Source organism: Bubalus bubalis, chromosome 1 (genome assembly GCF_019923935.1).
Source record: "Bubalus bubalis isolate 160015118507 breed Murrah chromosome 1, NDDB_SH_1, whole genome shotgun sequence".
NCBI classification, from domain to species: domain Eukaryota; kingdom Metazoa; phylum Chordata; class Mammalia; order Artiodactyla; family Bovidae; genus Bubalus; species Bubalus bubalis.
The window spans coordinates 77,759,084-77,831,172 of record NC_059157.1 but is presented as its reverse complement, the minus strand read 5'-3'; the positions used below and the strand labels follow the sequence as shown (position 1 = coordinate 77,831,172).

Below are 72,089 nucleotides of genomic sequence, written 5' to 3'. Positions count from 1 at the left end.
TTCAGATATGACCTAAGTCAAGTCCCTTAGATTTTACAGTGGAAGTGAGAAATAGGTTTAAGGCACTAGATCTGATAGATAGAGTGCCTGATGAACTATGGACGGAGGTTCATGACATAGTATAGGAGACAGGGATCAAGACCATCCCCATGGAAGAGAAATGCAAAAAAGCAAAATGGCTGTCTGGGGAGGCCTTATAAATAGCTGTGAAAAGAACAGACGTGAAAAGCAAAGGAGAAAAAGAAGGATATAAGCATATGAATGCAGAGTTCCAAGGAATAGCAAGGAGAGATAAGAAAGCCTTCTTCAGCGATCAATGCAAAGAAATAGAGGAAAACAACAGAATGGGAAAGACTATAGATCTCTTCAGGAAAATTAGAGATACCAAGGGAAATTTCATGCAACAATGGGCTTGATAAAGGACAGAAATAGTATGGACCTAACAGAAGCAGAAGATATTAAGAAGAGGTGGCAAGAATACACAGAAGAACTGTACAAAAAACATCTTCACGACCAAGATAATCATGATGATGTGATCACTCACGTAGAGTCAGACATCCTGGAATGTGAAGTCAAGTGGGCCTTGGAAAGCGTCACTACGAACAAAGCTAGTGGAGGTGATGGAATTCCAATTGAGCGATTTCAAATCCTGAAAGATGATGCTGTGAAAGTATTGCATTCAACATGCCAGCAGATTTGGAAAACTTAGCAGTGGCCCCAAGACTAGTAAAAGTCAGTTTTCATTCCAATCCCAAAGAAAGGCAATGCCAAAGAATGCTCAAACTACCGCACAATTGCACTCATCTCACATGCTAGTAAAGTAAGATTCAAAAATCTCCAAGCCAGGCTTCAGCAATACATGAACCGTGAACTTTCAGATGTTCAATCTGGTTTTAGAAAAGGCAGAGGAACCAGAGATCAAATTACCAGCATCCACTGGATCATGGAAAAAGCAAGAAAGTTCCAGAAAAACATCTATTTTGGCTTTATTGACTATGCCAAAGCCTTTGACTCTGTGGATCACAATAAACTGTTTAAAATTCTGAAAGAGATGGGAATACCAGATTACCTGACCTGCCTCTTGAGAAACCTATATGCAGGTCAGGAAGCAACAATTAGAACTGGACATGGAACAACAGACTGGTTCCAAATAGGAAAAGGCATATGTCAAGGCTGTGTATTGTCACCCTGCTTATTTAACTTGTATGCAGAGTACATCATGAGAAACGCTGGGCTGGAAGAAGCACAAGCTGGAATCCAGATTGCTGGGAGAAATATCAGTAACCTAAGATATGCAGATGACACCACCTTTATGGCAGGAAGTGAAGAAGAACTAAAAAGTTTCTTGATGAAAGTGAAAGAGGAGAGTGAAAAAGTTGGCTTAAAGCTCAACATTCAGAAAACGAAGATCATGGCATCTGATCCCATCACTTTATAGGAAATAGATGGCAAAACAGTGGAAACAGTGTCAGACTTTATTTTTGGGGCTCCAAAATCACTACAAATGGTGACTGCAGCCATGAAATTAAAAGACACTTACTCCTTGGAAGGAAAGTTATGACCAACCTAGATTAGCATATTCAAAAGCAGAGGCATTACTTTGGCAACAAAGGTCCATCTAGTCAAGGCTATGGTTTTTCCTGTGGTCATGTATGGATGTGAGAGTTGGACTGTGAAGAAAGCTGAACGCCGAAGAATTGATGCTTTTGAACTGTGGTATTGAAGGAGACTCTTAAGTCCCTTGGACTGCAAGAAGTTCCAACCAGTCCATTCTAAAGGAGATCAGTCCTGGGTGTTCTTTGGAGGGAATGATGCTGAAGCTGAAACTACAGTACTTTGACGATTTCATGCGAAGAGTTGATTCATTGGAAAAGACTCTGATGCTGGGAGTGATTAGGGGCAGGAGGAAAAGGGACGACAGAGGATGAGATGGCTGGATGGCATCACCGACTCGATGAACATGAGTTTGTGTGAACTCTGGGAGTTGGTGATGGACAGGGAGGCCTGGCATGCTGCTATTCATGGGGTCGCAAAGAGTCGGACACGACTGAACGACTGAACTGGACTGATGTAGGCTGATTAATTGCAGTAATTTTGTATGGCAGGAAAGAAATCTAGTATGTGTGCTAAAAGTAATTTTTTTTTTTTTGTAATCATTATCTTCACAGGCTGAATTGGGATTGGAAACAATTTCCTCTGATTTAGTAGTTAGGTTACCAATTTTCTTTTCAGCTATGTCTATTCACAATAGTATTGTTTGGTGTTGCTTTTTCCCTAGAATTTTGAGTTGACTTCATTTGAATCTCAGCATTCTAATAAAGGTTTACAATTGTTCTTTGTAACATAATAAGGAAAATTATTTATAATATCTTCTGTCAATTCTAATATTGAAAACCTAGGTCTATTTCTATTGTCTGTTCTTCTTTTGATTCTTTCTTATGATTCCATCTTTACATAGCTGATTTTTCAATATAATTTGATTATTTTTCTTAGGAAATTTCTTTTCTTGTTCGAAGTTCTTGGTTGCTTTGAAGAAGGGGTTACTTCCTCTAGCCATTTGGTGGCAATGCAAACTAGAATAATTTTAAGTTAAATTTGCTCCTTGAATTTTCTTACTTTTCTTTTTGACCATTATGATGTGAGTTTTCAAATCTGCAAATAATGGAAAATTATCTTATGTTTATTTAATTATATAAAGTCATGTATCATAAATTTTGTCCCATTTTATATTTAGTGTAAAAAATTATTTTATGATACTGTGTCATGTATCATAACATGACACAGTTATGCTGTTTCTTTATTTATTTATTTCTGATCCACAATTAAAGTGAAGGTGCTGAATTTGGGTTCTGCATTTTATCAAAGGAATGTTTGATACATGACTCTGCAACTTGCACAAGTCTTAGGCTTTTCCTTTTCCTTTGTAAAACTTTTTTGAAAGCCATAGTTCAAAGTTTCACAGTTTGGCAGATGTACTTTGGGTAAGAGTGCCTTCAGTGAGATCAACTTTATACCTGAATTCCAACCTTCATTCAGTATTTAGCCTGATATTTCTTTCTCATCTTTCTTTTTTTTTTTAAATTTTATTTTATTTTTAAACTTTACATAATTGTATTAGTTTTGCCAAATATCAGAATGAATCTGCCACAGGTATACATGTGTTCCCCATCCTGAACCCTCCTCCCTCCTCCCTCCCCATTCCATCCCTCTGGGTCGTCCCAGTGCACTAGCCCCAAGCATCCAGTATCATGCATCGAACCTGGACTGGCAACTCGTTTCATACATGATATTTTACATGTTTCAATGCCATTCTCCCAAATCTCCCCACCCTTTCCCTCTCCCACAGAGTCCATAAGACTGTTCTATACATCAGTGTCTCTTTTGCTGTCTCGTACACAGGGTTATTGTTACCATCTTTCTAAATTCCATATATATGCGTTAGTATACTGTATTGGTGTTTTTCTTTCTGGCTTACTTCACTCTGTATAATAGGCTCCAGTTTCATCCACCTCATCTGAACTGATTCAAATGTATTCTTTTTAATGGCTGAGTAATACTCCATTGTGTATATGTACCACTGCTTTCTTATCCATTCATCTGCTGATGGACATCTAGGTTGCTTCCATGTCCTGGCTATTATAAACAGTGCTGTGATGAACATTGGGGTACATGTGTCTCTTTCCCTTCTGGTTTCCTCAGTGTGTATGCCCAGCAGTGGGACTGCTGGATCATAAGGCAGTTCTACTTCCAGTTTTTTAAGGACTCTCCACACTGTTCTCCATAGTGGCTGTACTAGTTTGCATTCCCACCAACAGTGTAAGAGGGTTCCCTTTTCTCCACACCCTCTCCAGCATTTATTACTTGTAGACTTTTGGATCGCAGCCATTCTGACTGGCGTGAAATGGTACCTCATAGTGGTTTTAATTTGCATTTCTCTGATAATGAGTGATGTTGAGCATCTTTTCAAGTGTTTGTTAGCCATCTGTATGTCTTCTTTGGAGAAATGTCTATTTAGTTCTTTGGCCCATTTTTTGATTGGGTCATTTATTTTTCTGGAGTTGAGCTGTAGGAGTTGCTTGCATATTCTCGAGATTAGTTGTTTGTCAGTTGCTTCATTTGCTAATATCTTCTCCCATTCTGAAGGCTGTCTTTTCACCTTGCTAATAGTTTCCTTTGATGTGCAGAAGCTTTTAAGGTTAATTAGGTCCCATTTGTTTATTTTTGCTTTTATTTCCAATATTCTGGGAGATGGGTCATAGAGGATCCTGCTGTGATGTATGTCAGAGAGTGTTTTGCCTATGTTCTCCTCTAGGAGTTTTATAGTTTCTGGTCTTAAGTTTAGATCTTTAATCCATTTTGAGTTTATTTTTGTGTATGGTGTTAGAAAGTGTTCTAGTTTCATTCTTTTACAAGTGGTTGACAAGATTTCCCAGCACCACTTGTTAAAGAGATTGTCTTTAATCCATTGTATATTCTTTCCTCCTTTGTCAAATATAAGGTGTCCATATGTGCATGGATTTATCTCTGGGCTTTCTATTTTGTTCCATTGATCTATATTTCTGTCTTCGTGCCAGTACCATACTGTCTTGATAACTGTGGCTGTGTAGTAGATCCTGAAGTCAGGTAGGTTGATTCCTCCAGTTCCATTCTTCTTTCTCAAGATCGCTTTGGCTATTCGAGGTTTTTTGTATTTCCATACAAATTGTGAATTCATCTTTCTTCAGTTAGTTTAACAAGAAGGTGTTATTTGTTATATTTTAGCTTTTTGGTTACTTTCAGCAAGAAGGTATGTCTGAATAATTAACCTGTCACATTCCTGGACATAATAAATTTAAAACATTTTTTTGAAGGTTTGTATTTCTGAAATTTCAATATGAATAAGACAAAGTTTTGAATACTTGGAACTTATATTTCTATAGCAAAACACATAAAGAACAAAAAATATAAACTAGATAAATGTTATACAATAAAAAATGTAAAGGAACCTTGAGATCATTTAGATTAATATCCTCACTCAAGAGACTGTGAGGTGTTGATTATACAAGTTTTAAATTGCAAACTCAAAACTCAGTCCCAGATCACGTTTTTTTTCACTCTACCATGTTGATTTACTTCAGTTCGTTGTTTGCCATTGTTTCTAATAGAAGTATTCTGCTTCACCCTGATTATAGGTTGAAGTTCTTTAAGAGTTCCTTACAAATTCTCTGAAGAAAACACTTTCATGAGGTTTAAAAATATAAACTGCTAAAGATGTATGTGCTACAAAGATAGTAGGCCCACTTAAGTCTGCTTGATGTATTCTAACAAACTAGAGTAAGATAATAAAAGTGTAATTTTGCATAAAGCTTCAAAGGAGAAAATGAATATTAGATTGGAGATCTAGTCAGTGCTACAGGCACAAACTAGAACAGGGAAGAAAAAGCACACAAGGAATTAAGAAACCATCTCTACAAGTTATTAATTAATAGATATTCAAACGTGTGGGGACAGATGCAAATTGAAATTTTTCTTTTTCCTCAATGAGTCGCCTATTGATTCCCTAATGAACACCTTTATCTAATGGTGAACGTTTGCCATATGGGTCAGAATATCTTAGACAATTTTGCAGGATGGTCTGTTTCTTCTATAAACATTTTTTTCTACCTTTCTGGCTATAGATTTTTACAACTGCTGTTCTTAGTCAAACACTTGACATTTTGCCACAGAATATTAAATTACCACACCTCCCACCCACACAAATGTACTCCTTTCAAATTTCTTTTAAGAACCTCTATTTCCACAAAACTCATTACTTTGGGGAAGCCTTTCCATATTGGCACTGACCAGAGGCAAGAATTCTGTGCTTTTCTAATTATTACCTAAAAGTAGTTAAATTTTATATGGACATCTAAATCTGCTTTTTTGACTGCTTGTCTGTCTGGCTGTGAAAGAAGTGTTTCTTTACTTATGTAAATAAATATATGGTAAAAAAACCTAGATATCACTTATGTAGTAATAATAATTTCTATCATCTGTTTAAAAATTTCTGTCAATCACTCCAAGTAATTATGTCTGTGGAGCTCCTTTATTTCTCACATCAATGCTCTAAATTAAGTACTGCTATTTCCATTATTTTACAATAAGAAAGGAGAGATTCACAAAGGTCAGGTAACTTGCTCAAGGGCATACAGGAATTAAATGACAGAGCAGAGATTTGAGCTAATACAATCTGGTCTAGAGTCTATGTGCTTCAGCATTTGCTATATGGTCTTCCATTTGCTATATATACTTCGGTCAAACAAGGTCTTCTTTCGGATAGGTTTATAGTCTTATTTTATTATGAGCACCCATAATTATCTTGGGTTATTTTCTGATTTTAGAAATTTATTTTTTTTTACTTTAAAATGTAGGCTTTTGTAAGATAAAAACCATGTGTCTTTATTATATTTACTACACAACATCCATTATAATATGTATAAAATACCCATGAACATAATACATAGTCATATGCATACACATATATGTCACAGTTTGCACATTTGGATACTTTACTATTTATAACATTTTTGTTTGACTTTTTCTTCCTATGTCATAAAATTAAATAAGCATTTCATATCATTAAATGTTATTAAAAGCAGAAACATAATTTAAAAGACTTCTTAGGTATTCATCACATGAGCGTTTTATGCAGCCATCAATTCACATTTCTTCATTTCACTACAACTGAAAAATACTTCAATGTTTATATTCAGTCATTGTTCATATTCTACCTATGGATCCCTTCATATATTATTTATTTTTGTATGCCTATAATCCCCTTCCAAAACGTTATTTTCTTTTGCTTCTAATGACTTATTACCATAAAATGTTGAAAGATTTTCCACAAGATTTAGAAGATACCATCTGCAAGCAGAAAGGAGACTTGGTCTAGTAGATTATATCCTCATATAGTGTAGGGTGCTTAAGTATAAAAGCCCAGTTTGATCAGATTGAAACAACCTTTATTCATAGTCTAGATTCTAGTCTAGAATAGCCTTTCAGGATTAATTTAAAGCTTGTGTGCTGCCTGAAATATTGTCTTGCTCAATTTATTTCCCCTTCCCTGTCCTATGAATTTATTTCCTTACTGGCTTATCCTGGGAGCACTTTCTCAATTAAGCATTTACAGATAAATTCTCAAATTTAGGGTTGGCTTTGAGAAAACCTTATATAAGACAGAATATCTTTATATGTATATTTTTGCACATAACTTTCATAATATTCTTAATATATCTTCTTAGATTTGGATTGACTGTGTCAAAAAGTGTAAATATTTTATTGCTTTGGCATTTGTACTAATATCCATTTTTCCCAGTTATAAAAGTGCCAATATAGCTGCACTTTCTACAATTATTTACTGCCATATGTACTATATAATTTTAGCTCATTTCTAACATCAATAGAGAATTTCTTCTATTTCCTACTGGTCATTGTCATGGGGTTATGAGAAGGAGTAGATAGACACCAGTGTTCATGTTACTATTTTATCTGTAATTTCAAATGTTCATGATCAGCATTAAATTTAATTTAGGTGGGTTCTACATGTGTTTTGATGGAAAATTAATGTTTTAGTTTAAATCTTACACATGTCTCTACCTGTGGGTCTATGATAATGTTTCTCTTTTACTTCCCCTTTGTTTACTAAACCTTGGAAATGTGATGGTACTACTTTGTCTGCATAGATACGTTTGTGTCCTACACATGTTTATTGATTATCTTATATTTGCTTGAAGTGGTTCCAAGATAATGGTAAATGAGACAGATATAAGTTCAGTTCATTTGTTCAGTCACACCTGACTCTTTGCAACCCATGAATGGTAGCATACCGGGCTTCTGAGTCCATCACTAACTCCTGGTGCTTGCTCAAAATCGTGTTTATTGATTTTGGTGATGCCATCCAAACATTTCATCCTCTGTCATCCCCTTCTCCTTCTGCCATCAATATTTCGCACCATTGGGGTCTTTTCCAATGAGTCAGTACTTCTCATCAGGTGGCCAAAGTACTGGAGCTTCAGGTTTAGCATCAGTTCTTTCAATGAATATTCAGGACTGATTTCCTTTAGGGTTGACTGGTTTGATCTCCTTGCTGTCCAACGGAGTCTCAAGAATCTTCTCTAAGTACAGTTCAAAAGTATCAATTCTTCAGAGCTCAACTTTCTTTATGGTCCAACTCTCATATCCATACATGACTACTGGAAAAATCATAGCTTTGACTATACAGACCTTTGTCTGCAAATTAGCGTCTCTGCTTTTTAAAACATTGTCTAGGTTTGTCATCGCTTTTCTTCCAAGGAGCAAGAGTCTTTGAATTTCATGGTTGTAGTCACAATATGCAGTGATTTTGGAGCTCAAGAAAATAAAGTCTGTCACTGTTCCATTGTTTTTCCATATATTTGCCATGAAGTGATGGGATCAGATGCCATGATCTTAGTTTTCTGAACCTTGAGTTTTAAGCCAGCTTTTTCACTCTCCTCATTTACTTCATCAAGAGGCTCTTTATTTCTTCATTTTCTGCCATATGGTTGATGTAATCTGCCTATCTGAGGTTATTGATATTTCTCCTGGAAATCTTGATTCCAGATTCTGCTTCATCTACCCTGGCATTTCGCATTGTGTACTCTGGATATAATTAAATAAGCAGGGTGACAATATATAATGTTGACGTACTCCTTTCCCAATTTGGCACCAGTCTGTTGTTCCATGTCCTATCCAAACTCTTGCTTCTTGACCTGCATACAGGTTCTCAGGAGGCAGGTGAGATGGACTGTTAGTCCCATATAATTTAGAATTTTCCACAGTTTGTTGTGAACCATACAGTCAAAGTTTAGCATTTTCAATGGAGCAGAAGAAGATATTTTTCTGGAATTCTCGTGCTTTTTCTATGATCCAACAGATGTTGGCAATTTGATATCTGGTTTCTCTGCCTTTTCTAAATCCAGCTTGAACATCTGGAAGTTCTTGGTTTATGTACTGTTTAAGCCTAGCTTGGAGAATTTTGATCATTTCTTTCCTAGAGTGTGAAACGAGTCCAATTGGTGTGGTAGTTTGAACATTCTTTGGCATTGTCTTTCTTTGGGATTGGAATGAAAGCTGACTTTTTCAAGTCCTGTGGTCACTGCTGAGTTTTCCAAATTTGCTGGCATATTGAGCACAGCACTTTCACAACATCATCTTTTAGGATTTGAAGTAGCTCAACTGGAATTCCATCACCTCCACTAGCTTTGTTAGTAGGGATGCTTCTTAAGCCCACTTGACTTCACACGTCGGGTTGACTGGCTCTAAGTGAGTGATCACACCATTGTGGTTATCTGGGTCATTAAGATCTTTTTTGTATAGTTCTTCTGTGTATTCTTGCCACCTCTTCTTAATATCTTCTGCTTTTGTTAGATCTATACCATTTCTGTCCTTTATTGTGCCCATCTTGTATGAAATGTTCCCTTGGTATCTCTAATTTTCTTGAAGAGATCTCTGGCCTTTCCCATTCTGTTGCTTTCCTCTAGTTCTTTGCATTGATCACTAGGAAGGCTTTCCTATTTTTCCTTGCTATTCTTTGGAACTTTGCATTCAGGTGAATATATCACTCCTTTTCTCCTTTGCCTTTAGCTTCTCTTGACTCAGCTATTTGTAAGGCCTCCTCAGACAACCATTTTGCATTTCTTATTTTTGGGGATGGTTTTGATTACTGTCTCCTGTACAGTGGTATGATGTTCCAGCCATAGTTCTTCTGCACTCCATCTACCAGATTTAATCGCATGAATATATTTGTCACTTTCACTGTATAATCATAAGCAATTTGATTTAGGCCATACCTGAATGATGTAGAGGTTTTCCATACTTTCTTCAATATAATTCTGAATTTTGCAATAAAGAGTTCATGATTTGAGCCCCAGTCAGCTTCCGGTCTTGTTTTTGCTGACTCTATAGAACTTCTCCATCTTCAGCTGCAAAGAATACAATCTGATTTTGGTATTGACCTTTGGTGATGTCCATGTTTAGAGTTGTCTCTTGTGTTGTTGGAGTAAGGTTTTTGCTATGACCAGGGGGTTCTTTTGGCAAAACTCTCTTAGCCTTTCCCTGCTTCATTTTGTACTCCAAGGCCAAACTTTCCTGTTACTCTAGATATCTCTTGACTTTCTTCTTTTGTATTTCAGTTCCGTGTGATGAAAAGGACCTACAAGACCTTCTAGAACAAACCAAAAGGAGATGTCTTTCATCATACAGAATTGGAATACAAAAGTATGATCCAACAGACATTGGCAATTTGTCTCTGGTTCCTCTGCCTTTTCAAAATTCACTTTGAACATCTGGAAATTCTCAGTTCACATACCACTGAAGTCTAACTTAGAGAATTTTTAGCACTACTTTGCTAACTTGTAAGCTGCATCTCCAGGGGAGGCGTGGGTCGACACTAGCTTGCTGTGGGTCAGAGGCACTGAATACAACAGTCCTGGGAGCCATGGCATGCTTTCATAAGTCCTTTTGAAGGAGGCTGCCATTATTGCCATTGCCCCTACCATAGTTTGGCCTCAGGGCAAACTAGAGGGAAGGAATACAGCCCAGCCCATCAACAGAAAATTGGATTTAAGATTTACTGAGCATGGCCCTGACCATGGGAGCAAGACCCAGTTTCCCCCACAGTTAGTATCCACCATCAGGAAGCTTCCACAAGCCTCTTATCCTTATCCATCAGAAGGCAATCAGAATGGAAACCACAGTTACAGAAAACTAACCAAACTGATCACATGGAGCACAGCCTTGTCTAACTCAGTGAAACTATGAGCCATGCCATGTATGGCCACTCAAGACAGACAGGTCATGGTGGAGAGTTCTGACAAAATGTGATCTACTGGAAAAGAGAATGGCAAACCACTTCAGTATTTGTGCCTTGAGGACACCATAAACACTATGAAAAGGCAAAAAGACATGAAATGAAAGATGAACTCCCCAGGTCGGTAGGTGCCCAATATACTACTGGAAAAGAGTGGAGAAATAGCTCCATAAACTATGAAGAGGCTGAGCCAAAGCAAGAACAAAGCCCAGCTGTGGATATGACTGGTGATGGAAGTAAAGTCTGATGCTGTGAAGAACAATATTTTATAGAAAACTAGAATGTTAGGTCCATGAGTCAAAATAAATTGGAAGTGGTCAAACAGGAGAAGACAAGAATGAGCATCAACCTTTTATGAATCAGTGAACTAAAATGGGCTGGAATGGGAAAATTTAATTAGATGACCATTATATCTACTACTGTGGGCAAGAATCCCTTAAAAGAAGTTGAGTAGCCTTCATAGCCAATGAAAGTATGAACGGCAGTACTTGGGTGCAATCTCAAAAATGACAGAGTGATCTCTGTTTGTTTCCAAGGCAAACTATTCATTATCACAGTAATCCAAATCTATATCCCAACCACTAATGCTGAAGAGACATTAATGCATCCTACTAATATTCTAATAATGAATTAGACAATCATATAGGGCAAATAAAAGGCTCTATGCAAGGTGTTTTACTGAAGAATGTAGAATTTGGTCCAGATGGCACTTTGGAAAACATTTAAAAAATAAAAAAAGCCATCCTCTAAAAAAGATGTATAAATTGAAGGAAGAATTGGAATTAGTATGCTGGAAATAAGGAATGGACCAAGAAGATTTATGAAGAGTTTTTTGGGCAAATTACAACTTTAAAGACAAGTAAAACGCATGCTCTTATGTAAGGGAAAGATTGTTTCTGTTGGAGAAAGTCTCAGAAGCCAGTTGATGAGGAATCTTGAGGACCAATTAAGAAGTTTAAGATGACACAAAAAGGCATGGGAATTTATTGATAAATTTTGGACTTAGAGAAAAAAATAATATTAGATTTCCATGTTTGAAATATAATTCATGGAGATATGGCTTTGGGAAAGCAAAGTCATATCTCACCATTTTAATTTAGTAAGTGTTCCCCTTACATGTTTACAAGTAATAAATTCTCTCATCTCTAGGGAAAAAAATATAATTCAGTCTGGCACATGTAGAATTGACTAGAGGAAGGTTAAGTCAGGAGAGGGAAGTAGTAAGTTAGGAAGTAGCTTCAATTATTCAGGTGAGATATATTTGGTGTCAATTATTGTTTGGCTATAGTGTAGATAGAGAAACAATAATAATAAAATGTATTTCTATGTAAAATTCAAGGTGTTTGTGATTGAATGGATATGGGGAAAATGGGAGAGGAAAAGAGGAAGGGATGATATGAAGATTTTTGTCTTTGGTAATTTGGTGGAAATCTATGTTATTATTCAAGGCAAAGAACAAAGCGAAGAATAGGCTTGAAACAATGAAGTCTTCATTTTTGGAAATTCTGAGTCTGAGATGCTAGTAGAAGAGTCAAAATATATTTCAAAAGATAATTGAGATATAGATCATGTTTTAACATTCAATCATTTCTAGGAGGGAGATCCAGGTTTGAGAGACATTCAGGCACTGGAAAAACTGGAGGAGGGTGAGAAAGTCTAGAAAGCATGACTAGAATGAGGAAAAAAAAAATTAAAATGGAATCATGGGAAAGGTAGATTAAAAATTACTGTGGAGGAGTGGTCATAAAGGAGAAAATGTTCTAAGAAAAGGAAGCAATTATTGTAGAGGTCAGATACAATAAGGACTGATGACAGTCCATAGATTACCACAAGGATTGGTCACAATGGAGGGAGTTACTTAGTAAAGTTATGGGGATTGTAGATAGATTAAAGTAGTTGAGGTACAAACGGGCAGTTGAGAAGTGGAGACAATGAGTAAACAGAATCTTTTTTTCCCCCAGAAGATGACTTTGTAGGACAGGAGAGATATATAATTTTCTGAACAAGTAGAAGGATGGATCTTAGAAAGGAGGAAGAATTCCTTTATCCATCTATAAACAAATAGAGGGAGGAAAGGGTAGATAAAAATGTAAAGAAATTCACACGGGTGACACAAACTGGAATGCTGATTTTATACATTATTTTTATTAAATGTATTACATGTTGAGTTCATTCACTGAGAGAGATTGGGAGGAGAAAAGGAATAAGATTTGAAAGAGCTACTGAGGAGAATTAGAGTAAGAACTATATATATATTGCTGTTGCAAACTCATTTAAATTTTATTTTGGATTGTAATCAATAGTTAATTGAAAGAAAATAATATGTTTTGAATTGTTTAAGATTTTACTTTTTCAGGGCAGAATAGGTTTACAACAAAATTGAGAGAGAGGTACAGATGTTTCCATATATCATTTGCTCAAGCACATATGTAGTTTCCCCATTATCAACATCACTCATGAGAACATGAGAATTATATATTCATATATATATATATAAAACCAAAGACCTTCCTTGACACATTGTAACACCTAAAGTCTATAGTTTTGCTTAGGGTTTCCTCGTAACATTGTACAGTCTATAGATTTGGACAAATGTGATATATGTCCATAAGTATAATATTTTATTCCCATAAAACTCCTGCATTCTCCCTGTATTTATCTGTTCTACTTTCTTCCACTCTTGGCAACTTATATATATATATTTGTAAAGTTTTGCCTTTTTCAGAATGTCACATAGTTGTAATCATATAGCCTTATTTGATTAGTTTCTTTCACTTACTAATATAAACTGAAAGTTCCTCCATGTCTTTTCATGGCCTGATAGCTCATTTTAATTTAGTGCCAAAGTAATTTGGAAAACTCAGCAGTGGCCACAGGACTGGAAAAGGTCAGTTTTCATTCCAGTCCCAAAGAAAGGCAATGCCAAAGAATGCTCAAACTACCACATAATTGCACTCATCTCACACAATAGTAAAGTAATGCTCAAAATTCTCCAAGCCAGGATTCAGCAATATGTGAACTGTGAACTTCCAGATGTTCAAGTGAGTTTTAAAAAAAGCAGAGGAACCAGAGATCAAATTGCCAACATCCACTGGATCATCGAAAAAGCAAGAGAGTTCCAGAAAAACATCTACTTTTGCTTTATTGACTATGCCAAAGCCTTTGACTGTGTGGATCACAATAAACTGTGGACAATTCTGAAAGAGATGGGAATACCAGACCACCTGACCTGCCTCTTGAGAAACCTGTATGCAGGTCAGGAAGCAACAGTTAAAACTGGACATGGAACAACAGACTGGTTCCAAATAGGAAAAGGAGTACATCAAGGCTGTATATTGTCACCCTGCTTATTTAACTTGTATGCAGAGTAAATCATGAGAAACACTGGGCTGGAAGAAGCACAAGCTGGAATCAAGATTGCCAGGAGAAATATCAGTAACCTCAGATATGCAGATGACACCACCCTTATGGCAGAAAGTGAAGAGGAACTAAAAAGTTTCTTGATGAAAGTGAAAGAGGAGAGTGAAAAAGTTGGCTAAAAGCTCAACATTCAGAAAATGAAGATCATGGCATCTGGTCCCATCACTTCATGGCACATAGATGGGGAAACAGTGTCAGACTTTATTTTTTTGGGCTCCAAAATCACTACAGATGGTGATTGCAGCCATGAAATTAAAAGACGCTTACTCCTTGGAAGGAAAGTTATGACCAACCTAGATAGCATATTCAAAAGCAGAGACGTTGCCTACAAAGGTCCATCTAGTCAAGGCTATGGTTTTTCCAGTGGTCATGTATGGATGTGAGAGTTGGACTGTGAAGAAAGCTGAGCGCCGAAGAATTGATGCTTTTGAACTGTGGTGTTGGAGAAGACTCTTGAGAGTCCCTTGGACTGCAAGGAGATCCAACCAGTCCATTCTGAAGGAGATCAGCCCTGGGATTTCTTTGGAAGGAATGATGCTAAAGCTGAACCTCCAGTACTTTGGCCACCTCATGTGAAGAGTTGACTCATTGGAAAAGACTCTGATGCTGGGAGGGATTAGGGGTAGGAGGAGAAGGGGACGACAGAGGATGAGATGGCTGGACGGCATCACCGACTCGATAGACGTGAGTTTGAGTGAACTCCGGGAGATGGTGATGGACAGGGAGGCCTGGTGTGCTGCGATTCATGGGGTCGCAAAGAGCCGGACAGGACTGAGAGACTGAATTGAACTGAAATGAATGTTACATTGTTTGGATTTACCACAGTTTATTTATCTATTCAAGTACTAAAGGACATCTTGGTTCCTTCCAAGTTTTGTCAATTATGAATAAAGTTGCTACAAACATCTGTGGGCAGATTTTTATATTTTCCACTCCTCTGGGAAAATACTGAAAAGCATAAATGCAGGATGGGATGGTAAGAGTATATTTAGTTTTGTAAGAAGCCACCAAACTGTCTTTCTAAGTGGCTGTATTGTTTTGCCTTCCCACCAGCAAAATATTCTAATTCTTGCTGCTCCATATCCTTACCAACATTTGGTATTGACAGTGTTCCAGATTTTGGCCACTCTAATAGATTTTGTGTAGTTGTGTTTCATTGTTGTTTTAATTTGTATTTCCCTGATGATGTATGATATGGAACACATTTTCATATGCTTATTTGCCATCTGTGTATCTTCTTTGGTGAAGTGTCTGTCAAGGTTTTTGGTTAATTTTTAAAATCAGATTGTTTTCTTACTGTGAATTTGTTTTTATATAATAAAAGAGGGCAGTTCATTGAGTTCAGGCAAATAAAAAACAAAGTGAAGATGCTTCAATTGTATGACTGCTAAGTGCCTGTATATCATTTCTCATAAATTTTCTACAATTCTAGAATTAGCTTCATAGTTTAAAAATTATTTTCACCGCTATTTAATTTAACTCTTATAAGAGCTTTGGGATACCTACAAGGAACAATGTTTGCTTTGACTGTTTAGGTAAGTTAACTAACATTTAGTAATTGTATGTCTGTCTTCTTCATTGTCACTTAGCAGAGCTGACTCTAATTTAGCTTTTCTTTCAATTTATCCTGTCTTTTCCTGTGGTCAATTTCTGTTCATATGTTTAAATTTTATTAGAAGTTGAGAAGGGAGAGAGCTTAGGAATCACAGGAAAGGTGTCTTCAGTTAGAATTTACATTTTGTAATCTATACAGGTAACTTGTTTTGCAGTGAAGACCTGAGCTCTAATCCTAATTTGGCTTCTCACTGGCTGTGAAACTTTTATTCAGTCACTAAACATCTCTAGATGCCAGTTTCCTCAACTAGGCAACACATGAGTTGATTTTGGAAATCTCTAGGATAATACCCAGCTCTGAAATTCTCAGTTCAGTTCAACCGCTCAGTCATGTCCGACTTTTTGCAATCCCATGGACTGCAGCATGCCATGCTTCCCTGTCCATTATCAACTCCCAGAGCTTGCTCAAACTCATGTCCATAGAGTCAGTGATGCCATCTAAACATCTCCTCCTCTGTCATTCCCTTCTCCTCCTGCCTTCAGTCTTTCCCAGCGTCAGGGTCTTTTCCAATGAGTTAATACTTCACAACAGGTGGCCAAAGTATTGGAGCTTCATCATCAGTCCTTCCAATGAACATTCTTTGCAATTCTTATTAATTTAACCAATTAATGATTCCTTTGGTTTACTGATTGCATAGAATACAGTTACATAAGAAAATTTCAATATAATCTCACATATTTAAATAAGAAAGCCATTTTACATTTCTTTTTTAGCTAATAAAACAACAAATACAATTACTGTTCACACATATAGTTGAATGGTTCACTTCCCCCATCTTTCTGATTTTGTTCTTTTTTTTCTTCTGTGGGCCCAGAAGACACTTTACTCAAAAAAAAAGGTTGCTTATTTCAGCACTATTCTGACTTAGGGTCAAAGTGAGAGGTGTGTTGGTTCTTTCTTGAATGGGTACAGCTACCTTCTCATCACCATCACTGTTCTGTGGTTTCATTGCTCCCTTTTTATTTATTAGCAAAGAGAAAATTTTATGTGTGTCCTAGATCCTTATTTGGAGTTTCATGATATGGTGGGACCTGGGCAAAATCTGGGTAAAGAGATATTCATCACTCAGATGTGATTTTACTGTAATACTAATGGACTTAACCATCAGGGAGGCTCACTAACAAAAGTCCCTTCAAGTTTCTGAGAGAGGCCTTAGTAATATCTATATGCTATTTTTCTTTTCTTTTTTGTTTTTTTAAAGAGGGGGTGGAAGTGAACAACAATACAATTTAAACATAAGGATTCACAAAAAGTGATTCATCTCTGTTCTTGCTGGTCACCTAACTGAACATATGTTGGCTTCATTTAACTGATAGCCTCAATGGATGATAACTAAGCACTGACTTAAAATCTCTGTGGTTCCCTGTTAGTGACAATGAATGATGGTTATTCAAGAAAGCCTTTTCATTTTTAATCTCCTGCTGTTTCTGTTCCCTTGACCAGTAACCCCCTTGTAACCAGTTCTTGATGACTTTTATTGTGGCTTTTACCCAAGGAAAATAAAACTAATAATGGTTGCTTTTATCTAAACTTTAAAAAAATTTTTTTTCTAATTTTATTTTATTTAACTTTACAATATTGTATTGGTTTTGCCATATATCAAAATGAATCTGCCACAGGTTAAACTTTTCTTTTTTAAAAATCTAAGTAATTATACTTACGATGTATCTTCTTCCTTTTGGCTCTTGTGCCATACATATCCTCTCCAGTGGGTAATGTACTTACTTTTAGTCTAAGTAGGACATTTGCAATATGACCTCAGATCTTTAATAATTCTCAGTGTATTTGCAGGGAATTGTGCAATAGTCTTGAATCACGTATGATAGGTTCCCTTGAATAAACTACCTAGTTGCCCTGGAGATATTAATTCTTAAAATCATACGGCTAATTTGAACAATTTTTTTTTTTAATTTAAAAGTTCTCATTATTATGGAGAAATTTTCATTTGATGTATTAACAGAATTTGTTCTGATTTAACCTTATTAAAATTTAGAATTTTTCATTTAGCAATATAACAGACTGTGAGAAAATAAACTCTTCATTTTGTCTGTTCATTTGGGTCAATACATCTTTTTATATTATTTGAGATATTTAACATCTTAAGGATTTACTTACACTTAATATGCACAGGTATGGCTTTGATAAATGCTTATAAATATATCCCAGATGGTTGGGGCACAAAAGACATTTATTCTACATAGTTTATTTTCTAATGAGTATTTTCATAACTATGATATGGCATTAAATTCACAATTAGAAAGATAAAGAGAGAATTGACAATGAAAAAATAGATGAAAAGATCAATATTTTTAAGGCAGCTTTGCATTTTCAACATAAAAAGGCAAATTATTTGGATAAAAATGGTTACTCAGTTGAATATACTATATAATTAGAATATTAAACTACAATGTGTGATATTACACCATTTATGTAACTTTAAATAACTGATGATTGTTGTTTAGTCACCAAGTCGTGTTCAACAGTTGGGACCCCATGGACTGTAGCTCTCCATGCTCCTTTGTTCATACGATTTTCCAGGCAAGAATATGGAGTGGGTTGCCATTTCCTTCTCCAAATAAAACTGGATTTCTTTTTTATTATAGTCAACTATGCTAAGTAATATTATTACTGACTTTAAAAACACATTATGAAGACATATATCAATGAAAACAACTGTCATAATTGAACCAAAATTAAACCCAAACAGAAGTAAATCAGTTATCTTAACATTCCCTTTACTGATTACTATTATCATTTGCAATGTAAAAGATTTCCTTCATGGATGTTGTCTCTCAGTCTGAATTTTTTATGTAAATCTTAGCATTTACTCTGGTTCCTAAAAACCCAGGGTGTTCTAACAAAATATGTGCATATTGTGCTTCTACAGTGAATATAGTTCTGACATACAATAGGCTATTTCCCAGAAGAATAATGATTCATGAAGAACAAAGTATAAAGAATGTTTGTTTCACTTATTCTATAGCCTATGTTCTCTTCTTAGTTAAAAAGAGTTGGCAGAGAGTGTTTATTATTTATGTTAGAGTTGGAGAAAGCAATTAGATTAGACTCATATGAATAACCTATAGATAAAGACTAGTAATCAAGGATCAGGAACGTAGTCAACAGAAAATATGCCACTGACAGCAGAATAATAAAAATGAATAAATAACTGGTCTAAAGCATAACATAGAAAACAAAAGTTTAAACAGACCTCATGAAAAATATTAGATGAGATAGAGCTTAATCAGAGCCAAACTCTGTCCTCTTGAACAAAGGAAGCAGCTGGAAAGTAAGCAGCTATATATTATCAACCTAAGATATTGCTGAGTTATTGCTGTTGCATGAACCAGTGCATCAGCTTCCCCTCCACTAGTAGGTGAAATAAAAATATTTTGTGCAATCTAGAGGACAAGATAAGCAGAGTTGGTGCTTAGATTAAAAAATATTTACAGAGAGGAAAAACATTATGCAAAAGTAGATATAGTAAGCATATTTGGTATAATGTTACACCAAGGATATAAGGATAATAAGGATATAAGGATAATCATTCAAAATATAAAGTATAAATGTAATTATAATTTACTGTATAAAGCAACCACAGTAGCTGCAGATGATGTCCTGTCTGTACCCATTTTACCAGCTGGTACACTCATCAAGTGAGTCTGCATTAAAAGCTTCCACTTGGAACAGATGATACACTGCTTACCACAGGGCATTCAAGTGACTCACAGATTTGGGGCACTATGGTCTATTTTCCCTGACACAAGAAGATGACTCTACAATGTGATTTATGTTGCAAAGCATGCTTACAAAGCAGAAGAAAGCTAGAATTTGTGTTGGACTATTCTCTTTCTTAGCTCCTTCCCTTTCTCTATTTTACTTGCCTCATTCATATGCTTTCCTGAAAGAAGCTGCCTTAATTAATCTCATACACCTGAATCCCTGACTCTGGCTCTGCTTTTGTGGTGCCTTCGGTAGCAGCAGTGGTCCTGGGAAGAACACTAAGGAGTTGATTCTAAAATTGGCTTACCAGCTAGCTACCTGACAATGAGCAAACTGTCACTGAAGGTATGTGGAATGTTAATTGTTCTTAGCATTCTATAATAGTTGGTGGTTAAGACATTTACCCCTAGTGAATTGGGAAAGGATTGGAGGGGAAGAAGATGTACTAGTTCACGTAACAGTAATAACTCTGGCACTGGAAAAGAACAGGGAAGATATTCATAAAAAGGACAGCCAAACTACATAGGTATTGCTGAGCACCAGCGATGCTTTCAAGAGAGAATATGCTCAGTATTCACCAATTTAATACAAAAATATGAAAATCAGAGAGCCTCAAAGGCAGCATTTAAAGAAAAGTTAATCTATAGCTGGAGGATGGATCATACTGAGGAGTAGTCTTAGGAACTACACTTAAGAACAGTAAAATTCCACAAAGTGTTGAATATACAGCTCCAGCAAGTCTCCTATGGCTGATAGGAAAGAAGTAGGACTGAGAGTGAAAATATGGGGATTATCTGAATAAATGCCCTTGAGAACACCCTGATTACCTTGACACTCTGGGCTTCTAGATGTGACCCACCACCTCATGTTAGAAGGTAGCAGCTCCCTCCCCATCTTCCTTTTCCTTCAATGGCCAACATTATATGAAGTAGAAATTCCAGATCTACCTGAAAGATGATAGAGGAAGAGGTAAAACTACTCAGAAATGTAGGCATATTAAAGTGAATTAATCATGTAAGACCAGAAGAGCTATGTCTTCTGCCTAAATTTCTTGGAAAGACCATCCATTTGTCAAGGCAGGAAGGGATATTCAAGTCAAGGGAGACAACAATGACAATGAGAGGCTCTGGAAGCTGGGTTTTATGGTAGGAGATTCTGGCTAATAACTGTAATCATCGACACCCCAAATAAGAAAGGCCAGGTGGCAATACTTAACAATTAGAAGTAAGATAAGGCATAATCATCCTAATGGTCATCAATTTCTAAATGTCAGCCAGGGTCATATAACAGGTGGGGATATGTAACAATTACCAACAAATTATGGTTTTCCTAGAGAACTGTCAGATAAAATACAGAAATTGCAGTACAATTTAAATTTCAGATTAAAAAAAACACTTAAATTTTTAGTATAAGTATGTCCCAAATATTACAAGGAACATATTTATACTAAAAGCATCTTCACTATTTATCTGAAATTCAAATTTAACTAGTGTTCTGTTTTTATTTGCTGTATCAGGCTCACTGCCCTTAGCGAAAAAATGTACAGTCCACAAGGGTACTGTCCAATATATATAATTAAAGGCTTCAAGAATGGATGAATAGAAGGCTTAGAGTCAGCCAGCCCCTATGGAAGGGTCATTATCTTTTTCCCAGATTCCAGCATTAAGCAAGTTTTCCCCCCTGGCATTCATTAGTTAATGGAATGACTGAGGTCGCCTTGAGGGTGGAGTAGTTTGTATGGTAAGGAATCACCCAACTGCTTTTCAAAGAGGACTATGTGCTTTTATTCAGGTAATCATTCTCCACAGAAAAGAGAAAGCTTAGACTTTTCAAAGGCTTTCAAATGCAGACTTTGAATTTATAGCAAAGACAGAATCATAATATCATCGTGGCACACCTCTTAGAGTATCAATGGCACGAGAATGGGCTAATGAATGAATCCTGACCCAGGTCTGTCTTACAGCAGATACACCGAGTCTACATGATCATCTCTGGCCAATTCTGAGTTGTTTTCAAGGGCCATTTTTACTGTATCCTACAAAGTGTTTAAATGTTATTTAAATTCTTGTTCTGATGCCTCAAAGTAGAGATCTGGGTCAACTTAGCCTGCCCTCTTAGACCAGAAATACTACCTGAAAGAGAGGGCACTCAGAAATGAGAGGTAGAGAGGAAGATGATGAGAATCAGTTAAAGCCTCTCAGCAAACTGCAGCATCAAGAGGTATAGCTTGCCCCACCACTCATTTTCTGATAAGTTTTCCCAGAAATTGTGATCAACCATCCCTCATAGCTCAGTCAGTAAAGAATCTGCCTGTCATGCAGGAGACCCAGGTTCAATTCCTGGGTCAGGAAGATACCCTGGAGAAGGAAATGGCAATCCACTCCAGTATTCTTGCCTGGAAAATCCCATGGATAGAGGAGCTCTGCAGGCTATAGTCCATGAAGTCAAGAGTCAGACATGACTTAGCGACTAAACCACCATCATCCTTGAGATACTGTCTTCTTAAAGTGAACTTAATTTGGGAAGTAAGCAGATTCATCAGTGTAAAGCAAGAAGCTGACTTCAGTAGAGGCTGTTGCCATTTATCAATTGCCATACCTTTTCTACTTGCTGCTGTCTCATCATCTGTTGTCCCCTTCTCCTCCTACCTTTGGTCTTTCCCAGCATCAGGGTCTTTTCCAATGAGTCAGTACTTCGCATCAGGTGGCCAAAGTATTGGAGCTTCAGCTTCAGTATCAGTTCTTCCAGTGAATATTCAGGACTGATTTCCTTGAGGATTGACTGATTTTATCTCCTTAATGTTCAAGGGACTCTCAAGAGTCTTCTCCAACACCACAGTTCAAAAGCATCAATTCTTCGGCACTCAACTTTCTTCACAGTCCAACTCTCACATCCATACATGACTACTGGGAAAACCATAGCTTTGACTAGATGGACATTTGTTGGCAAAGTAATGCCTCTGCTTTTTAATACATTGTCTAGGTCTGTCAAAGCTTTTCTTCCAAGAAGCAAGTGTCTTTTAATTTCATGGCAGCAGTCACCATCTGCAGTGATTTTGTAGCCCAAGAAAATAAAATCTATCACTGTTTTCATTGTTTCCTCATCTATTTACCATGAAGTGATAGGACTGGATCATTAGTAGAATCACCAAAATTACCCAATTTAAATTTCATAACTCATACATGTGTAAAGATGTAGAATAGGACATGGAAGACAGAAATAGCTTTCAGTTCAGTTTAGTCCCACAGTCATGTCCAATTCTTTATGACCCCATGGACTGCAGCACACCAGGCTTCCCTGTCTATCACCAACTCCTGGAGCTTGCTCAAACTCATGTCCATCGAGTTGGTGATGCGATCCAACCATCTCATCCTCTGTCATCCCCTTCTCCTCCTGCCTTCAATCTTTCCCAGCATCAGGGTCTTTTCCAGTTAGATATAGCTTTAGCCAACTTTATTGCTCTACGTGACACCTCTCCCCAAGTTATACATAAATGGGTCAAACCCTTCATATTCTGAAATAGCTCCTCCACTTAACATGACTTCTTATCAGAATATTTCAGAATGCCGATGACTCCAACTCCTGCTAAAAGGTCAATTCTCTCCAACCCTGTTGTTTGGCAATGTGATTGGGAGGCATGATTATCTCTTTCACTTTAGCTTCCTTCATTTTCCATAATGCAACATTATAAAAGCATCTGTGCTCAACTTCACTTTCCTTTTTCTTTTCTCATCCCGAATACCTAAATTTTAATTATTCTTACAAAATATATCAATTGGTTTCATCCAGTACCTGAGGGCATGCTAATTGTATAGTTTGGAAGCCATTCATTGATGCAATTTTCCCTTGTTAATAAGCCCTCTTCCACCAACCGATTTTCATAATCCCCAATGCATATACACTTGGTTCTCACACTGTGGTTCTCAATACATTTTTTCTTTCATTTGGTCTTTCTAATCTTTCCTCCCAACATTTTATGCAACTAATAGTATTTGAGTGTTTCCTTTGTTTTATACCCTTGCCAACAAATAATGTTGTCAGATTTGGGCCATATACTGTGTGTAAAATGGTACCTCACTGCGATTTTAATTAACATTTCATTAATTGCTAAATGAGTTTGACATATTTTCATATGTATATTGCCCATTTGGGTTTTCTATGAAATGCCTTTTACTCATACTTCAAAAGGCTTTTTTAAGTGGAATCTAGATAACTTTTTACTTACATATTTTTCAAATATTTTCTCCTAGTTTTGTTTTACATTTTACTCTAAAAGTGCATCTGTTGCTGTATGTTTTAATGAACTGAAATTGCTCATTTAAATGTAGTTAAATTCATTAGTCTTTTCTCTTATGGTTAATACTTGGTTTTCTTTAAAAAGAGACTGCATCTTGAGGATATAAAGGCTCTATCCTATATGTCTTTCCAAGGTGTATACAATTTTTACCTTTAATATTTAAGTTATTCATTTCTATGGAATTTCATTAGTATGTCATGAGGTAGGGATCTACCTGCATATGGTCATATTTACAAAATTGCATAAATAATAATTTCTTTGTCAGTATACTATGTTAAGAAAAAAGAGATTTAATACAATTATGTGCATCCAAAATCTTGATTGAGTTGGAGGGGTAGGCTCTAAGCTGGGCTATACTATCGACAAATCAACACATAAATGTGCAAATGGCTAACTGAGGAAATAGCCATCTCTGTTACAATCAGGAAGTAATAGAATAAGAAGCTTCTGTGATAACTGTTGGTTCCAGGACAGTACCACCCTAGCTATACTTTAGGAATTAGGCCGCTAACCATGAGCAGCCTGTATATCCACAAATATAGTAGCACATTCAATGCCTTGAATGCAATTTTTTCCCTCTGTACTTCATTTGGTTCTGAATTTAAATCTCTGAATTTAAAACATAAACCAACTGTTTGATAAAGATGAGCCATATCAAAACCCTAGCTGCAATAGTTCATGAGATTTGGTATTTTAGTTTTCTAGTTGCTATGGTACCGAGAGGTACACTATGAGGAAATAAGGACAGGTGTTGAGTTAGTCAGTCTACTGTATTCATGTCAATAATAAAATATCTTAATTCTACTTACTGAATTATCCAGTCTTTACCCAGTGCATTGAAATGCTACTTTGGTCATATTTCAAATTTCCATATATGCATGAATTTGTATCTGGACTGTTTATTCATTTTAATCCCTATAGCTTTATAATGTATTTAGTTTTGATATCAGGTAGATCAACTCTCTCTATTATCTCAACACATATACTTAACTTATTTTCTTCAAGAGTGACTTAGCAATTCTTGAATTTTTCCACCTCTAGAGGAAAACATAGAATCAACTTTTCAAAGTATTCAATAAACTGGACCTGCATTGATTCAAATGAGTATTACCTATTAACTGACATTTTATTGTATTTTTTGAGATGATCGATCATGTTTTTCTACTGAGATACATCAATAGATTTTCTAAACTACTGTTATAATCATACAAATATTTTCATAAAATGGAAATGATTTGTTCCTTAAAACTTTTGTAAAATTCTTCCATGAGACATATGATATACTGTGGCAAAGATGAGATTATTTTGAAGATGTAATTAAGGTCCCTTATCAGTTGAAAGTTAAACTTAGTTGCTCAGTCATATTTGACTCTTTGCAACCCTGTGGACTATAGTACAGCAGGCTCAGAGAAATCTATGGTATTTTCCAGGCAAAAATACTGGAGTGGATTTCCATTCCCTTCTTCAGGGGGTCTTCCTGATCCAGTGATGGAACCCAGGTCTCCTGCATTGAAAGCAGATTCTTTACTATCTGAGGCACCAAACTCTGCCTCTAATCCATTTACTCTGAGTTAAAAGGAAGATTTCCCTGAGTAGGCTTGACCTAATCAGTTAAGCCCTTTAATAGAGGGGCCAGAGGTGGAAGACTTGAAAAAATAAACCCTCACTCTTTATTTTTAATCTTTGAGGAAGCTGCCTGCAATAAATTCTATAGCTACAAAGAAACTGTACGAACTATGTAAGTTCAGAAGAATCCCACAGTATTCCGGTGAGATCACTTCCCCAGATGACACCCAGGCTGCAGGCTTATTAGATCTGAAACAGTACCCAGATAAGCAGTACCCAAACTCCTTATATTGAAAAGCTGAGAAATAATAAATGAGTATTACATAAGAAGGCTTTCTTATTTCTCCTTGCTGTTCTCTATAACTTTGAATTCAGTTGCGTATGTCTATCTTTCGCTTTCTCCTTTACCTTTCAGTTCTCTTTTTTCTCAGCTATTTCTAAGCCTCCTCAAAAAACCATTTTGCCTTCTTGCATTTATTTTCCTTGGGGATGGTTTTGTTCACCAACTCCTATTCAGTTCAGTTCAGTTCAGTCGCTCAGTCATGTCCGACTCTTTGCGACCCATGAATCTCAGCACACCAGGCCTCCCTCTCCATCACCAACTCCCGGAGTTTACCCAAACTCATGTCTATTGGGTTGGTGATGACATCCAGCTATCTCATCCTCTGTCATCCCCATCTCCTCCTGCCCCCAATCCCTCCCAGCATAAGTCTTTTCTAATGAGTCAACTCTTTGCATGAGGTAGCCAAAGTATTAGAGTTTCAGCTTCAGGATCAGTCCTTCCAATGAACACCCAGGACTGGTCTCCTTTAGAACGGACTGGTTGGATCTCCTTGCAGTCCAAGGGATTCTCAAGAGTCTTCTCCAACACCACAGTTCAAGAGCATCAGTTCTTCAGTGCTCAGCTTTCTTCACAGTCCAACTCTCACATCCATACATGACCACTGGAAAAACCATAGCCTTGACTAGATGGACCTTTGTTGGCAAAGTAATGTCTCTGCTTTTCAATATGCTATGTAGGTTGGTCATAACTTTCCTTCCAAGGAGCAAGCGTCTTTTAGTTTCATGGCTGCAGTCACCATCTGTAGTGATTTTGGAGCCCCCAAAAATAAAGTCTGACACTGTTTCCACTGTTTCCCCATTTATTTCCCGTGAAGTGATGGGACCAGATGCCATGATTTTAGTTTTCGAATGTTGAGCTTTAAGCCAACTTTTTCACTCTCCTCTTTCACTTTCATCAAGAGGCTCTTTAGTTCTTCTTCACTTTCTCCCATAAGGGTGGTGTCATCTGCATATCTGAGGTTATTAATATTTCTCCCATCAGATCAGTTGCTCAGTCGTGTCCAACTCTTTGTGACCCCATGAATTGCAGCATGCCAGGCCTCCCTGTCCATTACCAACTCCCAGAGTTCACTGAGACTCACCTCCATCAAGTCAGTGATGCCATCCAGCCATCTCATCCTCTGGCGTCCCCTTCTCCTCCTGCCCCCAATCCCTCCCAGCATCAGAGTCTTTTCCAATGAGTCAACTCTTCGCATGAGGTGGCCAAAGTACTGGAGTTTCAGCTTTAGCATCATTCCCTCCAAAGAAATCCCAGGGCTGATCTCCTTCAGAATGGACTGGTTAGATCTCCTTGCAGTCCAAGGGACTCTCAAGGGTCTTCTCCAACACCACAGTTCAAGAGCATCAATTCTTTGGTGCTTAGCCTTCTTCACAGTCCAACTCTCACATCCATACATGACCACAGGAGAAACCATAGCCTTGGCTAGATGGACCTTTGTTGGCAAAGTAATGTCTCTGCTTTTGAATATGCTATCTAGGTTGGTCATAACTTTCCTTCCAAGGAACAAGCGTCTTTTAATTTCATGGCTGCAGTCACCATCTGCAGTGATTTTGGAGCCCAGAAAAATAAAGTCTGACACTGTTTCCACTGTTTCCCCATCTATTTCCCATGAAGTGATGGGACTGGATGCCATGATCTTCACTTTCTGAATGTTGAGCTTTAAGCCAATTTTTCACTCTCCTCTTTCACTTTCATCAAGAGGCTTTTTAGTTCCTCTTCACTTACAATGTTACAGATCTCTGTCCATGGTTCTTCAGGTGCTCTGTCTGCCAGATGCTATTTCTTTTCAGCACATCCTGATGATTTAACATTTTGCCTTTATCCCCTAAGGTTTTCAATGCTTTACCATTTATTTATTATTATTATCCTTAAATGTTAGTGTGTCTCTTTAAAAAATTATTTGATTTTCCATTTTTATTCTATTCTTATATTATCTGTCAACTGATAATCTGTTTTTGTATATTTATTTTGATGTCTTAACCATTTAGATTTTTAAATATAATCCAACCTATAACTTTCTCTTTATTCTGCTTTTTCTGTGCTTTCTCCTTTTTTAGCCATTTATTTATTTTAATTTTTAATAGATTTTTACAATAGTTTTAGATTCCAAGAAAAATGAGTGGAAAATACAGAGTTTCCATATACTCCTTGTCCCCTCAGTTCAGGTTGCCCAATCATCTCCCCCACTAACAATCTGCCCTCCAGAGTCTTACATTTGTTATATTTGATGAATCCATGTTGGAATTTCATTTTTACCTAAAATCCATAGTTTACATTAGGGTTTACTCTTGACATTACATATTCTATGAGTTTGAGGAAACAGTGGAAACAGTGTTAGACTTTATTTTTTGGGGCTCCAAAATCACTACAGATGGTGACTGCAGCCATGAAATTAAAAGACGCTTACTCCTTGGAAGAAAAGTTATGACCAACCTAGATAGCATATTCAAAAGCAGAGATATTACTTTGCCAACAAAGGTCCGTCTAGTCAAGGCTATGGTTTTTCCTGTGGTCATGTATGGATGTGAGAGTTGGACTGTGAAGAAGGCTGAGTGCCGAAGAATTGATGCTCTTGAACTGTGGTGTTGGAGAAGACCCTTGAGAGTCCCTTGGACTGCAAGGAGATCTAACCAGTCCATTCTGAAGGAGATCAGCTCTGGGATTTCTTTGGAGGGAATGATGCTGAAGCTGAAACTCCAGTACTTTGGCAACCTCATGCGTAGAGCTGACTCATTGGAAAAGACTCTGATGCTGGGAGGGATTGGGGGCAGGAGGAGAAGGGGACGACAGAGGATGAGATGGCTGGATGGCATCACCGACTCGATGGACTTGAGTCTGAGTGAACTCCGGGAGTTGGTGATGGACAGGGAGGCCTGGCATGCTGCGATTCATGGGGTTTCAAAGAGTCGGACACGACTGAGCGACTGAACTGAACTGAACTGAACAGTAGTGTGCATCTACTATTATAGTATTGTACAGAATAGTTTCACTGACATAAAAATCCTTTTTATTCTGCCTGCCTGTCCCTTTCTCCCCCATAACCACTGATCTTTTTACTGTCTCCACAGTTAATTTTACCAGAATATTATATAGCTGGAATCACACAGTCTGTAGCCTTTTCAGACTGGCTTCTCTTATTATTAATATGCATTTAAATTTCTTCCATGTCTTTTCATAGCTTAATAGTTCCCGTCTTTTTAGCACTGAATAATATTCCATTGACTGGATGTACCACAGTTTTCTTATCTATTCACTGACTGAAGGGCACATTGATTGCTTCCAAGTATTAGCTACATGGGATAAAGCTGCTCTGAACATCAGTTTGCAGGGTTTTTGTGGATATTTTCAGCTCCTTTGTGTAAATACTAAGGAATGAAATTGCTGTGTTGTACAGAAAAATGTATGTTAGTTTTGTAGGAACCTGCCAATCACAGAGGATATGGGATATCACAGTGGTTATCCCATTTTGCATCCCTTCCAGTTATGACTGAGCATTCCTATTGCTAACATTTGGTGTTGTCAGTTCTGGATTTGGATTAGTCTAATAGATATGTAAGGGGTATCACTTTAAAAAAAAGTGTTTCCCTGAGTCATGTGATGCATATACCTGTGGCGGATCCTTTTTGATATTTGGCAAAACTAATACAATTATGTAAAGTTTAAAAATAAAATAAAATTGAAGGACAACAACAACAAAAAAAAGAACTCATGTAATAATTATCAGAATTGTTAATCTTTTGTTTTTATATTAAAAACACAAAAATCTTAAAAAAAAAAAGAGTTCTTCATATATTTTAGATAACAGTACATATCAGATGTGTCTTTTGCAAATATTTTCCCCCAATCTGTGACTTTTCTCATTTTCATTCTCAGTCAGTATATTTCATACAGTAGTTTTTAATTTTAATGATGTACAATTTATCAATTCTTTCTTTCATGAATCCTTGCCTTTGCTGTTTATCTAAAAATTACCCCTTGTGTAAAAGGTCAAATAGATTGTATGTTATCTTTAAGAGTTCTTTAGCCTTACATTTACATCTAGGATGTATTTTGAGTTGACTTTTGTAAAAGGTATAAGATTTATGTCTAAATTCATTTGGTTTTGGCATGAAAGTTTTCAGTGTTTCAATCATCATTTTTTGAAGAGACAATTTCTTTTTCTCCATTTGTATTGCTGTTGTTCCATTCTCAAAGACCAGTGGACTAGATTTATGCTGTTTTATTCTGGGCTTTCTGTTCCATTGATATATTTGTCTCTTCTTTCACCAATACCACATTGGCTTAATGACTATAGCTTTACTGTAAGTTTTGAAACTGGGCTTTGTCAGCCTCCAAACTCGTTCTCTTTTGATATTGTTTTGGCTATTCTGTGTCATTTGCTTACTGTTTATTTTTAATAATGTTTAGTTTTAGTTTTTCTGTACCTGTTATTAAATTTTGATTAGAAAATAATATACTACTATTATAAATCCTACTTGCTTAATTTCCCTTTTTATTAGTTACATTTAAAATCTTACCATACTTGAAATTTTTTACCAATTACAAACTCAAACACCTTAAGTTTCTTAAGGGAAAAACTTACAACCAAGCTTACTCTATCCAACAAGAATCTCATTCAGACTTGATGGAGAAACCAAATTCCCTAAAGACAATCAAAAGCTATGAGAATTCAGCACCACCAAAACAGCTTCACAACAAATGCTACAGGAATGTCTCCAGGTGGGAAACACAAGAGAGGAAAAAATCCTACAAAATAAACACAAAACAATTAACGAAATTGTAATAGGATCATACATATTGATAATTACCTTAAATATAAATAGATTACATGGTTCCACCAAACGACACAGACTGGCTGAATGGATGCACAACAAGACCCATATATATATGTCCTGTTGACAAGAGACCCAGTTCAGACCTAGGGACCCATACAGACTGAAAGTGAGGGGCTGGAAAAAGGTATTCCATGAAAACAGATATCAAAAGAAAGTTGGAGTAGCAATACTCATATCAGAAAAAAATACACTTTAAAATAAAGACTATTACAAGAGAAAAGGAAGAATACTACATAATGATCAAGAAATCAACCCAAGAATAAGATATACCAACTGTAAATATTTAGACAGTCAACATAGGAGAAATCAACAGTAACACAGTAGTAGTGAGGGACTATAATACTTCACTTACACCAATGGATAGATCATCCAAATAGAAATTTAAAAGGAAACACAAGCTATACATGACATATTAGGCCATATAGGCTTAATTGAAATTTATAGGGTATTCCATCTTAAATCAGCAGAATACACTGTCTTCTCAAGTGCACATGGACCATTCTCTGGCATGGATCATGTTTTGGATCACAAATCAAGCCTTGGTAAATTTAATAAAGCTATAATTGTATTAAGCATCTTTTTTGACCACAATACTATGAGATTAGAAATGAATTACAGGGGGAAAAAAGTGAAAAAAGCACAAACATATGGAGGCTAAATAACATGCTACTACATAATCAAGAAATCACTGAAGAAGTAAAAAAGGAAATCAAAGACACTTAGAAAAAAAAAAAAAAGACAACAAAAACACTATGACCCCAAACCAGTGGGATGTAGCAAATGCAGCACTAAGATGAATACAATTCTACTTCAAGAAACAAGAAGTCTCAAATAACCTAACCTTAAACTGAAACAACTAGAGAAAGTAGAACAACAACAAAAACCCAGTTAGTAGCAAAAAAAAAAAAAAAAGAAGAAGAAAGAAAGAAAATAAATCATAAAGACCAGAGCAGAAATAACGGAAAAAGAAATGAAGCAATGATAGCAAAGATTAATAAAACTAAAAGCTGGTTCTTTGACAAGGAAAACAAAATTGATAAAACTTTAGCCAGACTCATCCAGGAAAAAAGTGAGAGAACTCAAATCAATAAAACTAGAAATGAAAAAGGAGAAGTTACCACTGACACTGCAGCAATACAAAGAATCATGAGACTACTACAAGCCACTATATGCCAATAAAATACAATATGCAAATAAACCTGGAAGTAATAGACAAATTCTTAGAAAACTACGACCTTCCAAGACTGAACCAAGAAAAACAACAACAACAACAATATGGGCAGACCAATCACAAGTAATGTAATTGAAACTGTGATTAAAATATCTTCAAACAAATAACACTCCAAGAGCAGATGGCTTCACAGACTAATTTTATCAAACCTTCAAAAAAGAGCTAACACCTATTCTTTTCAAAATCTTCCAAAAAACTGTAAAAAGAGGAACACTCCCAAGTTCATTCAGCAAGGTCATCATCACACTGATACCAAAATTAGGCAAAGATATAACACACAAAGAGAAAATTACAGATCAATATCACTGATGAACACAGATGGAAAAGTCCTCAGCAAAATACAAGCAAATCAAATCCAACAACATTAAAGTGATCATACACCATGATGTAGTGGATTTATTCCAGGGATGCAAGAATTCATCACTATATGCAAATCAATCAATGTGATACACTATATTAACAAACTGAGGAATAAAATTCCATATGATCATCTTAATAGATACAGAAAAGCTTTTGCCAAAATTCAACACTGATTTATGATAAAAAGTAACTGAAAACTGGGCAAAGAGGAAACCTGCCTCAACATAATAAAGTCCACATAAGACAAAACCACAGCAAATATTCTCATAAATGTTTCTCAAAAACAGAAAGCATTTCCTCTGAGATCAAGAACAAGACAAGGATGTCCATTCTCAAAACTATTATTCAAAATAGTTTTGGAAGTTCTAGCTACAGCTATTAGAAAAGAGAAATAAAAGGAACCCACATTGGAAAAGAAGTAAAATTGTCATGTTTGCAGAAGACATGATACTGCCCATAGAAAACCTTAAGAATTCCACCAGAAAACTAGAAGAGCTAATCAATGAATTTAGTAAAGTCACAGGATACAAAATAAATATACAGAAATTTCTTGCATTCCTATACACTAACAACAAAGATCAGCAGAGAAATTAAGGAAAGAATCCCATAGAAAACTATATCATACTGATGAAAGAAATCAAAGATGATACAAACAGATGGAGAAACATACCATGTTCTGGGATTGAAATAATTAATATTGTGAAATTTGCTATACTACCCAAATCAATTTTGGAATTCAATTTTGCAGATTCAATGCAATCCCTATCAAATCACCAATGGCATTTCTCACAGAAATAGAACACAACATTTTACAATTTGTATGGAAATACAAAAGACCCTGAATAGCAAAAGCAACCTTGAGAAAGAAAAATGGAGCTGGAGGAATCAGGCTCCCTGACTTCAGACTGTATTATAAAGCTTCAGTAATCAAGATAGTATGGCACTGGCACAGAAAAGAAATATAGAGCAATGTCAGAGGATAGAAACCCAGGAATAAACCTATGCAGTTACGGTCAAAGGAGTCAAGGATATACAACAGAGAAAAGACAGTCTTCAATAACTGGTCCTGGGAAAATTGGACATCTACATGCAAAAGAATGTAATTAGAACACTCCCTAACACTATACACAAAAAGTAAACTTAAAATGGACTGAAGACCTAAATATAAGGCTGAGCACTATAAAACTCTTAGAGAAAAACATAGAACACCCTCTGACAAACCTCAGCAGTATCTTTTTGGACCTACCTCCTAGAGTAATGAACATAAAAACTAAAATTAAAAAAATGGGACTTAATTAAACTTAAAAGCTTCTGCACAGAAAAGGAAATCATAAACAAGATGAAACAACAATCCTCAGAATAGAAGAAAATATTTGCAAATGAAACAAGTAATGAAGGATTAATCTCCAAAATATATAAACAATTCATGGGGCTCAATATCAAAACAACAAAAAACTCAAACAAACAAAAAAACTGGACAGAAAATCTAAAGAGACATTTTCTCTGAAGAAGACATGCAGATGACCAAAAAACACATGAAATAATGCTTAACACCCGTAAATCTTAGAGAAATGTAACTCAAAACTACAATGAAGTATCACCTCACACCTGTCAGAATGGCCATCATCAAGAAATCCACAAACAATAAATGCTGGAGTGGATGTGAAGAAAAGGGAACCTTCTTACACTGTTGGTGGGAATTGATATAGCCACTATGGTGACGATATGGAGGTTCCTTAAAAAAAAAAGTCACCAATGGCATTTCTCACAGAAATAGAACAAAGCATTTTACAATTTGTATGGAAATTCAAAAGACCCTGAATAGCAAAAGCAACCTTGAGAAAGAAAAATGGAGCTGGAGGAATCAGGCTCCCTGACTTCAGACTGTATTATAAAGCTTCAATAATCAAGATAGTATGGCACTGGCACAGAAAAGAAATATAGAGCAATGTCAGAGGATGGAAACCCCGGAATAAACCTATGCAGTTATGGTCAAAGAGTCAGGATATACAATGGAGAAATGGGATCGAGCAATCCCACTCCTGCTATATACTCTGAAAAAACCATAATTCAAAAAGACACATGCACCCATTGTTCACTGAAGCACTGTTTGCAATAGCCAGAACATGGAAGCAACCTAAATGTCAAAGAGAGGAATGGATAAAGAAGCTGTGGTACATGTATAGAATGGAATATTATTCTGCCATAAAAAAACAAAATAGTGTCATTTGCAGAGACGGAGAAAAGATATAGATTGATATCATCAAGGGAGTGGTAGGGTTTCTAAGCATATGAACATATATTTAAGTAGTTAGATTGGAAATGACAGGTGACTTTAGTTAAAGCTTGTGACAATTAGAAAAATATTTGCTACTTATAATAACTGGTTACATCATTTTGTGTGTGTATGTATGGGATTGATCCTTTATTGAATCTGTAACTATAAATGATATAGTTATTAGTTATATTAGTACAAATAAAATGGATGGCAAACTAAGACAGGGCATCGAATACCTTAGAAGGTAATAGGGTGAAAAGAGGAGGCTCTATGAAAGGAGTTGCAGTTGGGAAGGGAATTGTGTCCATAGAAATTAAATCTCTGTATGCTGGATGCCTTTCAGAAAATGATGTAGTGTTTTTTTTTTTTTAATAATGCTTCTAAGTTAAAAGATGCTTGTGCCAGTGTTTATGAAAAAGATGCCTGAACTTATGTGTACTTTATATCTGTTTGGATTTGCTTTGAGACCTAGTAATAATATGCAGATGGTGACTGCAGCCATGAAATTAAAAGACGCTTACTCCTTGGAAGAAAAGTTATGACCAACCTAGACAGTATGTTGAAAAGCAGAGACATTACTTTGCCAACTAAGGTCTGTCTATTTAAGGCTATGGTTCTTCCAGTGGTCATGTATGGATGTGAGAGTTGGACTGTGAAGAAGGCTGAGCGCCGAAGAATTGATGCTTTTGAAGTGTGGTGTTGGAGAAGACTCTTGAGAGTCCCTTGGACTGCAAGGAGATCCAACCAGTCCATTCTGAAGGAGATCAGCCCTGGGATTTCTTTGGAGGGAATGATGCTGAAGCTGAAACTCTAGTACTTTGGCCACCTCATGCGAAGGGTTGATTCATTGGAAAAGACTCTGATGCTGGGAGGGATTGGGGGCAGGAGGAGAAGGGGACGCCAGAGGATGAGATGTCTGGATGGCATCACTGACTCGATGGACGTGAGTCTGAGTGAACTCCGGGAGTTGGTGATAGACAGGGAGGCCTGGCATGCTGCAATTCATGGGGTCACAAAGAGTCGGACACGACTGAGTGACTGAACTGAACTGAACTGAACTGAATAATATAGATTCAAGAGTGCTCTTCAGGGCAGAAGTCAAAGAATCAGATCAATGGCAGGCAATGGAGCATTTGAAAGTGGGTAAGTGGGACCAGATCTCTGAGAAAAGGGAAGACAGAGACTGTTGAATATAAAGCAATTCCAAATAGAAAAGGAATTAGTGTAAGGAAATAAATTATGGTATAGGAAAAATAATTATGTGCTTTGGAGGCAAACTAACCTAGATGTACCTAAGTTTGAGCTACTTTTTTATTAGCTTGTGAAATAAGACATTTTGCTCTTTTGTGTCTTATTTGCTATATAAAACTGAACACACAAACCAGTAATTATGAAATCTACCTCATAGAGTTATTGTAAAGACTATTGGTCTATAGAAGAACAATATGCTTGGCACATTTAATAAGGACTCAAAAATTATAAATTTTTCTTATCCATAGTCCATATTAATATTAGAAAACCCTGGTGATGAATATATGTAGCCTAAGATGTATCTCTGTTTCTCTGCCTTTCTTTTTCCATCTGTCATATCTATATATTTAACCATATATTAATATTCTATTTTGATTGTGGAAATTTTCTCAAGTCCTCTACAGCAAGTAGGGTTTTTTTTTTTTTTTCAGGAAGAATGCAAACCTCTTTGAAATAGTATTTAACATAGTTTTAAAACTTTATCTATAATATATAGTGTTATTTTTGTCTCTGGCCATAAACTTGTGTTCCTATTATGTATATTGATTTTGTTGTTGTTGTTCAGTCACTAAGTTGTTTGCCTCTGTTTGTGACCCCATGAACTGCAGCACGCCAGGCTTCCCTGACTTTGCTCATATTCATGTCCATTAAGTCAGTGATGTCATCCAACCACCTCATCCTTTGTTGTCCCCTTCCCAACTTGCCCTCAATCTTTCCCAGCATCAGGGTCTTTTCCAATGAGTCAGCACTTTGCATCAGGTGGCCAAAGCATTGGAACTTCAGCTTCAGCATCAGTCCTTTCAATGAATATTCAGAGTTGATTTCCTTGAGGATTGATCTCCTTGCTGTTCAAGGGACTCTCAAGAATCTTCTCCAGTAGTTCAAATGCATCAGTTCTTTGGTGCTCCACCTTCTTTATGGTCCAACTCTCACATCCATACATGACTACTGGAAAGAGCATAACTTTGACTATACACACCTTTGTTGGCAGAGTGATGTCTCTGATTTTAATACACTGTCTAGGCTTGTCATTATATACATAAAATTCATTTATTTATATAAAGCAAACATGAAATACCCAGTATATTTAGGTTTGTGAATCAAATATACTCTTGAATATCACCCCAGGTAAAGAACAAATAATCAAATACCTACAGCTATTAGTTGGTTTTCAGTTACAAATTTTACTGACTTAATGTTCAGACTTGGAGAAGGCAATGGCACCCCACTCCAGTACTCTTGCCTGGAAAATCCCATGGACAGAGGAGCCTGGTAGGCTGCAAACCATGGGGTCGTGAAGAGTCAGACACGACTGAGCAACTTCACTTTCACTTTTCCCTTTCATGCATTGGAGAAGAAAATGGCAACCCACTCCAGTGTTCTTGCCTGGAGAATCCCAGGGACGGGGGAGCCTGGTGGGCCGCTGTCTATGGGGTCGCACAGAGTCAGACGCGACTGAAGCGACTTAGCAGCAGTAGCAGCAGCAATGTTCAGACTTGGTTACTTTTTTGATTCATCTAATAAAGTAAAATAGAATAAGAAGTCTTTGCCACTTCAATTTGTTAGATAATTTTTCAAATTGAGATTCTATTTTAAAAGACAAATGACATTGTAATTGAATACTATGTTCACTCATTACATAAAAGTATGCTGTGGTGTCATTACTAAATTTGCTTTTGATTTTCACAAAGTTGAGCATTTATATAATTATTAAGAAAAGCAGAAAAAGGAAAGGAGAGGTAAGAAAAGAGAAGTTAGATTTGGTGAGTAATAATTAATCATTCAAGCTAATACATGAAAGTCAAAAGTACTTATAGAAAACTTATAAAGATTATTTTATTCTCTATTTACTTGATAATATCTATAGTAGAAGATTTTAGTTATTAAGGTAAGTGAAAAATCATGAATGCAAATTTCTCAGCAAGATAATTTGTAAAATCAATATCATGTTGAGTAGCAGTATTACCAGTACATTTGATGTGTATCATGATTCTCCACAAATTACAAAATGGCCTGTCATTTTAATATTTTATTATTAATATCTAGTCAATATACTTTAATATAACAGTAATGTTTTATACAATGCTGTTTATTCAATACATTATAAACTCATTTATGATTTTAAAAATGTAAAATAATGATGCTAATTGTTTTGCTCATGTATTTATTCTTTAAACACTTATGTGCCTAGTATTGGACCTGGCTCCAAGAAGCTCTCAGTTTAATGTAAGATATTAACATCGACAAAATTCAATCTACAAACCAAGCTTTTCATGTCATTTGACTAGGTGGTAGACTGAATTGTTGGTTTCATGTCTTTACCTCACATTCTTGCCACAGATGCATGATAGGCAAAATGACTCCCTTCCCCTTTACCTTGGCCTTAGCTATATGCCATGATTTTTGTCAACTAGAGATTAGAAGACTCAATATAAGTGGAGGTTTGGAATGTGCATATATGCCTGGACTGTTTTGTTGAGTTCCTGACATCACCATGAGGAGAACACACTTCCTGTCTGTCTCTTTAACTTAGGCTCTGATATGAGATATGGAGCATATTTGAACTTGAGCTATAGCCTGAAGCCAATCTGACTAGGTTCAGTCAAGCCCTGTTGATAGCAGCCAGATCCTATCTGACATGTGTATCTCTGAGTGAGATAAACAGACATTCGTCATTGTAAGCCATTAAATATTTGAGAGTGTTTGTCATACATCATTATTGTGAGAATAATTTATATACAGTTTAAAGATTAAGCAAAATAAATAGGAAAACCTTAGTATATACCAAAGATTCTCAACTGAGGAATATTATTTTGCTCCCAAGAAGACATTTGGCAGCGTCTAAAGACAGGGAGGCCTGGCGTGCTGCCATTAATGGGGTCGCAAAGAGTTGGACACGACTGAGTGACTGAACTGAACTGAAAGGCAGAAAGTGAAGAGGAACTAAAAAGCCTCTTGATGAAAGTGAAAGTGGAGAGTGAAAAAGTTGGCTTAAAGCTCAACACTCAGAAAATGAAGATCATGGCATCTGGTCCCATCACTTCATGGGAAATAGATGGGGAAACAGGAGAAACAGTGTCAGACTTTATTTTTTGGGCTCCAAAATCACTGCAGATGGTGACTGCAGCCATGAAATTAACAGATGCTTACTCCTTGGAAGGAAAGTTATGACCAACCTAGATAGCATATTCAAAAGCAGAGACATTACTTTGCCAACAAAGGTCCGTCTGGTCAAGGCTATGGTTTTTCCAGTGGTCATGTATGGATGTGAGAGTTGGACTGTGAAGAAAGCTGATTGCCAAAGAATTGATGCTTTTGAACTATGGTGCTGGAGAAGACCCTTGAGAGTCCCTTGGACTGCAAGGAGATCCAACCAGTCCATTTCTGAGGGAGATCAGCCCTGGGATTTCTTTGGAAGGAATGATGCTACAGCTGAAACTCCAGTACTCTGGCCACCTCATGCGAAGAGTTGACTCATTGGAAAAGACTCTGATGCTGGGAGGGATTGGGGGCAGGAGGAGAAGGGGACGACAGAGGATGAGATGGCTGGATGGCATCACTGACTCGATGGACATGAGTCTGAGTGAACTCCGGGAGCTGGTGATGGACAGGGAGGCCTGGCGTGCAGCGATTCATGGAGTCGCAAGGAGTCGGACACTACTGAGTGACTGAACTGAACTGAACTGAAAGACATTTTTGCTTGTCACAAATTGAGAGGTTAGCTACTGGCACCCAATCCAGGATATCAATAATGCCCAGAATGGTCATTCTTGTTTTACAAACTTAAATTAGGTGTTGAAATAGTTCAAATATATAAGAAAAATGTTTAGTTTTTAAATATACTAATATGAATTATTGACTAAATGTTCACCCAAAATTCAAGGAATACAGCCACTAAATTGTCATATATCACTTATAATATTATGCTTTGAGATGCTTTCCAGATTCCAGTATTGCTTATAATTCCAATCTACCTTGTACACTGTTGCTAGTCTAATCTTTTATAAAAGTTACATTTGGATCATATCCTACAGATAATTTGTATAGGTAATTTTTGTAACTTTTAAAATCTTTTATATCTTGACTAAGTTGACTATATTCTAGAATCTGCTTCAAGAAATTCAGACCCACTGTGTCATACACATAGTGTTTCTTTTCATTGAATATTTACTCATTAACTCTCACATTGAATCTATTTTCAATGCTTGTTCAAGTTGAATAATCTATGCAAAGCAATTTATTTCTTTCAAAGAAAAGGCTTAAAGCATGTGTGTGTGTGTCTGTGTGTGTAATATAGATATATAAGAATGAGTGTATAATATATGAATATAAATGCATATGAGTTTATTTGGGTGTTGGACCTGCTTTTAGGATTGCACCAAAATATCCTCCCTTATTATTCTGAGTTATCTAATTTATTATTTATTTCTCTTTAAATTTGGTAAGTATAGGAAAGAAAAACCTAGTACTTAAATATTTTAAAATTGCAAACCTTGAGTAATGAAAGAAATCTATGGACACAGTATAATGATATATATGTAAAGATTAAAGGCAGCAATTACAGAGTCAAATTTTGAATAGATAATTAGAATGATCTGAGGCTGTCATTAGTTTAACACATAAATAAATTAAGTCAAATTACACAGTGTTGATGGGGAAGGAGGCTTTAAGGTTAAGTTTTGAGTCAAATTTTCTACCATAGCACTTATTATAACTGCATTATTTTTGTCTATTTACTGTGTCTTTCTCCCTTATGTCTGAAACCCATAGAACTGCCATGTATATTTGTGTTTATTATAAATATTTATATCTAAAATATATCACAAAGCCTGGACAATGGCAAGTGCACAAGTTTGTTATTGAATAATTGAATGAATACGTGCCTATATTTCTATTAAATCTTTTAAAAAAGATGTTTAGAAAAAAAAACGATATTTAGGAGTCAGTATGTTCAAATAATGTATAGAATTAATCTACATAATAATTTAATTAAGCACTGACTTGAAAATATTCAAAGAAAATTCATATTTACTTATTTATTGCAGTGTCTGATAGAATGTCTGAAATGATTTCATGTGAACTTTTGTTTAGGTATGTACTGCTTGGAACCATTGGACTTCCTTGTAGGTTATAACTTTATAACCAATCCTAACCAATTCTAATTTTTTTAAGTAAAGTATCATAATGAACAAGTATTATTCATCATGAGTTTCTCTTGTATAATTCAGATCAAGCCATATTTTTTCCAGTTTTTTTGAAAAACTAGCATATATCACTATGTAAGTTTAAGATACACAGCACAATGGTTTGACATACATATATTGTAAAATGATTGTGACAACAGGTTCAGCTAACATCCATCTTCTCCTACAGATACAAGAAAAAGAAAAGAAAAAAGAAAAAAATCTCATTTTGTTTTTTCTTTCTTATATACCATCCAACAGTTTTAGCTATAATCATCACATTGTACATTACATTCCTAGTAAATTATGTACTTTTTATTCACCTCCCCCCATTCCTCCTCTTCTGACTCTGTGCCTCTGGTAACTAAGAGTCTGACCTCTATTTCTATGACTTTTTTTAGACTCCAAATACAAGAGATCATGCAGTATTTGCCTTTATCTGTATCATTTAACATCCACATGTCTATGATTTTTATAGTTTTATTTTCCTGTAATTGAATCTTAATTTCATATCATGTGGTTCAAAAAGATGCTTGATATAATTTCAATTTTCTTAAATCTATAAAGGCTTGATTTGTGACACAAGATGTGATATATCCCAGAAGAAAGTGTCTTTTGACACTTTCAGATGGAATGCCCTATAAATATCAATTAAGTCTGCTTGGTGTATTATATCATTTAAAGCTTCTGTTTACTTATTCTCTTCTGGATGATATCCACCAGTGCATGTGGGGTGTTAAAATTCCCCACTATTACTGTGTTACTGTCAATTTCACCTTTTATGGATGTTAGCATTTATCTTATGTATTGAGGTGCTGCTACAGTGAGTTCACAGTACTAGGTAGGAGGGAATAAAAAGCAATCAAACCAGGATCTGTTCTCCTGGGAGGGGACTCAGAGAAATAGGAAGATTATATGAGAAAAGATCAACTCTAAAGAGTGAGTGCTTCAAGTCCCATTGCACACTCTAGTCCTGGGGTTCTAAATTGGGAGGACAACCCCCCTTAGCTGATTGCAAGGATTCTGGACTAACTGGAGGGCCTTGGGAAGCCTAGACTCAACTTTTAAGGAGCATGTGTGCACTGGTTTGCCCCCAGGCAGTGCATTAAGTGTAGCTAGAAAACTGCTAAAGTTGCTGCTGAGTTTTGCACTATTGCCTTGGCGCATGCCTCAGTCTGAGCTGAGTGAATACCTCAACCCTGTTTATTCCACATTGCATTTCAGCAGTGGATCTATGGCCATGGAACACAAAGGTAACTTGGTTCAGAGCCAGCCTCTGGGCAGCAGTGGCCTTTTTTTTTTTTTTTTAATTCTTTTCAAGCAGAATATCAGATGCACCTCAGAACTCTGATAGCAGCAGGTCCACCACAGCTCATAGACAAATATACACAGAGAGTCCATGCAGTCCCCTCCTGCCCTGCAGTACAGCTCCACAATAGGGAGAAGCTGGTGAGGGCTGGGAGGTGTGGCCAGCCATGAGGTACAAAGGGGGCTTGATCCAAGCCTTCATCTGAACAGAGTGAGGGGTAAATATGCTCGTTATGCAAAAGCAGCACATTGGAGACAGCTTGGACTTCAGTCTGTAGCCAACACAAGATGAGAATCTGCTCAGGCTCCCATCCTTCAGTGCTCTCCTCTCTTGGGGCAAGAGTCATGGTGACAGAAGAGGAGAAAGCACACACTTAAAGGGAAGAAAGCTAGCCTGGGTCCAATGTTCAGGCCCTCTGCTCCAAAAACTTGGGCTTAGATCCCACACCTGATAGTGTGGTGATAACAGCGAGCAGAGACAAAGTCCTGCCTCACACCAGTCTCCAGTTCCAGTCCCTTAATCTTTGGCCCCACCTAAACCAAATTTATAGCTGCCAGTTAGCCCACTGTGAGGAAAGACATGATTTATGTCCATGTAAAATCTAGCTCTCCCACCAAAGGCACTGGATACACAAAATCTGTACTGGAAAGCTACAACATAAGGACACTACTTTAAGACAACAATAGATAACTGACTTCACTTAAATTGACAGAGACGAAGAAAGTTATGTAAAACAAAAAGACAGAGGTACTACTTTCAACTAAAAGAGCAAGAGAAAAGCCTTGAAAAGATAAATTATGGGACAGAAATAAATAAGTTATAAATAAATAATTCAAAGCACTAGTATAAAGAATGTTAACTGAATTAGGGGAAAGAGTAGATAAATGCTATGAGATTTTTTCGCAAGGACCTAGAAAATATTAAAAAAGGACCTAATCAGAAATGAATAATTTAATAACTGAAATAAAAAACACACTAGAAGGAATGAATCACAGGACTAAGTACACAGAAGAACATGCAAGTTATCTGGAAGATAGAATAATGGAAATCAACCAATCAGGACAACACAATGAAAAATAAAGTTTAAAAAAAAAAATGAGAACAACATAAAGTACCAGTTGCATAACACTAAGCATTCCAAAATTCACATTATAGGAGGCTCAGAGAAGAGAGCAAGAAAGGGAATGGAAAATATGTCTGATGAAATTATGGCTGAAATTTTCCCAAAACTGAAGAAGGAAAATGGTATCCAGGTACAGGAAGCACAGATAATCCCACACAAGATTAACTCAAATAGCCCCAAAGCAACACATATTATAATTAAAATGGCGTAAATTAAATGTAAGAGTTAATACTAAAGGAAGCAAGAGAAAACGAAGAGTCATAAACAAGGGAATCCCAAAAAAAGCTACCAGTTTCATTTTTCTGCAGAAAATTTTCAAGGCAGAAGGGAGAGACATGATAATATTCTAAGTGTTGAAAGGGATGACCTTGAAATCTAGAATATTTTACCCTACAATGTTATCATCTAGAACTGAAGGAGAGATAAAAGAACTTTTCAGACATGCAAAAACTAGAAGAGTTTACCAAAACTAAACTGACACTAAAAGAAATATTAAAGGATCTTCTCTAATTGGAAAGTAAGTAATTTTTGACAAGGAAAATTTCTACTAGAAAAGATAAATACACAATAATGGCTGAGGTTCAACCAACAAAATAATCTACTACAAAAATACAAAAAAATATTTAGAAAGCAACTGTAACTACAATAAATAGTTCAGAAATATACGTGAGAATGTAAAATATAACCTCAAAAACATAAAATGTGGAGAAGTGGAGTAAATTATATCAGTATTTTAAGATATGTCTGAACTTAAGTGACTCCCAGTTTAAGACAAACAGATATAGGACAACATATATGAACTCATGATAAACACAAATGAAAAACCTATAACAAGGGACTTCCCTGGTGGTCTGATAGTTAAGAATCTGCCTGCCAATGCAGGGTATATAAGTTTGATGCCTGGTCCAGGAAGATTCCACATGTGGTAGGGCAACTAAGAACATGGGCTGCAACTAGTGAACCTGTGTCTGGCAGCTACTAAAGCCCACGTGCCCTGGAGCTTGTGCTCTGCAGTGAGAAGTCACCTCAACAAGAAGCCTGTCCCCTGCAAGTAGAGAGTAGCCTCTGCTTGCCAGAACTAAAGAAAGCCTGTACACAGCAAAAGCAACGAAGACACAACATAGTAAAAAACAAACAAACAAAAAGCCCTACAAAAGGTACAGAAAAGCTATGAAAAAGAAACATAAGCATACTATTAAAGAAAATCTTAACACAAAGGAAAAAACAAGAAGAATAAATAGATAGAAAAGAAGTATAAAAACAACCAGAAAAAAGTTATCAAGTTGCAATAAGTACAAACATATCAATAATTACTTAAAATGTCAATGGAATACATTTTCCAATCAAATGCCATAAGGTGCCTGATTGGATAAAAGAACAAAACCTATCTATATGCTGTGTGCAAGAGATGAACTTCAGAGCTAAAGACACAGACTGAAAATGAAAAGATTATAAAAGACAATTCATGCAAATAGAAATGACAAGAAAGCTGGGTAGCAATACCAATATCAGACAAAAGAGACCTTAAAGGAGAGGCTATAACAAAAGATAAAAAATAAGGTATCATATAAAGGAATCAATTAAAAAAACAGTATATCACACTTGTTACATACAGTCTTTTCCAATGAGTAGGTTTTTTGCATCAGGTGGCCAAAGGATTAGAGTTTCAGCTTCAGTATCAGTCCTTCCAATGAATATTCGGACTGATTTCCTTTAGGCTTGAGTGGTTTGATCTCCTTGCAGTCCAAGGGACTCACAAGGGTCTTCTCTAACACCAAAGTTCAAAAGCAACAATTCTTCAGCGCTCAACTTTCTTTATAGTCTAACTCTTACATCCATACATGACTACTGAAAAAACCATAACTTTGACAAGATGGACATTTGTTGGCTAACTAGTGTGTCTGCTTTTTAATATGCTGTCTAGATTTGGTCATAGCTTTTCTTCCAAGGAGCAGGCATCTTTTAATTTCATGGCTGAAGTCACCATCTGCAGTGATTTTGGAGCCCCCCAAAAATAAAGTCTCTCACTGTTTTCATTGTTTGCCCATCTATTTGCCATGAAGTGATGGGACCAGATGCCATGATCTTAGACTTTTGAATGTTGAGTTTTAAGCCAACTTTTTAACTCTCCTCTTTCGCTTTCATCACGAGGTTCTTTAGTTCTTCTTCTCTTCCTGCCATAGGGGTGGTGCCATTTGCATATCTGAGGTTATTGATATTTCTCCCAGCAATCTTGATTCCAGCTTTTGATTCATCCAGCCCAGCATTTCTCATGATGTACGCTGCGTATAAGTTAAACAAACAGGATCACAATATACAGCCTTGATGTATTCTTTTCCTGATTTGGAACCAGTCTGTTGTTCCATGTTCAGTTCTAACTGCTGTTTCTTGACATGCATAAAGATTTCTCAGCAGACAGGTCAGGTGGTCTGGTATCCCCATCTCTAAGAATTTTCCAGTTTGTTGTGATCCACATAGTCAAAGGCTTTGGCGTAGTCAATAAAGCAGAAGTAGATGTTTTTCTGGAGCTCTCTTGCTTTTTTGATGATCCAGTGGATGTTGGCAGTTTGATCTCCTGTTCCTCTGCCTTTTCTAAACATCTGGAAGTTCATGGTTCACATACTGTTGAAGCCTAGGTTGGAGAATTTTGAGCATTACTTTGTTAGCATGTGAGATGAGTGCAATTTTTGTGTGGTAGTTTGAACATTCTTTGGCCTTGCCTTTCTTTGGGATTGGAATGAAAGCTGACATTTTCCAGTCCTGTGGTCACTGCTGAATTTCCCAGATTTGCTGGCATATTGAGCATACCACTTTCACAGCTACAAACAAAGCTAGTGGTGGGGATGGAATTCCAGTTGAGCTATTTCAAATCCTAAAAGAAATTGTGGAACATAAGCCAATATCTAAACTTAATAATTAAAAAGTGTAATGTAATTTGGCCTAAAAATTCATTAGCCCAGAAAAAATAAAAGAATGAAAACATACACTCCCAAGACTATATAGTCAATTTATTTTTTTTAATTACCTGTAGGGAAACAAATTAATTTTATACTAAAATATAAAGGCATTTGCTTTTTTGTGTTTTTTGTGACCCTGATGCTGGGAAAGATTGAAGGTGGAAGGAGAAGGGGATGACAGAGGATGAGATGGTTGGATGACATCATTGACACAGTGGACATGAGTTTGAGTAGACTCTGGGAGTTGGTGAAAGAGAGGGAAGCCTGGCGTGCTGCAGTCCATGGGGTCGCAAAGAGTCGAATACGACTGAGCCACTGAACTGACTACAAGTTCTTAGATAACCTAAGCAAAAGGTGCATGAGGATATACAAACTTATGATCATTAATAGAAGAAGCAAGAGTTCCTCAAACCTGAGAAAATTGTATAGTTTAGAGGGAAATTGACACATCCAATACAACACAGGCACAAACCAGAACTGAACTACTCAAAATGTTGTGAATTAAAATTAAGCTACACTGAGGAAACCAGAAGGGAAAGAGACACGTGTACCCTAATGTTCATCGCAGCACTGTTTATAATAGCCAGGACATGGAAGCAACCTAGATGCCCATCAGCAGATGAATGGATAAGAAAGCTGTGGTACATATACACAATGGAGTATTACTCAGCCATTAAAAAGAATACATTTGAATTAGTTCTAATGAGGTGGATGAAACTGGAGCCTATTATACAGAGTGAAGTAAGCCAGAAAGAAAAACACCAATACAGTATACTAACACATATATATGGAATTTAGAAAGATGGTAACAATAACCCTGTGTACGAGACAGCAAAAGAGACACTGATGTATAGAACAGTCTTGTGGACTCTGTGGGAGAGGGAGAGGGTGGGAAGATTTGGGAGAATGGCATTGAACCATGTATAATATCATGAATAAAACGAGTCGCGAGTCCAGGTTTGATGCACGATACTGGATGCTTGGGGCTGGTGCACTGGGACGACCCAGAGGGAAGGTATGGGGAGGGAGGAGGGAAGAGGGTTCAGGATGGGGAACACAGGTATACCTGTGGCAGATTCATTTCGATATTTGGCAAAACTAATACAATATTGTAAAGTTTAAAAATAAAATAAAATTAAAAAAAAAACAGAAATTGAAAAACTAAAAATAAAATAAAATAAAATTAAGCTATTAAATTGGGCTTCAAATTCCTTGATAATATAAACTATAATATATCTTAACATATTATGTCATTCAGTATATAATAATAATCCTTTTGAATTCAAATTAGCTGGCTGAAGCATCTCTTCAGTTTAATCTGGAAGTTAGTGGTAACAGAATTTGAAATAAAATCAACTTGTTTATAATATATGCACTCAATATATGTTTACCTCTATGATTTTCCTACATATATTCAAGAAAAGAGAGTTTAAAGAGATGTTTTTACCAGTGAGTAACTTTGTTGCTGCTCCCTAACTATACTGACCTGAGCCTTCAGAAGATTCTAAGAATTACATAACTAAGTACCCTACTTTCAGGAAGGGACCCTGACAAAATATACATTCACAAAACTGCTTTTATTACCTACAGATACCATAAAGAAAAGTGAGAGTGTTGCATAAGCACAGAAGTGTATCATCAGAAGTTAGATGAAGAATGCGTTTTCTATCCAGCTTTAACTGATGAGAATAAATAACTGGGAAAAAATGTTATAAAAATAACATACCAAAATAAGTTTCCAAAAGTGACATGAGGGAAATAGGAGGCTCATCATTCTAAACTCTGTGAGAGAGAACTAGAATAAATCTTGGAAATCATGCATTATGTGGTAACTTTTACAATTTTATGCTTCTTTACACTTTTTATTAATTGAATGAAAACTTCTATTTACTGTGGAGCACTGGGAAATTCTGACAAGCAGTGAAGTATTCTGCTTCTCAAAAGAGTGAAGGTATTTGCCTTAAGAAATATATAGAAATAAAAACAAATACTCTATTGCTAGGCTGTTAAATCTTGAAACAAAAAATTTTAAAATTATTATTCTGGATAATCCTTTTAATTTAGAATCATTAAAAACTGGTCAATAGATTACAACTTCTCTGATCAGAGGAAGTGGCTGCTAGACCAATACTTCCTAACAATCTGACTAAATTGCAGCATGACAACATGAGCCAGTATATAAAGCCAGAAAGGGTTTAAAAAACTATCATATTACAGTGAACAAATATACCTGTGGTGAGATTTGTAAGCACAATATCTTCAACCTACATAGTGTCCAGCCAGGGTAATAGTGTGTCTGGATAGAACTGAACAGTAGTATACAATTTATATTTAATGTTTAATTCCTAAACATGTTAATATTTGTGTACATTTTTACTTCATATCATCATGGCTTTACAAAATATAATGGATTTTGAGTTTGGGGATATCATCTGTGTTCTAATTAATAAAAAGTGAAATTCTCATTAGACAATGATTTAAAGTACTTCAGTGTATTTTACTTACAAAGTAACTATCAAGGAGAGGCAACATATTATAGAGAAAGCAGATTTGCCTTTTGTAAATTTGAATCCAAAATTATAGTTAAAGTATTTTGTTACTTTCAGGGTTTTATAAATCACTGGTGGGCAAACTAAAGCCAATGAGCCAAACCTGATGACCACTTGTTTTTATATAAAAAATAAAAAGTCATTTAAAAACAGTCATGTCATCTACCATTACTTTTACACCCAATGATGTTGCTGAGTAGCTGAATCAGTATTTGGGTTTAGGCTGCTATAACAGACTGGGTTGCAACCCACAGAGTCAGTAGCTTGTAAGCAATATGTTTGTTTGTTTTTTCTCTCTCACAGTTCAAGAGGCTAGAAACCAGTGTGACTGCCAGTATGGTTAGATGAGGGCTCTCTTCCAGGTCCAGGACCTCACCAGGTCTTTTATCCAAATTCCTCAACTCCTAATACCAACATATTGGGAAATGGATTTAAACACATGGATCTCAGAGTAAAACATGCAAACCATAGCAGGCAGAGATGATATTCCCCAATGCTGAAAATATTTACTACCTGAATCTTTAGAGAAAATGTCTGCTGTTACCTCTTCTAGAGCATCAGAAGGTAGGCATTAGTTATTGGATACATATTTTTGACTGTAGAAAATTATAATTATTCTCAAATATTACAGTTTAGCAAATTAATTATGGTTTCTTATAATGATACAAAGTTATTTGAGATTTAGCTTTTTCTACCTAGTCTACCAGATCAACTTTTGCAACCAACATAAACATTTAGAAAATAAACAAGTTCAGTGAGGAAAAAGTAAAATAGTGTTTGGGGCAGAACTGAAGAAATACATAAGGATTATAGGTACAACCTGCGGTAATGAAATAACTGCACAGTAGCTAACAGCTAAGATTTTTATATCATCAGAATTACTGAATACCAGAACTTACTGATGAGTCCAATTTTGCTGTTAGAGTAAAATGGCAGTATAAGATCACCTAAATGTAATCAATCTAGATGGAAATGAACTTTTGTACTTTCTTTGATTTATTGAGTTATTTGGTCAGTATACATCCTAATGAGAACTTTTACCCAATCAGTGATCTAAGGACTAATATCTACCTTTTTTCCCTCTAATATCTTTCTCAGATGTTCCCAAGATGCATTATGCCAAGAGTCATGCCATGCTGCATGCTCTACTGATAGCTGATTCATCTGTGTTACATCTTCTAAGACTACTATTAGTTGTGTTTTCAGCTTCTTTTTATATTTCCTTTAGTCTAGGTCAGAGTGATTTGTGCATCGTGTTTCTTCTCTTCTTTCTGCTGTCATCTTGTGTCTTAGTGGCATACTTATGAGGATGGATGCTATTATTAATCTCACTTGCTTACATTGTATGGAGCCATTATAATCTCAATGGAAGAAAGAGAACAGAATGATTCAATTATAAAGACTTTAGTGGATGAAGCTCATGCATCATGCTGTTTCTTTATCTATTTTTATTTTAACATTTTACTTTTGAAAAAACTATAAAAAGTTAATAAAATTTAATTTTTTTGCAATTCTTAATGTTTTTTGACGTATGTAATTCTCACATAGATATATCTGTCATATAAAGAATATTAGTGTTTCTACTTTAGGTCAGGATCCTAACCAGATTACCCAACTGAATTTCCATAATTACTTAAATGAATAAGCCTAATCTGAAAGTCTCAATATTTTTACATTAAAAAGACAAAATGTGTAGTACTTCACTATAATAAAAAAAATTACAGGGAGGGTTCATGAAAAAATATGAAAAAATGTTTTTAATTATAAATTTTATCTATTTCTTAAAACTATAGATGTACAGGACTTTGGTCTCTTCATTAGCTTGGGACTAGCTTATATAGCCTGAAAGCAGACATTTTGGAAACTATAATATTTATAAATTTGAGTTCATTTCCAATTTTGAAATGGGGCCAAATTCGACTGTAAGTAAAAGGGTTTCTATCCTACATTTTTGGTTTGTCAAGAAATTAATGTTTTACTATCACACAGGACTCTGGGCCAGAAAGCTATTTAATTTTTAATCGTGCTATTATTTTTCTACTTGCAAAGATGTGAGAGCAGTGAAAATATTCTTGCAACAATCAAACTGTCAGTACATTTTTCTACTGAAGAGTTTAGATTACCATTGACATTTTCATATGTCTGTGTCTGAGTCTGCTTAGTAGCATAGAATTATTACAGTTGTTCTGTTGCCACAGGAAGGTACGCATTTTGTCCATTTGCCACAATGGCCCCATCTCAATACACAGAAACTAACTCAGTCTACCTAAATCCAAGGGATGGAGTAAAAGCTCTATGTACTGTTAATGTAATGCATGTTCTTTCTTGTGCTATGGAGAGGTTCTGAATAGCAAAGGCTAAATAGTTTTGCATAAATTAAATTTCTCCTTATAACAAGTCTTTACTCTCAGTACCTAGTTGTAACTCAATACAAATTGGCTAGAAAATTAGGGCGCTTTTAACTTTGTAGTGATAGGATTTTTTAATGGCTTTTCATGAGGACTTTCTAAAGAAATACATAAGGCTAATGATAATGAAGTGAGTGAGTATCATAAACAGAAATGTAATCTTCTCAGGGCACACTGTAATTAATAATTTATTTGATAAATAACTCAGGAATCCAAATTTGCTGAATGTTAATTCAAAGGTTGAAATCATGACATTGGGTATTACCTGTTTCACAGACAATCATTAACCTACATGTCTTAGAAGTCAATCAGCCTCCTTGTTGACTATACACAAAGTTAAACCAATCAATAGTCTTTAATGGTCCTAGTTCTTCTGCAGATTGCCCTGGAGATGTTTCCCAAGGAAATTGTTGAATGGAAGTTTCTTAAAAAGACTCATTTGTAAACTTGTATAGTTCTGACCAGTGAAAAATATTTGGTATAGGTTATGTAGTATTATCTGCTGCTGTAAATAAACAATCAATATATATTATTAATAATAATTGTTACTAATCACTACCTTAAAAAGCCATCTGAATGATTTGTATTAAAAAATATCAGTGTTCTATGCTTTGTGTAAATTTTAAATTAGGATGAGAGGACTTCACTTTACATCTTGCTTGAGATATCTTTTCCCATGTTTCAGGCTGGAAAAGGAAGTTCATCTAAAGATCTGTGCTTTTAAATGCATACACTATGTAAGGAATAATGTTAACATATTTTTATTATTTTAATTTAAGTTGTAGGGTAAAATGGAAACCATTAATGTCTGTCTAAATGAGATTTAAGATGTAGTCTTAATGCAAAGTGAGAAGAAATTTCTGGTGTTTGCCTGCTCATCTTTGTAACTCTCCTGACTAAGTATGTTCACATTCAGCAACCAGTCTTGGCTCCCGCTTCCGTGGGAAATATCAAGCTCTCAGTGCTACATTGGACTGGGGACATAAATCTGGCTTCTATTTAAGAAAAAGTATCTAATGAAGCAACTCAGAAAACTAAGAAGACAAAGACAAATGAATATTTAAGAGCACCTATTGTGGCAGGGATAAGATGAGGACTTCCGTCATGGGTCACAACCATGTGGAAAAGGGGCTTGTGCAACTCCCTGAAGCTATAAGCCATGTCGTGTAGGACATCATAAGACAGATGGGTTGTAGTGAAGAGTTATGGCAAAACGTGGTCCACTGGAGGAGGAAATGGTAACCCACGCCAGTATTTTTGCCTGGAGAACTCCATGAACATTATGAAAAGGCAAAAGGATATGATGCCACGAAATGAACCCCCCCAGGTCAGAAGGTGTCCAATATGCAACTGGGGAAGAGCAGAGGGCAATTACTAGGAGCTCTAGAAAAAAATTAAACAGCTAGGCCAAAGCAGAAACAACACTCAGTTATGGGTATGTCTAGTGGTGAAGGTAACATCCAATGCTATTAAGAACAATATCACATTAAAACCTGGAATGTTAGGTCCTGAATCAAGGTAAACTGGATGTGATCAACAGGAGACAGCAAGGAAGGACATCAACATCTCAAGAATCAATGAACTAAAAAGGACAGGAATGGGGGAATTTAATTTGGATGACAATTATATCTATGACTGTGGACAAAATCCCTTAGAAGAAATGGAATAGCCCTCATACTCAACAAAAGAGTCCAAAATTCATTACTTGGGTACAATCTCAAAAATGACAGAATGATCTTGGTTCATCTCCAAGATAACCAGAGTAACAGGTAAGTTTGGTCTTAGAGTACAAAATGAAGCAAGACAAAAGCTTACTAAGTTTTGTCAAGAGAACACACTAGTCAGAGCAAACAGCCTTTTGCAACAACCCAAGAGACAACTCTATACACAGACATCATCAAATGGTCAATACTGAAATCAGATTGATTATATTTTTGCAGCCAAAGATGGAGAAACTCTATACAGTCAACAGAAACAAGACCTGGAGCTGACTGTGGCTCAGATCATCAGCTCCTTATTGCAAAATCCAGGCTTAAATTTAAGAAAGTAGGGAAAATCACTAGGCAATTCAGGTATGACCTAAGTAAAATTCCTTATGATTATATAGTAGAGGTGATGAACGGAGTCAACAGTTTAGATCTGCCTGAAGAACAATGGATGGCACTTCATAACATTGTACAGGAGACAGTGACAAAAACCATCCTAAAGAAAAAAAAAAAAAAAACGCGAGAAGGAAAAGTGGGTGTCTGAGGAGGCTTTACAAATAGCTGAGGAAAGAGGACAAGTGAAATGCAAGTGAGAAAGGTAAAGATATACCCCAGTGAATGCAGACTTCCAAAGAATAGCAAAGAGGGATAGGAGGGCATTCTTAAATGAAAAATACAAAGAAATAGAGGGAAACAATAGAATAGGAAAGACTAGAGATCTCTTCAAGAAAATTACAGATATCAAGGGAACATTTCATGTAAGGCTGGGCAAAATAAAGGACAGAATGGTAAGGACCTAACAGAAGCAGAAGAAATTAAAAAGAGGTGGAAGAATACACAAAAGATCTGTACAAGAAGGGTCTTTATGGCTTGGATAACCAGGGATGGTGTGGTCACTCATTTAAACTCAGACATCCTAGAGTGTGAAGTAAAGTGGACCTTAGAAATCATTAATACCAAAAAGCTAGTGGCAGTGATGGAATTCCAGCTGATCTAGTTCAAGTCCTAAAAGACGATGCTCTGACAGTGCTGCACTCAATATGACAGCAAATTTGGAAAACTCAGCATTGACCACAGGACTGGAAAAGATCAGTTTTCATTCAATCCCAAAGAAGGGCAACAACCAAAATATTCAAACTACTATACAATTGCATTCATTTCACATATGAATAAGGTTATGCTCAAAATCCTTCAAGCTAGGCTTGCTTCAGCAGTACATGAACCAAGAACTTTTACATTTACAAGCTGAATTTCAAATAGGCAGAACTGTGCATAGATCATATTGCCAACACTCACTGGATCATGGAGAAGGCAAAGAAATTGCAGAAAAATGTCTACTTCTGTTTCATTGACTACGCTAAAGCCTTTGTGTGGCTCACAACAAATTGTGAAAAATCCTTAAAGAGACAGGAGTACTAGACCACTTTACATGGCTCCTGAGAAACCTGTATGTGGGTGAAGAAGCAAGAGTTAGAACTGGACATGGAACAATGGACTGGTTCAAAATTCAGAAAGGAGTATGATAAGACTGTATTTTGTCATCCTGCTTATTTAACTTATATGCAGAGCATATCACACTAACATCCATACTAACCATACACCATACTAACATTCATCCATCATACTAACATAGCATACATCCATGCTGGGCTGGCTGAATCACAAGCTGGAATCAACTTTCCAGGAGAAATATCAACAACCTCAGATATACAGATGATACCACTCTAATGGCACAAAATGAGAAGGACCTAAAGAGCCTATTGATGAGGGTGAGAGAGGAGAGTGAAAACGCTGGCTTAACCCTCAGCAATAAAAAATCTAAGATCATGGTACCCAGTCCCATCATGTCATGGCAAATAAAAGGGGAAAATGTGGAAGCAGTGACAGATTTTATTTTCTTGGGCTCCAAAATCACTGCAGACAGTTACCACAGACATGAAACTAAAAGATGCTCTCACTGCTTGGAAGAAAAGCTATGACAAACCTAGTGTATTAAAAAGCATGGACCTCACTTCACCAACAAAAGTCCATATAGTCAAAGCTATGGTTTTTCCAGTAGTCATGTACAGATGTGAGAGCTGGTCCATAAAGACGGCTGAGTACCGAAGAACTGATGCTTTTGAATTTTGCTGAAGACCCTTGTGAGTCCCTTGGACTGCAAGGAAATCAAAGCAGTCAGTCCTTAAGGAAATCAGCCTTGAATATTCGTTGAAAGTACTGATGCTGAAATTAAAGCTCCAATACTTTTGCCATCTGATGTGGAGAACCAACTCACTGGAAAAAGACCCTAATGTTGAGATAGTTTGAAGGCAAAAGGACAAGGGGGTGGCAGAGAATGAAGTGGTTAATTAGCATCATGGAGTCAATGAACATAAATTTGAGCAAACTCCAGGAGATGGTGGAGGAATGAGGAGCCTTGGGTGGTACAGTCCATGAGGTAGCAGTCAGAAACAACTTAGCAACTGAACAATCACAATGAAGATGAGGACCAGGATATTTTTCTCTGGGTCCTTAAATCCTATTATGTTGATTATTGTCATGTATACACTGAAAGTTTCACTCAGGTAAAACGATTTCTGATTTTATTTGTATGATCTTGAATTTTTAAGCCTCCTTCATTTGCAATTTTCACAGTTTAAGGAGTACAACTAAATGCTTAACCATTTGCACTTATATATAAACCAGATCTTGAAATTTAATATCCTAATTTTATGTATTTAAAAATTCTATCTCAGTTGTGAAAATCTGTAGCACAAGTTTTATTAGAATTTTCATAGACTGTTTTAACACTATATAAATTTTATTTTCAAAGGAGATTTTATCTCCTATAGGATTGCATGTATCTTGATGGCTTAAAGGGATATTCATGTTGTAAGTACCGTGTTCAATAACTAATGCCTTAGTATGCCCTCACAGTTAGCTCCTGGAATGAATTTGGATGAGGGAATACAAAAAAAGGTGAAGAAATATAGAACTACTTGGAAAAGATATAGAGATTTTGTAGCTCATCCTTCAATTGGGATATTAAATAATTCAGATCACTATTAAGAGAGTAGAAAGTAAGTTTACCCTAGTCAGATGTTGGTTGTTGTAAACTCAGTTTGTTGACAGGAAGAAGGTATAAAATCTTTAACATAAAGAAAATCAGATTTTTTCTTGTTAAATCAAAGAAATGAGCAATTAAATGACATATTTCACATAAGACTATGATTGTTTCTTCTGCCTACATGTCTCTTCCTCTGTATTTGAACCTAAATGGTAGAAGCAGCAGGAGTGTAAGGAAAACTGTAGTCAAGGATGTGCTCTGAGAAATCAGTGGACTGCTTTGACTGGTCAGGTCAATCAAAATAGCCTGTGCATAGTGAAACATCCTAAAATAATTGTATAGAGACTGGCAATTTGGGGAGTATAATTGCCAAAACATGTTCTGTTGTTAATTTTATATTTCTTGAAAGGAAAGAGAAGGGAGAGTTTGGCCATAACTTTAACCCTCAATCCAAGAAGGGATTAAGATATGTTGTTCTAGCCAGTAATTAAAATCATGAGTCATCAGACTTTTTGCAATCAACTATTGATATATTGCTCTTCAATTTTCACTCAGACTATGTATCTCTTTATATTTGATTTTCTTCACTTTAATACTTATGTTAATATTTCCTTATGTTCCATTTAATTCAATGGAAGTCTTGTTAGTTGGAGACAGCAATTAAATCATTGCTGGTTGATCTTCACTTAATTCAGACATAATGGTTGTTCAATATACCTGATAAACTTCCATTGTGATAATTAAACATTCAAACAATCATGTGAATTATATCAAACTTTAAACTTATTATAGTTATATCCTTAATTCCTTATGGCCTCCTTGAGTACTCTTCCACAACAGACAACTGTTTGGTTTCTGAATTAGTGGACATGCTCTGAAAATTAATTTAATTTCTTTTTAAAGGGAAGGAGATAGCTCAACTTTTGAACCCCAGTGTTACATTTAGGGCAAGAGTAAGACCAAATTAAAATTGATTTTACATTATGCATCTAATGAAATATATATATATATATATTTCTAAAGGTTTTTGCTGTAAAACTTGGATGTTCCAATTATTATTACTGATAGTTAGATGATAAAGTGCTATGTGGTGTTTATCCAAATCCATAACATGACACAGCTCTTTTAAAAATCTCTTTGCTTGTTGCAATACTAGCAGTCAATTTAGTAAGTGGTGTGGATACCAACCACTAATTTTTTTCATCTCATCATCTTTGAAACCCAGAACCTAGTTGAGCACAGAGCAAGGTATTTCCTACTGTTAAATTAGGAATTTAACAAGTCTGTGACTTGTTTCACAAATAGAAAAAATACACCAAATGAAAATGAATGATTGCTAATAGTTTCTCTCTGTTGTTCCCCCCATTTACATTCCTTGAAATAACGTGTATGTTATATCCAGAATGAGCAAAAATCCTGTGGGTCAGGAGCTAGTGAACTGTTTAACCAGACAACTTGAACTAAACAGTTTTTGTTTATCATTTGAATTTTAGGTGACAAAGACTCAAATTATTGGTTAATATAGGGATCTCACAATATGGTAGAGATCACGTGATGCCCTTACCAAATCATTATATTTTACTTCTGGAAAATCAGAGAGACCATGTTTCCCATGCTTGCATCAAGGTAGAGCTGTAAGCAAAATTCTAATCAATTTAATATGAGCAGAACTGATCTCCATTCTGTCTTCCATCACAGATGTCTAAACGCAAGAGATGTATTTAAGGACTGTGAACTCCATGGAAGGTGAACCCCTTGGAACCTAGTCACTGAATCACTTTATGAACATCCAGATGGTTCAATGCATGCTACTTCATGATTATTACCAGACCCATTGAATGTGCATCTTCCAATATGTCATTCCTTTATAAGTAGTCTATATTTAATTAAGAGATTAAATTAAACAAAACCAAAGACAACCCCCATATGCATTTGCATAAAACATAGAACTAATATCATATGCTTATGTACACTTTGAATGTTATTAGGCAAACAAAATCTTTAGGTATTCATTTATTGTACTATAATCATGAAGTTATGATATATAACATATTAAAGGAGTATATTCTATTCCTCCTTTTTTTATTTACTTATGAGTATATAATGAGCATATAATGAAAGAGTATATACTCTTATTCTTCTTGTTATTTACTTATGACTTACCATTAGAACTTTTTTTAGGGATAGATCTTACAACCAGATCTTACAACCTCTCACTTCCTCAACTTGCTCACCACTTTATTAAATATCTGATTTTTGTTCTTCTTTGAGTTCCAAACCCAGACTATACTTAGGAAGGGACAATTGGTACTGTGTCCTAGTTCACAGAAATTTAGAGGGTACAGGCATGAAAATAATAATTTTAAAGAGTTAGTACCTATTTAGCAAGAATGATTAGCTAAAATAGGAAGTTACCAGATGGCACACATGGTTAATAACATCCATCTGTGAGCCACATCATGAATAACAGAGTTTATTTGAGGACACATTAGTGCTGCTTATACCAATATTAGAATAGATTGTCACACCTCTGTTGGGCCATGCTCTACCTGAAGTGTATTGCACACTTGTTCCTTAAGTCTAACCCTAGCATATAGCCCAACCCTATAAGTTTCTGTTCTTGGAGGAGGGAGAAACAAAACATAAGATTTATGAGGACAAGGAAACCATCTTTTCACAACCTCCATTGGCCCTACTTTGTATTCTTCCTTATGACTACCTATGTTTAAGTCTCATCTCTATTTCTTGCCATCTGTATGACTTAGACAAGCAAGTTAATGTCTCTGCATCAAATCACTCCGTCTTATCCCACATAGAAAATGGGGTTGATGATAATTATATTGCCTACCCATGAGGGCAGTCAGGAAGTGGAAACATTCAATTTTAAGATATTTAGAACAGATTTTTGAACATAATAAGCATCATGTTTGTTTGACTGATTTAACATCTGTGATTGGCTTTGTTCTACTTCTAATATTTAAATAGAATAGTTGGCTGTGTGAAATCTGTAATATTTTCTAATAGTGGGATGAGTTAAAGCTAACTTTTAAATGAGTCTACAATATAACAAAATGCATTAGCATGTAACTAATCTGGTGTGAATTGGCAGAAAAATATAATGTGAGCTGTTATCCAAATAAAACAAGCTTGGAGACCATGGAATCTATAAATTTATATATACTCCATAATAGAGATGCAGATTTATTTTTATCCTGCTTATAATGTAAGCAATATCCTGTCACTACAGTCCATTTGATTTAGTTCCTGCCATGAAATACACTAGGAGCGATGAAAGGTGAATGGTACATAGGTGAATTGCCAGAGCCTTCTTCAGGTTTCCAGAATAACTTAAACTTGTGATACAACCAGAAATATCAATATCACCTTGTTTTCAACTACAGAGTATCACCATTATCATAAAAAACATAGAGACTTAATGTGCATGCAGGCGGAATTTTTTTTTTTAAGTTTGGAAGACTATACTCTATAGCCATTCTCTTTAACTATAAAAGAGGATATTAAAATAAGTCATAAAGCACTCATCAGATTTTAATAAACTTAAGAATATTTACTAAGGGGTATATATTAGAATAGTGTTTTAGGGTAATATTTGTCTTTTACTTGGAAATCACATTTAAAATTTTTTTGATAGCCTGTTGTGTTTTTTGCCTATAAACATATTAAAGTTATTACTTTAATTTTATATGTAAAATCACACATTTTGAAATTTGAAGTTTTCAATGAAGCCTCAATTCTATAGAACAAAATGAAAAGTAGTCTGTCCTTTCTAAAGCAAATATGGGTCACTGTTCAGTTTGTGATTTTGAGGACTAATTTCTATTTTCTTAGGGTAAATATGAAGTTTATAATTTAAAAACAGCAGGAAAAAATGGTCTGGGTTCATCTAAGGTACCTATTATGTAGAAAGAAAGTATTGGGTCTTAGGTAAAATAAATGTAAATATATCTGTGAGAGAGTGCACGTGTGTGTGTGTATTTAAATTCACTATTCAAGTTAAATGAAAATTATTTCTATAGCTCCTCAACTCCTTTTCATCTTTCTCTTTCATTACCTAATTTGTCCCTATCTTTGCTGTTCCACCATAAAAAGATTATAACTTGGACATATTCATTACAAATATTTGGGGGCATATTGCTATTGTAACTTTAGCATAAGTGGATAGAAATGGACCAAAATGTGTTCTCCATATATCCTCAAGAGATATTTGTAATTGCTCTATTTGGTAAGGCTAGAAAATCATGGAGGAGCAGTAAGACGGGATTTGATCTGACTGTGTTTATAAGCAAATTGGTTTTATTTCCTAAAACATTAAAAAGAGGTGAAAGGAAAAATAAGAAAGCCAACCAAAGTATCTAATTAATATAAAAGAAGTTCTATAATATGGGATGAATATTATAGTCAAATTTAAGGTAGGAGGGAAGATAAAATGCTTTTTTATTCAATGACCTGGAATAAGTTGGGAGAGCATAGGTTATAAACAACCCCAACACCTTGCTCACTTAATACAACAAAAGTTTATCACTTACCTCTGCATAGCCTGCTACTGGTTTTGGTGACTCTGGAGGGCACTGCTTTCAAAACATGCTTTCATTGTGACTAAGAAAGAAGAGGAGTCTGTGGAGATAAGCATCAGCTTTGAAACACCCACTTGGAAGTAACACACATCACTTTGTTCCTTGTACAAGTAGGACCAAAAACTTTTATTAAAGCAAGAAGTTAAAAGGATTTCTTTGTAGAAGTCTAATGGAATTTTCGTGTGTTTGTTGTTGTTGTTGTTTGCCGGGGTCCAGCCCCAGCTGATCCAGGGTATTCGAAGGAGAGACGGCATAGGCGAGGGTCAGGAAACAACTGCTTAATTAAACGTTAATTAAGGAATAGAATAAGGATAGCTCAGTAGGAAAATTCAGTGGAGAAAAGAGGCTGAGTAGCTTGGTTTACGCGGGAGACCAATAAAACTTCAAGACAAGAAGTTTGCACCACTTACGTAGGCCGCAGGCGTCCTTCCGTTCTCCCGAAGGAGAGGAGACACTGAGGACTCCCCGGTCGGATCTTAGAAGCCCAGGCATAATTAGTAAGCATGGTGGGTTCCGCGCTCCAGATGGAGACTCAACCAGAGTGAGAGAGAGAGAGACATGGGGAGACCAGTCTTTCGAGGAACTGATCCCAATTCTTTATTTTCCATGGTCTACTTTTATACACTGAGATGTTATGCAAAAGTCACGCGGGGTCAGCAGTCCTGACTTTTATCAAAGTCAGGTGCTTCATACAAATGTATACAGAGGTCTTAGGGGTGTTATATCATCTTCTGGCCGGGGGGCCTGCTGACAATTTACGACCCTCTCCTTGTGACAGCGGTCAGTCAACCAGGACACTTATTTCTCCAGGGGTGATTATTCTTAAAACAGACGCCACCCAAATAAAGTTACATTCCTATAGGGTGAGGGTATAGTGGGTTTTAGTTAAGGAAAGAATTTACTTAGCCTAAGGTCTAACATGATTGATATCAAAGGTTAATAATTATTTCTTTTATATATTCATTAATGTGTGTAAGGGCAGGGGATGTGGAGACTTAGCAGTAAACATTGGCTCAACAAATGAAAAAACCCTTTACCAATACAATTTCTAATCAGCCCATTATACTTATACTAATAATTTTCTAACTTTTCTAAAGAACCTGTTTTTAGAAGGTTTAAAGCATCTCGTGCCTCTCACAGTTGGGAGGCTGTGAGCAATCACATGTGGCCGGACAAGCCTGTCAGGCAGGCTAGAGAACCTTCAGAGGAGTTTGTAGGTTAAAACATTCCTATCACACCCAGGAATTATTATTAACTGGAGCTCTAAGTTAACTCCTTCTCCGAAAGAGGTGGTGGGGGACAGCCCCCCGTAAAGCCAGAGGTGTAGGTGAGAGCACAAAGTAGTAAAGTAGGCAGGCTCTGGTTATGGGGGTAGATGCTCGAGGATTTCCAGGGGGACTCCTGAGGCTCGATCCCGCCTTTGCGTATGTCAAGCCTCCTTCCTCATGACCTTTGCCATGGGCGGAGTGCCTCATGCCGGCCCCCAACAGTTGTTCAGTTGCTAAGTGGTGTCCGACTCTTTGTGACCCCATGGACTGCAGTACACCAGGCGCCCCTGTCATTAACTATATCACAAGTGGAAAGTGAAACTGAAGTCGCTCAGTCGTGTCCAGCTCTTTGCGACCCCATGGACGGTGTAGCCTACCAGGCTCCTCTATCCATGGGATTTTCCAGGCAATAGTACTGGAGTGGATTGCCATTTCCTTCTCCAGCGGATCTTCCTGATCCAGGGATGGAATCCAGGTCTTCCGCATTGTAGACAGAGGCTTTACCATCTGAGCCACCAGGGAAGTCCAGCTATATCACAGAGATTGCTCAAATTTGTGTCCATGAGTCACTGATGCTATATAACCATCTCACCCTATGTCATCTACTTCTTCTTCTGCCTTCAATCTTTCCCAGCATGAGGGTCTTTTCAAATGAGTCAGTTCTTTGCATCAGGTGACCAGAGTACTAGAGCTTCAGCTTCAGCATCAGTCCTTCCAATGAATATTCAGGACTGATTTCCTTTAGGAATGACTGGTTTTATATCCTTGCAGTCCAAGGAACTCTCAAGAATCTTCTCCAGCACCACAGTAAAAAAAACCAATTCTTCATCACTCAATCTTCTTTGAGGTCCAACACTCACATCCATACGTGACTACTGGAAAAACCATAGCATTGACTAGATGGACCTTTGTCGGCAAAGTGATGTCTTTGCTTTTAGATATGCTGTCTAGGTTTGTTATAGTTTTCCTTCCAGGAAGCAAGCATCTGTTAGTTTCATGGCTACAGTAACCATTCACAGTGATTTTGGAGGCCCCCCCAAAAAAATCTGTCATTGTTTCCAAAATTTTCCCCTTCTATTTGCCATGAAGTGATGATACTGAAGGCCATGAACTTAGATTTCTGAATGGTGGCTTTCAAGCCAGCTTTTTCACTCTCCTCTTTCATGCTCATCAAGAGGCTCTTTAGTTCTTCCTCACTTTGTGGCATTAGAGTGGTTCAGTTCAGTTCAGTTGCTCAGTTGTATCTGACTCTTTGAGACCCCCATGGACTGCAGCATGCCAGGCCTCTCTGTCCATCACCAACTCCCAGAGCTTACTCATACTAATGTCCATTGAGTCAGTGATGCCATCTGGCCATCTCATCCTCTGTTGTCCCCTTCTCATCCTGCCTTCAATCTATCCCTGCATCAGGGTCTTTTCCAATGAGTCAGTTCTTTGCATCAGGTGGCCAAAGTATTGGAGTTTCAGCTTCAACATCAGTCCTTCCAATGAATATTGAAAACTTAGGATTTACTGATTGGAACTCCTTGCAGTCCAAGGAACTCTCAAGAGTCTTCTTCAACACCACCGTTCAATAGCATCAGTTCTTCAGCTCTCAGCTTTCTTTATAGTCCAGCTCTCACATCCATACAGGACTACTGGAGAAGCCATAGCTCTGACTAGATGGACTTTTGTTGGCTAAGTATTATCTCTGCTTTTTAATGTTGTCTAGCTTGGTCATAACTTTTCTTCCAAAGAGCAAGTGTTTTTTAATTTCATGGCTGCAGTCAACATCTAAAGTGATTTTGGAGCCCCAAAATATAAAGTCTGTCACTGTTTCCATTGTGTCCCCATCAATCTGCCCTGAAGTGATGAGACTGGAGGCCATGATCTTCGTTTTCTGAATGTTGAGTTTTAAGTCAACATTTTCACTCTCCTCTTTCACTTTCATCAAGAGGCTCTTTAGTTCTTCTTCACTTCCTTCCATAAGGGTGGTGACGTCTTCATACCTGAGGCTATTGATATTTCTCTTGGCAATCTAAATTGCAGTTTGTGCTTCATCCAGCCCAGCATTTCTCATGATGTACTCTGCATATAAGTTAAATAAACAAGGTGACAATATACAGCCTTGACAAACTCCTTTCCTGATTTGGAACCAATCTGTTGTTCCATGTCCAGTTCTAACTGCTGCTTCTTGACATGCATAACTATTTCTCAGGAGACAGGTTAGGTGGTCTGGTGTTTTCATCTGTTATAGAATTTTCCACAGTTTATTGTGATCCACACAGTCAAAGGCTTTGGAATAGCCAACAAAGCAGGGGTAGATATTTTCTGGAACTCTCTTGCTTTTTCAATGATCCAATAGATGTTGGCAAGTTGATCTCTGGTTCTTCTGCTTTTTATAAATCCAGCTTGAACATATGGAAGTTCATGGTTCACACACTGTTGTAGCCTGGCTTGGAGGATTTTGAGCATTACTTTGCTAGCATGTGAGATGATTACAATTGTGCAGTAGAGTTTGAGCCTTCTTTGGCATTGCTTTTCTTTGGGACAGGAATGAAAAAGGACCTTTCCAGTGCTGTGGCCCCTGCTGAGTTTTCCAAATTTGCTGGCATTTTGAGTGCAGCACTTTAACAGCATCATCTTTTAGGATTTGAAATAGCTCAACTGGAATTCCATCACCTCCACTAGCTTTGTTCATAGTGATGTTTCCTAAGGTCCACCTGACTTTGCACTCCAGGTTGTCTGGCTCAAGGTCAGTGATCACACCATCATAGTTATCTGGGTCATGAAGATCTTTTTTGTATAGAGTAGTATCATCTGCATATCTGAAGTTGTTGATGTATCTCCTGGCAATCTTGATTCAGCTTGTGAGTCATCCAGTCAGGCACTTTGCATGATATACTCTATATAGAAGTTAAATAAACAAGCTGACAATGTATAGTCTTGTACTCCTTTCCCAATTTCTAATCAATTAATTGCTCCAGTAAGCTTCTAACTGTTGCTTCTGGACAGTCATGCAAGTTTTCCAGGAGACAGGTAAGTAGTCTGGTATTCCCATCTCTTCATGAATTTTCCACAGATTTTTGTGATCTATGCAGTCAAAGACTTTAGTGTAGCCAATGAAGCAGAAATAGATGTTTTCATGGAATTCCCTTGCCTTTTCTATGATGCAACACATGTTGGCAATTTGATCTCTGGTTCCTCTGCCTTTTCTAAACCGAGTTGGTACATCTGAATGTTCTCAGTTCATATACTACAGAAGCCTAGCTTGAAGGATTCTGAGCATAACTTTACTAGATCTGGTCCCATCACTTCATGGGAAATAGATGGGGAAACAGTGTCAGAGTTTATTTTGTGGGGCTCCAAAATCACTGCAGATGGTGATTGCAGCCATGAAATTAAAAGACACTTACTCCTTGGAAGGAAAGTTATGACCAACCTAGATAGCATATTCAAAAGCAGAGACACTACTTTGCCAACAAAGGTCCGTCTAGTCAAAGCTATGGTTTTTACAGTGGTCATGTATGGATGTGAGAGTTGGACTGTGAAGAAAGCTGAGTGCCAAAGAATTTATGCTTTTGAACTGTGGTGTTGGATAAGACTTTTGAGAGTCCCTTGGACTGCAAGGAGATGCAACCAGTCCATTCTAAAGGAGATCAGCCCTGGGTGTTCTTTGGAAGGACTGATGCTAAAGCTGAAACTCAGTACTTTGGCCACCTCATGCAAAGAGTTGACTCATTGGAAAAGACTCTGAGGCTGGAAGGGATTGGGGGCAGGAGGAGAATGGGACAACAGAGGATGAGATGGCTGGATGGTATCACTGACTCAATGGATGTGAGTTTGAGTGAACTCCGGGAGTTGGTGATGGACAGGGAGACCTGGCGTACTGTAATTCATGGGGTCGCAAAGAGTCGGACATGACTGAGTGACTGAACTGAGCTGATACAGTAGTTTGAACATTCTTTGGCATTGCCCTTTATTGAAATTGGAATGAAAACTGCCTTTTTCTAGTCCTGTGGCCACTGCTGAGTTTTCCACATTTGCTGGCCTATGAGTGCCACACTTTAAAAGCATCATCTTTTACTATTATAAATAGCTAACCTGGAATTCTATCATTTCCACTAGCTTTATTTTTAGTAATTCTTCTAAGGCCCATTTGACTCTCACCCCAGAACATCTGGTCCTAGGTCAGTATCCCATTCATTAAGACCTTTTTTACATAGTTTTTCTGTGTATTCTTGCCACCTCTTCTTAATGTCTTCTGCTTCTGTTAGGTCCATACTGTTTCTGTCCTTCATCCTACCAATCTGTGCATGAAATGTTCTCTTAATATATTCAGTTTTATTCATGTGATGTATAGTCTTTCTCATTGTATTGTTTCCCTCTATTTCTTTGCATTGTTCATTTAAGAACATCTTATCTCTCCTTGCTATTCTCTGGAACTCTGCATTCAGCTGGGTATATCTTTCCCTTTCTCCCTTGCTTTCCACTTCTCTTATTTTCTCAGTTATTTTTAAAGCCTCCTCAGACAACCACTTCACCTTCTTGCATTTCTTTTTCTTTGAGGTGGTTTTGGTCACCGCCTCTTGTACAATCTTATGAACTTCTGTCCATAGTTCTTCAGGCATGTCTGTCTACCATATCTAATCATTTGAGTTTATTTGTCACCTCCATTCCATAATCATAAGGGGTTTGATTTAAATCACACTTGAATGGCCTAGTTTTTCCCTCATTTCTTCAATTTTGCAATAAGAAGCTGACAATCTAGCTTCAGGTCTTGTTTTTGCTGACTGTACAGAGCTTCTCCATCTTTGGCTGCAAAAAATATAATCAATCTAATTTCAGTGTTGGCCATTTTATGTTGTCCATATGTAGAGTTGTCTCTTTTGTTGTTGGAAAAGACTGTTTGTTATGACCAGTGTTTTCTCTTGAAAAACCTCTGCTAGTCTTTGTCTTGCTTCATTTGGTAGCTCAAGGCCAAAGTTGCCTGTTACTCCAGGTTTCTCTTGAATTCCTACTTCTGCATTTCAGTTCCCTATGATTAAAAGGATATCTTTTTGGTGTTAGTTCTAGAAGGTCTTGTGTGTCTTCATTGAACCCGTTAACTTCAGCTTCTTTGCCATCAGTGGTTGGGGCATAGACTTTGATTACTGTGTTTATGAATGGTTTGCCTTGGAAATTAACCTAGATCATTCTATCATTTTTGAGCTTGCATCCCCATAATGCATTTTGGACTCTTTTGTTGACTATAAGGGCTACTCCATTTCTTCTAAGGGATTCTTGTCCACAGTAGTAGATATAATGATCATTTGAATTAAACTCGTCCATTCCCACCCGTTTTATTTCATTAATTCCTAAAATGTTGACGTTCACTCTTGCCATCTCCTCCTTGACCATGTCCAGTTTACCTTGATTCATGGACCTAACATTCCAGGTTCCTACGCAATACGGTTTTTACTGCATCAGACTTAACTTTCACCAGAGACATTGACAATTGGGGTCGTTTCCACTTTGGTCTAGCTGCTTAATTCTTTCAGGAGCTATTAGTAACTGCCTTCCACTCTTCCCCAGCAGCATTTTGGGCACCTTCCAACCTGTAAGGCTCATCTTCCCAAATCATATTTTTTTGCCTTTTCATACTATTCATGGTGTTCTCTTTGCAAGAATCCTGGAGTAGTTTGCCATTTCAGTCTCCAGTACACCACATTTTGTCAGAACTCTCCACTATGACCCGTCTGTCTTTTGTGGCCCTGCAAGTGCCCTGCAGAGCCTGGCTCATAGTTTCACTGACTTACACAAGCCCCTTCACCAGGAGAAGGCCATGATCTATCAAGATTTGTGTTTGTAAACATGCGCATGTACATATACATATTCATATACGTATAGCTTTGAACCCTCCTTAGGAGCTTCCCTGGGTAAAATCTAAACTGGCCCCTGTACAGGAGGGCAGGGAAAGAACAAAGGAAAAAGGCAGACCACTCTAGATTGGTAAATGGCATTAATAAAAAGGGCAACTTACTTACAAGTTTTGTCTTGAGTAGCAACAAGACAAGTAGGTTTCTGTGAACACCGCCAGAACCATACAAGTTTATATGAAGGCATTAGCTGTCTGTGTTCATTCACTTATATGGGAGACTTTAGCTGGGTTCAGTCACATAACAGTTCAGAGAGCCTCAACATCACATTTCTATTTCAAGGCTGTATTCATGGAGCAGTATTGTGGAGCAGGAAAAGTAAGTAGATCACATCTTCCAAAGACAGAGGAGAAAGTGCAAAGCCTCCAATTGCCTGGGATCAGCTTGCAAGTCAACTGGCGATCATGCCTTTTTGTTGGCTTTCTCCAACAGTGTGCATGTACGTGTGCTCAGTTGTGTCTGACTCTGCAACCCCAAGGACTGTAGCCCTCTAGGCTCCTCTGTCCATGGAATTTTCTAGGTAAGAATACTGGAGTGAGTTGCCATTTTCTCCTCCAGAGATCCCTACTCTGGGACTGAACCTGAGACTCTAGTATCTGTTGGCAGGCAGATTCTTTACTGCTGTGCCACCTGGGAAGCCCCTCCAACAGTGTATACAGATATGAATGTACATATATACACTACTGTACATATATGTATACAATCTCTGTGTGTATATAGAAAAACATTATATATAATATAAATCATATACTCCATTATTTATATACTGTATATTATATAAAATTTTAACATGTAGATTTATTCTTTTATTTATCTTTGAATTGAAATTTTAAAAAAATGTATTCTTCTGCTCCTAGACTAACAGGAGCAGGGGTCAACAGAATATACTCTTAAACATGGAACCTTTCAGTATTATGAAAATGTAATCTACAGTTATGGGCTTCCCTGGTGGCTCAGATGGTAGAGAATGTGCCTGCAATGCAGGAAAACTGGGTTTGATCCCTGAGTCAGGAAGATCCCCTGGAGAAAGGAATGGCTACCCTCTCCAGTATTCTTGCCTGGAGAATCCCATGGACAGAGGATCCTGGAGGGTTACAGTCCATGGGATCACAAAGAGTTGGACGTGACTAAGTGACTAACACAACCTACCCATGTTATTTCTATTATTTTCTTCCAAATGTTAGTGTATGATAGTCTCATTCATGCTTCCTAGTGCTATAAAACCTAATCCATGTTTCTTTATTCCCCGTTGATTGGACTTCTCTGACAGTTGACATATTTGACCACAAATTCTACCCAGATCTTTTTCTTCCCTTGATTTCCTTGGCCCTGATCTTTTTGTTTCTTCTTTTACCTCTTCAGGGTCATTCTCTGACTACTTTTATATTTAGGGTTAAATCTACCCCAGAATTACTTTAAATACCATTCTCTTCTCATTTATCATTTTTTCTTTTTGTTTTATTCACTAAGCTTTGTCTGATTCTTTTACGACCTTTTAAACTGAAGTCTGCCAGGCTCCACTGTCCATGGGATTTCCCAGGCAAAACTACTGGAGTGAGTTGCAATTTCCTTCTATAGGAGATCCTCCTGATCCAGGGAGAGAATCTACATTTCCTGCATTGGCAGTTGGATTCTTTATCACTGAACCACCAGGGAAAACCGTTATTGGCAGTGGGGCTTCCCTGGTGGCTCAACAGTAAAGAATTAGCTTGCAGTGAAGGATACATGGGTTCTATCCCTGAATCAGGAAGATCACCTGAAGAAGGAAATGGAAACCCATTAAAGTATTCTTGCCTAGGAAATCCTATGGACAGAGAAGCCTGAGGGGCTACAGTCTTTGGGGTCACAAAGAGTTGACCCAACTGAGCACATATTGAATATTGGCAGTACCTCCAAATAAGACTTGAATGTTTCCACTACTAAAGATTACAAATAACCTTTCTTCATATTTTACCATGGGTTGAATTTGCAATAAACTTTCAGAAAAAAAATTAACAAAATAAAAACTCAATTTTCAGAACTGTGAACTAGAGAATTATAGAAAAGTCATTCTCACCTAAATATTTTCATTTTAGGGTGTCCTTGGTGACTCAGACTGTAAAGAATCTGCCTGCAATGCAGAAGACCCAGGTTCAATCCCTGGGTCAGGAAGATTCCCCGGAGAAGGGAATGGGTACCCACTTCAGTATTCTTGCTTGGAGAATTTTGGTAAAATATTAAATCACTATTATTACTCACAATTATAGACTGGAAAACTAGAGTGTAAAGAAAATAATTCACAATACTTAAGTAGCATATGACAAAGATAGGGCTTGAACCTAACCTCTTGGCAGCCTATTCTTTCCATTATCCCCTCACTGTAGTGCCTCAGTGAGGACATCCCAGGAAACATGAGAGCTTTTAAAGCAAGGAATGGAACTAGAGGAATCAACCTACCTGACTTCAGGCTCTACTACAAAGCCACAGTTATCAAGACAGTATGGTACTGGCACAAAGACAGAAATATAGATCAATGGAAGAAAATAGAAAGCCCAGAGATAAATCCACGCACATATGGACACCTTATCTTTGACAAAGGAGGCAAGAATATACAATGGATTAAAGATAATCTCTTTAACAAGTGCTGCTGGGAAATCTGGTCAACCACTTGTAAAAGAATGAAACTAGAACACTTTCTAACACCATACACAAAAATAAACTCAAAATGGATTAAAGATCTAAACGTGAGACCAGAAACTATAAAACTCCTAGAGGAGAACATAGGCAAAACACTCTCTGACATACATCACAGCAGGATCCTCTATGACCCACCTCTCAGAATATTGGAAATAAAATCAAAAATAAACAAATGGGACCTAATTAACCTTAAAAGCTTCTGCACATCAAAGGAAACTATTAGCAAGGTGAAAAGACAGCCTTCAGAATGGGAGAAAATAATAGCAAATGAAGCAACTGACAAACAACTAATCTCAAGAATATACAAGCAACTCCTACAGCTCAACTCCAGAAAATAAATGACCCAATCAAAAAATGGGCCAAAGAACTAAATAGACATTTCTCCAAAGAAGACATACAGATGGCTAACAAACACATGAAAAGATGCTCAACAACACTCATTATCAGAGAAATGCAAATCAAAACCACTATGAGGTATCATTTCACGCCAGTCAGAATGGCTGCGATCCAAAAGTCTACAAGTAATAAATGCTGGAGAGGGTGTGGAGAAAAGGGAACCCTCTTACACTGTTGGTGGGAATGCAAACTAGTACAGCCACTATGGAGAACAGTGTGGAGATTCCTTAAAAAACTGGAAATAGAGCTGCCTTATGATCCGGCAATCCCACTGCTGGGCATACACACTGAGGAAACCAGAAGGGAAAGAGACACGTGTACCCCAATGATCATCCCAGCACTGTTTATAATAGCCAGGACATGGAAGCAACCTAGATATCCATCAGCAGATGAATGGATAAGAAAGCAGTGGTACATATACACAATGGAGTATTACTCAGCCATTAAAAAGAATATATTTGAATCAGTTCTAATGAGGTGGATGAAACTGGAGCCTATTATACAGAGTGAAGTAAGCCAGAAAGAAAAACACCAATACAGTATACTAACGCATATATATGGAATTTAGAAAGATGGTAACAATAACCCTGTGTACGAGACAGCAAAAGAGACACTGATGTATAGAATAGTCTTATGGACTCTGTGGGAGAGGGAGAGGGTGGGAAGATTTGGGAGAATGGCATTGAAACATGTAAAATATCATGTATGAAACGAGTTGCCAGTCCAGGTTCGATGCACAATACTGGATGCGTGGGGCTGGTGCACTGGGACGACCCAGAGTGATGGTATGGGGAGGGAGGAGGGAGGAGGGTTCAGGATGGGGAACACATGTATACCTGTGGCGGATTCATTTTGATGTTTGGCAAAACTAATACAATTATGTAAAGTTTAAAAATAAAATAAAATTAAATAAATAAATAAAAGGATTGCAACTAAAAAAAAAAATAAATAAAGCAAATCTCTATAAACTATATTGGAAAAGTCTCTAACTGCACACATTTGAAAAATCTTTATAAACCTATGACTTCTAAATCCATCTATGGAGATTGTGTCTCTCTGAATGTCTCCAGGCCTATATTGCTAATTTCCTAGGTATATATCCATCTGCATGAATCTTCATGCTCCTCTAAGCCCATAAGTTTGAAACTCTACCAGGACTTTTACTGCCATTTGAAGATCTTCTTCTTTATCTTGTATCTTGGTTAATACAT

The 72,089-nt window shown here is 36.7% G+C and overlaps 1 long non-coding RNA gene across 1 annotated transcript; it reads left to right on the top strand.

The window, feature by feature from the left end:
• The first annotated feature begins 49,214 nt into the window (after window positions 1-49,214).
• LOC123333451 lies at window positions 49,215-50,393 on the top strand. Its single transcript, XR_006550872.2, has 2 exons — window positions 49,215-49,450; window positions 49,985-50,393. It is a non-coding gene; the product is annotated as an uncharacterized LOC123333451 (long non-coding RNA).
• Window positions 50,394-72,089: the final 21,696 nt, after the last annotated feature.